This window comes from Theobroma umbraticum, unplaced genomic scaffold (assembly GCF_002168275.2).
Source record: "Theobroma umbraticum cultivar Fairchild unplaced genomic scaffold, ASM216827v3 scaffold_12.1, whole genome shotgun sequence".
Taxonomy (NCBI): Eukaryota; Viridiplantae; Streptophyta; class Magnoliopsida; order Malvales; family Malvaceae; genus Theobroma; species Theobroma umbraticum.
Genome location: NW_018397269.1, coordinates 1,105,888 through 1,177,976, shown reverse-complemented (window position 1 = coordinate 1,177,976; position 72,089 = coordinate 1,105,888). Strand labels below are relative to the sequence as shown.

General features: G+C 33.2%; 5 protein-coding genes across 11 annotated transcripts; 2 read left to right on the top strand and 3 right to left on the bottom strand.

The window, feature by feature from the left end:
- Positions 1-9,895: 9,895 nt before the first annotated feature.
- On the bottom strand, positions 9,896-10,126 carry LOC110426069 (cold-regulated protein). Its single transcript, XM_021441144.1, has one exon. It carries the CDS (start codon positions 10,124-10,126, stop codon positions 9,896-9,898), a length of 231 nt encoding a protein of 76 aa, XP_021296819.1.
- Positions 10,127-12,652: 2,526 nt separating this feature from the next.
- LOC110426016 (uncharacterized) lies at positions 12,653-13,488 on the top strand. The gene has a single exon (XM_021441100.2). It carries the CDS (start codon positions 12,837-12,839, stop codon positions 13,278-13,280), a length of 444 nt encoding a protein of 147 aa, XP_021296775.1. The 5' UTR covers positions 12,653-12,836; the 3' UTR covers positions 13,281-13,488.
- Positions 13,489-26,206: 12,718 nt separating this feature from the next.
- On the bottom strand, positions 26,207-45,151 carry DEG7 (DegP protease 7). 3 transcript variants are annotated; one of them, XM_021440719.1, is made up of 25 exons: positions 44,676-45,151; positions 44,202-44,272; positions 43,730-43,864; positions 43,364-43,422; positions 42,600-42,636; positions 41,584-41,709; positions 40,516-40,605; positions 39,601-39,666; positions 39,448-39,504; positions 39,278-39,343; positions 38,558-38,665; positions 37,331-37,411; positions 37,093-37,142; positions 36,458-36,623; positions 34,079-34,331; positions 33,867-33,991; positions 33,394-33,576; positions 33,216-33,321; positions 32,710-32,880; positions 32,538-32,617; positions 32,187-32,414; positions 31,804-32,016; positions 31,487-31,644; positions 28,373-28,484; positions 26,207-26,861 (listed from the first exon to the last, which is right to left on the bottom strand). In XM_021440719.1, the coding sequence occupies exons 1-25, from the start codon at positions 44,959-44,961 to the stop codon at positions 26,685-26,687; spliced, it is 3,204 nt and encodes a 1,067-aa protein (XP_021296394.1). In that variant the 5' UTR covers positions 44,962-45,151; the 3' UTR covers positions 26,207-26,684. The 3 variants fall into 3 exon arrangements, with proteins under 3 accessions (XP_021296394.1, XP_021296393.1, XP_021296395.1); XM_021440718.1 differs by having other exon boundaries at positions 33,867-34,331; XM_021440720.2 differs by lacking the exon at positions 44,676-45,151 and adding an exon at positions 44,007-44,114 and having other exon boundaries at positions 33,867-34,331; positions 44,202-44,262.
- A 16,303-nt stretch (positions 45,152-61,454) lies between these two features.
- LOC110426015 (Ubiquitin-like superfamily protein) lies at positions 61,455-61,751 on the top strand. The gene has a single exon (XM_021441099.1). It carries the CDS (start codon positions 61,455-61,457, stop codon positions 61,749-61,751), a length of 297 nt encoding a protein of 98 aa, XP_021296774.1.
- Positions 61,752-63,129: 1,378 nt separating this feature from the next.
- Positions 63,130-66,568, bottom strand: APO4 (APO RNA-binding protein (DUF794)). 5 transcript variants are annotated; one of them, XM_021440828.1, is made up of 4 exons: positions 66,373-66,568; positions 65,821-65,866; positions 65,507-65,726; positions 63,130-64,153 (listed from the first exon to the last, which is right to left on the bottom strand). In XM_021440828.1, exons 3-4 carry the CDS (start codon positions 65,719-65,721, stop codon positions 63,430-63,432), a joined length of 939 nt encoding a protein of 312 aa, XP_021296503.1. In that variant the 5' UTR covers positions 65,722-65,726; positions 65,821-65,866; positions 66,373-66,568; the 3' UTR covers positions 63,130-63,429. The 5 variants fall into 5 exon arrangements, with proteins under 5 accessions (XP_021296503.1, XP_021296499.1, XP_021296501.1 ...); XM_021440824.1 differs by having other exon boundaries at positions 65,507-65,866; XM_021440826.1 differs by lacking the exon at positions 65,821-65,866 and having other exon boundaries at positions 65,507-65,729.
- Between the last annotated feature and the right edge of the window lie 5,521 nt (positions 66,569-72,089).

Genomic DNA, 72,089 nt, shown 5'->3' with positions numbered 1-72,089 from the left:
TGGTACCAGATTATGATTGATAATCTGATGTAGAAAACACCAAAAAGACCTGCTTATAACCTCCAGAATACAAAGCAACCAACAACGGCCTACCTAAATCACAAATGGCAATGCATCATGCACTTGCCTCAAGCCCTCCCACTAAATACAATCCACTCAATATGGCCAGCACATTATGATTTACAAAATAGAACAGCGCAATATAACACAACATAACAACACCCTGTATGAACCGCATCTGCCACAAGACAGTATTTACAGAGTCAGTAATATCAGATAACTATACACCGATGGTGGATAAAATGTTGTTGTAAATCTCAAGAAACTCTTAACATTATCCCGAAGGAATGACTTGAACTCTGTTATCTCCTTGAGTAGAATCAGCTGGTAGAAGATTTCCTTGAGAATCATACAAAATCTTCCCTGAAAAATCCAATGGACGACACCGTTCTCCCATGATAATTGTCTTCCTCCAAACAGCGTCATCACTTCCGTTATAATCTTCTTCCTCCTCTGCCTGCCCTTTTCTCCAAGAAATGATCTTCACCATCAGCTGAGCTTTACTTCCAAGGTTGCTGTTTATCTTTGACAGCAGCTTCCTTTCACTTGACATGCTTTCTTCGTTAATTTTCTGTCTTTGAAATCCCCTGTTTTTGTGCGAAGCACAAAGGAATACCGTGATCGAAAATACAGAGAAAACTGATAGAATAGCAAAGAGGAAATTGACTGGTACAGGTGAAAATGAAGGGTTCTGCATGGCGAGGCTTACGATAAGAAGAGACCTCGCCATGGAAAAGAATAGTTAAGAAAGGAACGAGCCTAAAGTGAGAGGTTTAACTGCTGAATTTGAGCTTGGCTTCGACAATAAATTGATGGTTTATATTACAGTAGGGGAATGCTAGTTTCTGGCTTTGGTCATCAACCGCGACATGATTGGTACTGATGCTCCACAGGATCGTGAAGCGTCATCGTGTGGTTGGATGGTGGTGCAAAGTGGAGACCGTCGTGCTTTGCACGGTGAGATGGACTTGACCTATTGACTTGGGTCGTCTCTTGCAGTCTAAAGCTCTGAACTGGGAAGGTTGAATGCTAGCTACGGGATTGGAAAATTGGACTTTAGTTATTCTTACTGAGTGGAAAAACCTCTTATTTTGACTACCCAGAGATTAACTTAATTGATACGTTTCTATCTTGACAAATAAGTGATGTTGGATCTTAATCTCATAAATAATTCATTTTTAACATTACAATGATTTTAAAATGAAAATTTGAATAACTTAATTGTCCCTAACTTCGTTCAAAAAAATCTCATATAGTGAAAATTTATGATCAAGGCTTCACCTTTGCTTGGTTTGAATACGAAGAAAGAAAATGGAGAGGCATCTAAGCAAAGACCAGTAGTGGTAGGCGGAGAGCAAAATCTGCTATGTATTTAATAGTAAATTTAACAGTAGTGGGAACTTGCTTCTGTACCTGTCTTAAGGTAGGCCAGGATGTCTAGTTATAATGGGTGGGGAATGGACTTGCTTTGAGGTTGGACCAAGTCCTTGCAGCTTGTGCTGGGCAAAAACATAAAAGTCTAGGCAGCTTGTCATTATTACAATTCTTAATATATAATACTATTTATTGTGCATCTTTTTCAACCATAACAAGTAGACTATTGCAATAGACTAAGAGTAAGAGATCAACTCAACTTTCTTTACCGCGTAATTTGTAGGAAGAAGGGGAAATATGAAACTTATAGTAAGTATGATCCTATTTTAATTTTAAATTTGCTAATTACTTTCAATATCGCCCATGTTCTTTATACAACAGATGTGAAGGAAGAAAGTACATGGTAAGAAATAGCATTTATTGAGTAAATAAATTAATTGATTCGACATGAAAATAGCAAAAGTTGATTTGACTCAAATGATTTAGTCCTAAATTTAACTGAACCCAACCTATATTAGTAAATAAATACCCAAATTTTAGTAATCTAAAATTCAAAACAATTAAAACTCTAATTGATATATAATGTCTTATATTAGCTTCAAATGATTAAGATCCGAGCCATATGAAAATAGAATGTTACTAGCTATTTCATTGTTAACAAGAGTGAGGTTTTGTAAGAGTTAATTACACATTTGGTAACCGAATTTTAACAAATTATATAGATTGATACTTGAAGAAAAATATGTATAAGTTGCACCTTATATTTTCAAATCATCAAATCATGTACTATGTTAACCCAAATTCTAAAACTATTAACCCAACCAGCTTAGATATGTGGCGTCTTGCGAATATTATCACATCATATATATACTACATGAAATTATCAATATCTTTTTCTATGTTAATTAAAAAGAATGTATTTCCTTTTGCATAGACAAAAAGATCCCCAAAATCGACCAATGGATGGATACCGCATGACATCCACATGGCATCTATATAGAATACACAAAATATTTACCATTTTTATTTGACACATGACATACACATCCGTGACATGATTATATTGGTTAAATGTCACGTAGACAAAAGATTAGAATTTGAGTTAACATTATATAATATTTAATAGTTTGGGGTGCAAATTGTACATTATTTATAATGTACCAATTTGTATATTTCACAATAATTCAAGCAACAAAATGCGTTATTTATAATATACCAATTTGTATATTTCACAATCATTCAAGCATCAAAATGCATAATTTACTCATTTTGTAAATATCGACAAGATATTTTAAATACGTATTCTCAAAGCTAAAACTATATACACATTCACAAAGCTTGCTGCTTTAGTTAGAATCGTTTTCAAATCCTTTGTTTAATTAAGCATGATACAACTATACCAGCATTGAACTAATCTAATTTAAATTTTCTCTTATTTAAAAGTCATGTTTGTGCTTGCAGGCAATAGGGACAAATGTCAAGGCATTAAGTCAGATGTGATTAACTCTACCATAACAGCAGTACATTATAGGAAAACATTATTAGATTAGACAAAATTGGAAGTATATATCAGTTTTTGCATAATACTTAAAAAAGTTCTTAAATTATTTAAGAAAATTCAAATGAATCTTTATTTTTTTGTTATAATCAATCAATTATTTGTATTTTTATTTTAAACTATATAAGCTCTTATAATTTTCTTTTAAGCCAAATTAGCACTTTATTATTAATAGTTAACTTAGTCAAACTGTCAATTGTCATTCTATATCTTAGATACTGACATGATATATTGAAATGTCATAATTGATAGTGACATGACATGTTGATATATCATAATTGATAATGGTGTGATATACTAATATGGTATAATAATATGATCATGTGATATTTGTCACGTTCAAGATTAATGTCATGTGAGTATAAAATGATAAGTAACATTTTGACTAGTGAAAATTAATTAATCATTAGTTACAAAGGCTTATTTGATTCAAAATAAAAATAAAAAGACTTGATTAAACTCAATAAAATAATAAAAGTTTATTTAAATTTTTTTGAGTATTTCAATGACTTTTTCAAAATATTATGCTAAGCATTTTTTCTTAATTGATGACACTTGTAAAACATAAGTAATATTTAAAGAGCAAATGAGACGGTATAAAACAAGGTATAAGAGGGAATAAGCGTTCGAACCTTTACTTAAATTCCTTTAAACAAAAGGTAATATTTTAAGTTGTTTTTCTATAAAAATCTATTTTGTTTTAGTTTCTATGTAGCTTGCATATTCTCTACTTTATTTTTCTCTTTTTGTAGCATTTCAATACTCCAACGAAAAGGAAAAGTTTGCAATCAAGTTTTAATGATGTGTTTACAAGTAGTAATAAGTTAAAGAGACACTGTTATGAGAGTCTTGAATTGTGATTTGACTAAGATAGTTTAATTTTAGTTAAATTAGTATACCTTGTTGAGCAAATTTTTAAATCTAACTGACTAGGATAACATATCTTAATTATATTAAGATAAGGTTATTTACTTGACCTTATAAAAGGATTTTATGAGATTAAATAATAGTGAACACCTAAATTTAGAGAAAGTAATTTAGATATACATGGGATAAAAGTTGTGAGTTTAAGACTGTTCTTACAATCTCTTAATTTTTTTCTTAATGGATCATTCTCTGTTGCTATGCCCATGGATGTAGCTCATTAAAAGATCAAATCACGTAAATTCTTGTGATCTTGTGGGTATGCTTGATTTCTATCTTTCTTTATTCTATTTATTGGGTAAGTTTTTGGACAACTCTTTTAAGATTATTTTGCAATTTTCACAACAAACTGATATTAAAGCTTCAAGGTCTTAAGTCAATTTAAATCTTGCAATGGTAACTTTGTTGACCAAGTATGAAATTGAAAAGTTTAATGGAAGAAATGATTCTTGCCAGTGGCGTGTTAAGATGTGCACATTTCTAAGGCAATATGAACTATTGAAGGCACTAAAAATAAAAGACCATCTTCCTTTAATTTGTCTGATGGTGAGAAAGATAATCTTATGGAGAAAGCACACAGTGTTATTTTTTTAGTTTTCTCTGATGAGGTGTTAAAGCAGTCAAAGATGAAGATTCCAATAGGGGTTAGACAAGAATTGAAAACGATTCAAAAGGGATTCTTGCGAAATGACCCTGTAATGGAAAAGAAAGTCCATTTTGGTTGATTAGGGGTCTATATGCACTCGTAAAGAGTATGTGGGACTAGATTGGGTGCATTTTCTAGTTAAAAACTAAACCTTACTCAAAAAATGAATTTAGAGATTTGGAAATAAGCATGAAAGCTTGTGGAAGAGAACCTTAGTGGAGAAAGAGAATTTTGATCCGAGCAAGGTAATCCCAAGCTCTAATAGAGGCAATATGAGATCATTTATTTGGAAGAATATTGTGAATACAAAGGAACAAAAAGGGAGAGAGCATGAGGTGGCGGAAGAGGGATCAAGATGTGTTATAGGGAACAGGAAGAGGCTTGTATTCTAGACTAACAAATAGATTGAAGGAATTTAATTAAAGCGTGGTTTTCCAAGAATTTACACTCTCATAACTAACAAAGAAACCTAGTGAAAAAATATGGAGAATGGGTTGAAGATGAGTGAAAATGGAAGATTGAGTTGAAAAGAGAACTATTTAGGTGGGAAAGGCAACAATGGGATTATTTAATGACTACCATCAAGGACAACCCAATAGTAGAAGGGCTTTTAGATAAAGTAGTATGGAAATGGACACCAAGCGAAAGTTACTCAATGAGTTTTTTTTGTAGAGAGGTGGCAAATAGAGATGGGAGGAAGAGTGATCATTAGAAGAAATTGAGGGGATGGGGAGCTCCGATGAAAGTAGAAGTTTTTTGTTAGACGATTCTAGAAGAAGGGTACCGGTTAAAGCATAATTGGTTAAAAAAGGGCTATTAAGGTTTGAATCAGTTATATATGTCTTATGTAGAAGGTGTTTAGAGATAGTTGACCATTTGTTTTTTGAGTGTATGAGGAGTTAGAAGGTTTGGGCAAAGTCGTGCAATATTTAAGGAATTAAATAAGTCCTACATAAGGAAGTCGTTTTTTTCTTTATTGAATGAAATGAATTTGCTAGAGCTGGCAATTCAAGGATTAGCCATCTATCTTTCTTTGCCATCATCTGGACAATTTGGCTTACGAGAAATGAAATGGTTTTTCAAGGTAAGTTGTGGGATAGGGATCAATGTTTTGACCTAATTAAGGTTAGATTGGCATAGTGGGCTAAAGCAAAATGGCCGAAAGATAGTGGGTCAGTAAATGATATGATTAGGCACCCAACCTTAAGTCTAACTAAGAGCACCAAAGTTAGGGAGATAAGACAAATGGAGTGAAAGAGGTCATTGAGAAGAAAGTTTACGTTCAATGTTGACGAGGCAGCCAAGCGTAATCCAAGAAAAGTAGCAATAAAGGGGTTTTTATAGATAGCGATGAAACGGTTAAGATTATGTTCTCTAGGTGCATAAGAAAGAAAGAAGCTAATATGATATAGTTAATAGCAATAAAAGAAACTCTAAAAATCTTTGAAGCTTTTAAGTGGTCAAGGTCACATTCTTTGAAAATTGAAAATGGCTCCATGAATGTCATGGGATGGTTAATGAACCTAGAGAGCGCTGCATGAAAATTGAGGAAGGTAATCTAACTATCGAAGAAGTTAAGAGGAAAATGTATTAATGGAGTGTGAGACGTGTCTTTATAATAGCTAATGAAATGGCAGATGAACTAACTAAGTTGGGGATTATGAGAGAGAAGGATCTGTTGATAATAATGGAATAACAAGTGTGGTACGGCTAGAAAGGTGCTAAGAAGGTTACTACTAGATAGGTGATTTCGGGCAGCTTTCATCTGGAGCTAGGGTGTTTTTCTTACTAACTGTTTGGTTTTACGGTTTTTCTATTTTGAGCAAGGTCCTCAGTTATGGGAGAGAAGATATTTTTTTTATAAGATTTTTTTTCATGGATTTAATCTATTTTGTGTTTCTCGCAAATTATAAATAGAAGGTTGATTTTTTAATGTAGATATGTCTAATTTTATCATTTTTGTAGTTGTTATTTTCGTTTTAGAAAAAAGGTAAAAAACGAATGATGAGAAAAAATGAAAAAAGAAAGAAAGAGAGGAAAAGAAAGGAAACAAAGCATTTTCATAGGAAAATGGTAATAGAGACTATGTGTAGTGATTGTTACTAAGGATGGGAGCTTTGGTTGAAAAATATAAGACCTAGTTGAGGAGGAAAAACGCAAGGGATTGATGGAGGGAGGGTAGGAAAAATGGGGACAATATGCTTGTTGGACTAGGGAATTTTGATTTTAAGTTCAGGTAAGAGATAAGGGTTGCTGTGATGTCTTTCTATTGGTGTGATTGGAGAGGATTTTGCTACTTTGTTGTGAGGGAGCTTCAAGAATTTCAGCAAAGTGAGCTAAATCATGAGAGAGAGGTTAGAAAAATAAAAATTATAATAATAAAAAAAGGGGATAAAGAATGGTCCAGTGGGAGACCTAGTAGCCGCAGTAAAATTGTTCGTTATTGCTTGGGAGTTTAACTCTCACTGCAAGTTGTTTCCATCATGTTGATAGAAAAGGAAGAAAAGAAAGAAAAAAAGAGAAAAAAAGAAAGAGAATATAGAAAGTGAAAAAAAAAAGTGAAATAAAAAAAATAGAAGATAAAAAAATACTAAAAACATATTAATACAATTAAAAAAAAAGCCAATGAATATTTTGCATGTGCATTAGTGAGGCATTCTTCAAATAGAAAGGGTGAAGAGAGGAAGGGGGGATTCAACCTTTCGTACTGGGTTTAATCCTTGTGTAAGGAAAAAAGAGATAGGCTTCTCACTTTGGGGTGGTATCAAGTGAGAAAGGGGAGGATTCCTTTTACCAAACTAGTTTCTATCCTTCGATAAGGAAGGTGATAGGATTCTCATATAAGGGTGGGGCGAGGAAGGGTAGGGAGAGGGCCAGGGGACAGGTTCTCTTTTAGGTCAATGGACTTCCCAAGAAGGACGGAGATTTGTGGCTGCTCTCTATAGGTTTTGTCAAGGAAAGGGGGGTGGTGGAGAGGGTGCCAGGAGGAGCTATGAGGTGTTGCAAATGAGAGGAGAAGGAATACTAAAGGCATTCGATTCATGTTACTGCTAAGGGTGCTTTGATTTTATGATTGAGGGCAACATGTGTGCTTTTTCAAATTATGGAATTTGGTACTAGGAAGGTAGACTTTAAGAGGATGATTCCTGTTCTTCGACCATGTGTAAAACCAAGATATGAATTTTTGCTTTATGGATGGCTAGGGATAACAGATGAATGAGTTTGCAACCTCCTCTGTTAGCTACGAATACATTTGTCTGAGTTGTTTGAGTTCTTTGGGCAGCGGCAAAGTCTAAGGCACTTTCTTTTTTTACCTTGTGATTGAAGGCAATTGTGGCATGTTTTTCTCTCAACTTTGCTGGTTCATTTTCATCTTGACTGAGTAGTTTGAGGTCGAGCTCCTTTCTGCTTGTGTGGTTCAAGAATGCATGAACAGTGCGAGCAAGGATGAGAGTCGCTGCTCAATGATGATGTTAGCCAATGAATAGATACGACTGTGTTTTATGGCTTTGAGTTCGCATAGGATTCATGTTTTTGGAGTTGGGATCTTGTAGGCATATAGCCATGTATATTAACAGGTCTTTTTTGACCAGGTTTTGTCTTGGGGTTGTGAGCTACAATTTATTTTTCTGCTGTGGCTAAGGGCATTTTGAGCTTCACCACCTTTGTTTCTCATCTGCGGTGAACTTTATTCGTTATTGTATAGCTTTTCAAGCTCGAATTAGAGTTTTATGCCATGGAAAGTCTTCTGCTAAACAAGCATGAGACTTGGAATGACACGTGGTTATCAAGTCTAATAAATTCACTTTTCAAAATATAAAAATAAAAAATAAAAAAGCGACAATTTATGAGATGACAAAAAACCAATAAAGTTAATTATATATATATATATATATATATATATATATCCCATGGACTTGAATTAATATTGGATGATCAAAAACTCAAATAATCCGAACTTAAGTGGATTAACATTTAAATTCACATAAAGTTAAGTCTAAATAAAATTAGTGTAAATTAACCCAAAGATATACTTAATTAAAGTTAAAAATTAAAATCAAATTAGCTTTAAATTATTCAGATAAAATATGATGTCTACAAGAATCAAGTTTTGCTACGCTTGACATCTTTCTTGCCTCAAATCGAGATAGGTGACACATTCCCAAGGATCAGTTGCTACAAGTTTTTTTTTTATTATTTTTATGACGATTTTTTCATTTTATTTTTTTTTTAAGTTTGGGGAATGCTTCAAAATCTAAACACAAGTTCACGTCATAGTTTCTGCTTTTGAAATTTTATTTTAAATTGTATAAACAAATAATACACGAACGGATTCAAAAACTAATTAATATAAAAATAAATAAGGATAATTGTTGAAGAAATTAACCTTTATCTGGATTTTAGTAGCAGATAGTTATGGTGGGATTCAACGGATAATTGAAGATTGAAGACGGCTTGGTATATACAGTGTCCTTTGTCTTGCGTCTAGTCTTAAGTGTCTAAACACTGGCTAGTGTCTTGTTTACTTCTTTTCATTTTAGCTGTATTGAAACGTTAAATGATCAAGTTGTTTTGAGTGTTTTTAGTTGTGCGACACTTCCTTGTGTCTTTTTTCATGCTTTTTATTTTGTGTTGTACGCACATCAATGCTGTCATTTTGTTCTTCTGTTAAAAGGCTTAACAGCCATAGATGTTCTTTCTTTGTGTTTTGTTACCATTGCTATTGCACAAAAAACTGACTCACCTCGATTTAGTCTCCCAAGACTGAATCTATGGGGTTTCCAAGTATTTTGGAGAGTACATATATGAAAATACAACCGTTGTAGTGTAGTTGCTTCCTATTTCACTGATTCCTTTTCTTCTTCTTGATTATTCTCTGGTTCTCTATTTTTTAATAGCTTTTATTCTCAAAAATTTTCTTTCTTGAAAATACTTCTTCAAGAACAAAATTCAACATTGAGCAAATATATTGAAAATTTTATATTTATCTCTAGAAATTAATACAACCACTTACATAACAGTCTTAATTAAATCGAATTTGTAGAGTTCGTATATTTTTGAGCAGTCGATCTTTTTTGGACATTTCAGAGTCGGAGAAAATAGCATTTCCATTAATTTTTTCTGTTAATATTATTTGGTTGGAATTCTACATCTCCAGCGTAGCGCACAAAAACGAAAAACAAACATTATATAACTTATTTACAGCAGGAAAAAAGATAAAAAAGTATTACTGTAGATTTAGTAGCATAATTATTGTACTCATTATCATTATATAGCATTTTAAAACAGCAAATAAAATACACGAAAAGCTTACATCAAAAACATCCAGAAAATTAAATGGGAATTGCATTAGTGACCGAAGGGTAAACAACAGTGGCTGGATGTGCCTTGATACGACGACCCTTCATGTGCGTGAAGCAGTAGACCAAAGCCCCCACTGGCCACTCCACAATCGCTGCAGCCGCGAAGGCCAGGAACCCCAGCGTTGGTCCAACCACCTCGCACCTGCAAGGGTTGCTGGCGGTGCCACATTGAAGGCAGATTGGAATCCCAACACCCACCATTTTTGGATATTAAAAGCAACCAAGAAGTATTGAGGTTGAGTAGGCTGATGATGGGAAGTTTCTTGGGTGAATTTTTTTATCATTTTAGATGTCGATTTGAGCAATGGAACTGTGGTATCGGCATGATGTTCGTTTTATAGGGTCGTTGCTTAATTTGGTGGTTCATGCCGGGGCTTTTGGGTTTGTGACACGTGTCATTTGATGGAACATTTGGAGAACACACTTGCTGCTATGTGGGGTTTATACACGTGTTTGGGTTTCATTGTTTAAGTGCTGATATGTACATTTGAATTGGGTCAAGAAAATACAGTTGCCCTTTTTTTTTTTTTGGGTTGCATTAAACGTTCAGTACCAGTGTGCAAGGTTAATACGAACAGTTCGGACTAAAAACAGTTTTCGGCCAATAAACGCATTTGGATCGAGGCTAGGACTTAGGATACGTACTGTAGATACGTCAACTGTATTGGACCTTAGTTGGATCTGAGCCCAACCCTGAGATTGTCTCTGTGAATATGATAAGAGGAGCTGCAAGGGGAATGAGTAGATGGTAGCCGACGAAGCCAATTGAGACAATGACTTGAGGAATGGGATAATGCTTCTCAATCGCTCGTCAAAGAGGTGGACTCCCGATTCCTACCATTTTGTCATTTTATGCTAATCCTTCAAGTGCTCCTTATGTATCTTCTCTCCTTCATTTCATGGTAGCTGATGCAATTTATTTTTACAGCTTTTTTTTTTTATTTTTGTTAACTATTAAATGAGAAGAGAGCATATCTTTATACAAGATTTTTCAAATGAATATATTAAAGGGTTCTCTTTTAAAATGAAGACTTGAATCCAATTTTTTACGCAGGAGATATATACACTTAATATTAAATCAACTACTCCAGTTGAAAGCACTTGTTAAATATGTATATTAAGATTAGCAGTTACTTTTCTTTGGATAGCTAGCTCAACATGGTCATGCTTAATGCTAGTTGTGTGAGAGCTTTAATTTGCAATATTATTGAAAAGGTGAGACAGGATAATTTTCTTGGTAGTATGGCTAGCAAAGGGGACTGCAACGCCCGAAGGATGCTGAGAATTTCTAAAGGATGGTGCACTGCTTTCAAGAAAAAGGTAAAAGAGCTGTATTCCATGCCTTCATGATCTTTCCGAAGGGTATACGATTCCCTTTATGATTGTTAACTCTTCACAAGAAAGCTTCTCCTCAAATATGCATGCTTTGAAATCCAACGCAATCTAATTTTTAACCATTCAAGAGGCAGTCGTAATTCTTGAATAGGTTTTTTTAAATCAATCACTTGAAAATCAATAAATGGAAAGAAATTTTGATATTATTTTATTCTTCAATTCAAAAAAAATTTATTAATATAAAAAATTGATACAACACTGACATCTCAAATAAAGAAAATCAATCAATTGAAAGAAAAACAATTAAAAACTTAACTGAAATGTTAATGTTGACATTATTTTCACACACTGTCGTTATTTTTAACCCTTTTTATGAATTTCAGATTATTAAGCAAAATTTATTAATTGAAAGCCAAATCAGAGCTGAAGAATAATGCCAGGCTTGCACTTTTTGTAAAGTTGGAATACATATATGCTTGCAAAGCTTTGCTTGGAATTAAACAAATAGCTTCTTAGAACTATGGAACCAAACAATTGTAAATAATCAATTTTAAATGTCTCTTCCAGTGAGTTACATTAACTAATAAATTTCTCTTCTCTCAGCAACCCAGCCCGTTAAGCATATTAGTTTTGACTACTTTTGGATTATATTTGGTTCTATCATTTGGTTCTTTTATTTATTTTTTAATTTTTAACGAGGTTAATTAAATTAAATGTAAAGATTTTTTTAATCAACAAAGCAAAAGAAGGAAATAGAAAATAGTTCACCATAGATGACAAAAAAAATAGAGAATATTACTGTCCATCTTTTGAAGAAAAAGGGGGAAAATAGAAAAGAATTGGAGTCTTGCCTAGACTAGCAAGTCGACTTGAGCACTGTTTTGTTTGTAAAGAGTGGTGTACAAACTTGCATACAAAGTTTACTTGCGAACTAGGATAGACAAAAAATGGAATCGATTCTTAATTAGTTGGCTCCTAAAGTATCATATGGCACTGATCATCGACAAACTTGAATAGAAAGTATTCTTCTCTGAGTTTAACATCCTGGCTATAATATACTAAGTGAGTATGCTTTTCATGAGATTCTTAATCATTTTTCATATTTCAACATTTGCTCCAACTCTGGAGTTAAGAGATAATTACGTCAAATTAATATCATTTTGTATCAATCCAAGTGATGCTTTTTGTATTAAAGAGAAAAGAAGAAATTTGTTTTTTTTTTTAAAACAAAAGGGGCTTGTATGGAGCAACTTCACCTCTTGCATGCCTACCCCAATTGAAAAAAGGTTGCTGTAGGGTCACTTACATTTACAACATGCACATGCCATTCGCTTTCATAAGCATTAAAAACCCATTGAAGTCTCATAATTTCAACTCTTTCTCACCCACTCCCTAATGCTTAAAAAAAATAATTTAAAAAAAAACCTAAAATTACTAACACGATCACCTCTCTGCTCATTTAACAGGAGGCAATAAGCCAATGCATAATCAACCCAAGTCCCAACTTCTCTCTTCTTTATATATATAACTTTATATTGCATTCTATTCCTCTCTCTCCCTTTCTCTCAGCAAAAACATGGCGCCCCATACACATCAAAAGAATCCTCATCAATCACTGCTTATAATCTTCCTAATTCTTTCAATTTCATTTCCAACTCCAATCAATGCATCAACCAAGAAGCTCGAAGAAATAGTACCAGTAGTAGTGCCCCAAGCACCAACTACTGAAATTAAGTGCGGAACATGTCCTTGTGTGAATCCATGCGACCAGCAGTCACTGCCACCGCCTCCACCACCACCACCTTCTCCTCCTCCTCCGCCAAGGTTCATCTATTGTGATCCAGTTCCGACGACTCCGCCGCCCCCAAGATTCTATTACGTGACTGGTGTGCCCGGTCAGTTGTACACAGCTGATGCAGATGATAGATGGACATTTTTCTCTAGTGCTGGACGGAATGTTGTTGGGATTTTGCTGCTTTCCTGTGGATTTGGGTTGTTGGGCCTCTTGACAACCTGGTAGACGTCTATGACCGGACCAGCATTTCTCTATTTTGGAATATATTGTTTTAGGTTTGTTCTTGGTTTAATTACTTTAAATGTTCTACCAAGAATCGGAATCTATTTATTATGTGTTTATATTTAATTTGCTTGACCAAATTCATTGGACGTGAATATATTTATGTTTATATTCTTCAATAATAATCTTGCGCGGTTTTTTTTTTTGTTTTCGTGCAATTGTCAAGAAAAGAGAATTTCGGTTGTTAAGAGAAGAGAGATAATCATGTCAGTTGTCACATGTAATGCATTGCAGAAAAGTTAATTTGGATGCTTCCTTCATATATTGGAACTATAAGGCAGACCCAAAAACATTTAAAAGTGCTTCTATTTTGCACATAGGCCAACTGCATATATATTAAATTCCAAGCCAATTGGTAAAAGGGTTTTTCTAACAATATTTTTCTTTCTTTTGATAGTAAAAAAGAGGAATTAATTTGATTAATGCCTCATTTGGAGATGATATGCCATTACTATACAAACAACCTTCAATCATGTCTCCTTAGCCCTAATAATGAACAACTAAGATACTATTCTAAAAAGAAAAAAAAATTATGTCATGAGATTAGTTAAAAGGAGAGGCTAAATCCTTGTTTAAATCTCTTTTAAGAAAATGAATATTCATTCATTTGAGTATTAATGAAAGTCCTTCTTGATTGCCTCCAACAAGGAGATGGGCATCAATATTCTATATGCTTGACGGCTTTGGCTCTCCTCTATTACTTTTTTACTATTAATATAATACTCTTAAATACGTCAAATATCACAGCTTAAATGTGTGAAATTCATATTTAATAGTTAGGATTAAATAGGTGATGATTGATATATTACAAAGTATAGATTAAAAATGTACAGGATTGGAGCTCAAACCCTTGCTTAACCGAAATTAATCTGCCTATTGGTCTGAATAACTCTGTAGTAATATCATTGAGATGATTGGAATGGACAGTTAATAACTGGTTCTCATATAAATATAAACAATGATGAATGATATATTAAAAGGTATTGGTTAAAAAGAATAATGAGGGAGAATATTCCAAACCTGACTCCACTTGATTTTGATACTAATCCAGAGTTATTTCTTGCAGACGTCTAAGTCTCACACTGAACAAAAAAAAGGCATATCTACACAAAACTCTACTACCATATAGACATACTGCATATTGGATGCATGATGTGGGTTGCAATAAAACAATTTAAATTTGACTTAATAATCGTTATCGTTTTGAAACAGAGCTAAGATTTGAAATTCAGATTTCTTTCTCTCCTATAAGACTTTCTCATATGTAAATCAATTAAAAAGCTAGAAATGTGCTTTGTAATTATGTTCTTGTATACGTAGGGTAGTGGTAGAGGGGTAGCTTAATCCTTGACATACGTCTGCAATACTACCAAACTAAGAGTAGTTTTTGCAAATTCTCTACGGAATGAAATATCATTGCCTTTCAAAAAGAAAAAATAGACAGATAGGGCCAGACATGTTGGTTCCAGAGGATAATTATAGAGCCGCAAAATTTCATGTGAAATCATCCTAGGGAAATTCAACTCAGGCCTGCTGCTAGCTAGGCATGTGTCTATTGTGCAGATCACTAGTTGGGCGTCAGTGCCTGCCCCAAGAAACAATGGAATCATATCGACATGGCCAGCAGCTCTAACCATTAAAGTTTCATAGCAAGACAAGTATCCTTTTCATCTTCAGAAAATTCTGTCCAAAGTTGTTCTGGGCTGCCATTACTGACGAAGCCACTGCAAATTACTCAGAAGTGTGACCTCCATCAGTTTACAAATAGAATATCGTGGTAGGTGCACCATCCATTTCACCTGCCCCTCCTACTTGGCTTGATCAGCCTCTGAACTTTAAATTTCTGTACTGATCTCTCTCGAGGAGCATTTCATACCATATGTAAAGCAAGGGATCAATTATTAGCTAGATGTGTAATGTCTAAGTGAGTGATATTTTTGTGATAATGGATTCATTCTACTAAAGTTAGGAGGTCCCTGGTCGGCATGCATTGAATGAGGGAAGTTCTGGAGAAACAGCCACATCCTTTTCACAGTTAATTTTTGGGCTCAATTATATATGCCGTTGATGACTTTCTTGGTAGATGTTTGACACATAGAGCATAAGAAACTGAATTGTGCATTTATAATTTCAACAACTTTTGTTGCACTTTGTACTTGTTCAGTAACTCTTTCTAAGGCCCTCAATCCAAACATGCACCTACTAGAAATTATAAAGCTAGCAATCGTACAACATTAGATTATAGGGTTCAATTGACCAACTACCAACATGTGCACTAAACAAATTTTGATAGCATTTTGCTATTTTTCAATTGGTATATTTTTTAAAAAGGTGCTTACATCATTATTTAATTAATCTATTTTTAAATACTGTCAAAATTCTTCCTAGCTATACATATCATTTCAACTTTTTCCATGATTTTTGTGTTGGATGTTTTGCAATTGATATAACATGTTACTGTTGGATAGGCTATATATTGACAACATATTTTTAGTACAAAAGGGGCTTGAATAGCAGTAAAACCCAAATTCCGATTAAAGCATTGTTGGCTTGCAGCTTGGGTGCATATAAGAGCAGTCCCTCCTGGAATGGCGACTGTTCCACCGCAGCTAAAATTTCCAAAGGCCAAAGCCCAGTTCATCTCCAACTCCCATCCACTGTACATAAATTTCGGATAGCCCACCACAGGCTTTCATCTGGGTTCAGGTCATTCCTCAAGGACGAAGATCAAGACATACAAGTCCTTTTCATGGAATTCGTTGGACCCATTGGGCCTCTTTACTTGAGTTCTAAATTGCCCCCTTGTTTTCAATACAGTTACATCCTCTTTGACCTTATGAGAAAAAAGAAATTAATCAATTTTTACTGGAAAGTTAACAGACGAAGAAGAATAAAGGTTAAAATTTTTTAAAATTAATATATTAAATTTAACTCACAATCAAAAACTTTATAATAAATAATAATTTTTTGTAACATGTAAAGCAAAACAATTAAGAAAAAAAATTATAATAATCTTTTAAAAAAGTTGTTCTTGACCTATGAATAATGAAATTGTATCAATGGTGTGTTAAAAAAAAGAGTATAAAGTAAAAATAAAAAGACAATGCTTGTTGGCTCTAACTTCATAACATGTGTAACCCATCAAGACTTATATTTATGCATTATGCTGCTGGTTGAAAATTGATAAAGATTTTCTGTGCTAGTCAATAAATAAAGATTAGAGAAATAAATTGATTTTTCTTTCGATATTGATATATAATTAAAATGAGGTTTATCAAGAAAGGATGACATCCAATACTTGCTAAGATTTTTTGTAAACCAAAAAGCTCTGCATGGAGATTGTGCAAGAGCCATGTGTTTCAAAAGGAAATGGGTTTGAACTTTGGTTGTTCTTGCGGGCAGGTTGTTAGGTTTTAGTTGTATTCTGTTTCATTATATGTAGCTTTTTTTATATTGGGGCATGTCCTATATGTTTTTGCTGTAATACTAGCAAATTGAGGTAATTTTTGTACACATTTTTAAAGAATGAAATTTCATCAAATGCTTTTCAAAAAATAAAAATTAAAAGACAGAAGAGAAGTGAAAAAAAAAAAGAGAGAGAAAGAGGTATGGAGAAATAAAGTTGAGTAGGATTTATGACTCTTTTATTATTTTATTATTTATATTAATTATTAAATAAAAATTTATTTTAAAGAGAATTAAAAAATATACAATAATTTAAATATTAAAAATTTTAAAGGATCACAACCCAATAAATATACTATCTTTCACTCTTAATTAAAAATTATATAATAAATAAAATAATTTATTTTAAAGGACCACGACCACCATCCCTTCACTACCCTCCATCCCTGCCTCGTGATGACATTCTTATTAAAAAAAAGTAGAACTACGAAAGGGAGTAAGTTTATCACAATTGAAATATATAATCGTAATTTTTATTTTATTTAATTTAATGATTACAATTAAACTTAACTGCGACAGCAAAGTTAAATATATTCTTATCTATCACTACTACAGATATTTTCATGAGTAGAGAAAGGGAAAATTATCACTTCTGTTTCTATCTATCTTTTTCTAGGTTTTATAGATTATAAAAGTACACATATATATATATACACCCTCTTTATCGGCAATTAAAACAAGTACTTAAGTTGAAGGCTTGAAAGCATTTTTAGCAGATTCTTGTAGGGTGAAGTTATGCAATTCAATATGTATCTCAAAGAGAGATTTATGCAATACCTCAAATACTTATTCAATAGGTTTAATTAATAATTCAACCATCCTCACTAATTAATCACCTCCAGTGGGCCAAATACACCCTCCCCAGTCCTTCTTCACATGCATTTCTCTTAATTTATAATTAACACTCTCAAAAGGCAAATAGTGACTCATTTTTACACCCTATAAACCTCCTTTTATCGATATTTTTTTATGACAATAATTAAGCTCCTAGAGGTTGCTTTCATAATTTCTTGTAATATTTCAATTATTCATTTTCCTTTAAAGCTAGAGCAATTTCAACAGATCACCACACAAATCACACCCCCACTCAACCTCTTCTCTCCCTCTCATCTTTCCAAGGCCATAATCATAAAATCATGGCCCAAAAATTCAATCAAGAAATCTTAGCCTCAATCTTGGTCATTTTCTTACTCAATTTTCCAGCCTCAACCTTTTCAGAACCAGAAATTTCTGACCAGAGCAAAACAATTGAATGCGCCAACCCTTGTCTACCTCCACTTATACCCGTTAACTGGCCACCACCACCATTACCGCCAGGGCCACCACCATTGCCACCAGGACCACCAACTACCGCCAGGGCCACCAATACCGCCAGGGCCACCGCTGCCACCACCATTTCCATTTCCATTTCCACCTCCACCGCCAATGTATGCACCTCCACCTCCTAACCCCATTTGGCCTTTCTTTCCGTGGTACTTCAAGAATCCTCCGCCACCACCAGATTTCATCAGCGAGGCGTGTTGAAATACTCTCCTTGATTATGGTTCCGTGCATGGTTTTCCTAGCAATATTATTCTCTTTCTTCTTCTAACTGGGTGGTTATTTGAAAGTACATTTTCTTCGAATATTTTGTAACATTTGACTATCGATTGGAAGAATTTTATGCTTGTCCATACTTTTAGCAGGTCGTACCAACATCGTAGGTCGTGCACATTGGATTAATTTCTTGCTTTCTGATATATTTTTATTAGATGGAAAAAACGAAAGGAAATGATTTTGTCTCCCACCACGTGTTGAAGATCATGGCAACTCTAACAGCAACCAATTGCATCGTGCCAAGTCGCAGTTAGCTTTTTGGTTTCAGATTTGTAGTTTTGGAAGTATACATTTGCTGCTTTTGGCCATAATTCTGCAACTCAACTCTGATACTGCCAAAGGGGCAGTGGTCACCGCAAGATTCTTTTGTTTTGGGAATGTCACAAATTGCAACAATGCCCACAAACCTTATTCATCACACCTTTTTTTATCATGATAGTGTAAGGATGTCAATTAATAAGATTTTCGTTATTCTTTTAAGTATTTAATCTTGAATTTTATTAATTTATAAGATATTTAAATTTTATAAATATTAATTAAATTTTAAAAATATTACTTAAATATGTATTATAATATCTTAAAATTACTTGTTAAATACGCGAACACGTTAAATATTTATTTAATTGTTTTTGGATTCTTCTTTTTTTTTCTCAACTCTCAATCTCTATCTCCTCTCCTTTGTGAAACATCAACAAAATGAATACTCAAATATCCACAAAATCACAACCAAAAAATAACACCCACTACGAATAATTGTAGCCAACAATCAACCATAATTTCAATAAAAAATTAAATTTTAAATTTTAAGTTTTTTGTGTATATGTTTAAGTGAAAATTAAGAAGTAAAAGGGAGAGAGGAATTTTTAAGGGAGTAATTTTGGGGTGATATATACCTTGCCGAGAATAAGAGAGAGAGAAAGAAAAAAGGAAAAAGAAGAAGAAGAAGAAAAGATTTTACAGAAAGTGGAGAGAGAAGCTGAACTAGTATTGAAAAAAAAAAAGGATGATTAAGGATGGAAAGAAAAAAAAAAAAGGAAGGAGAAGAAAAGAGAGGTAGGAGAAAAAAAAAAAGGTGGACTGGTGTGGTTATGTTAGGGTTAGAGAAAAAAACAACATATATTTCTTTTGTTATGTGAGAATTTGGTTATATCGGCAAGGCTCTTGGTTGTCCAAGAGCATTATTTCGGTCTCATCTCCCTATTTTCTTGGAAGCATATATATATATATATACGCGCACAAATGAGTTCAGATATCAATTATGTAAAAGTTAATACTTATATCTTACTCGAACTCAAGATGAGTAATAAAATCAAGGTGAGAGGTGAAGATGTTGGTGTAGGTTGGCTGCTGTTTCTGATGACCATATTCATGGGCTGTGAAAATGATGCCTGTTGAAATCGATATAAAGGCTGATCATGGTCAGAATGCATGATTTGGGGCATTGAGGTGGAAGCAAAACTCAGCAAAACAATGACCCAAACTAGGATACAATATCCTTGGCTTAACATCTTTGCCATGGTGGTGCTGCTGCTAAAGCTTAGGTTGAGACGTGAGATGAAAACAAGAGACTTTGGCTTTAATTTTATGGTTATGTATATACATATATTGGAATTAGGTAGCAGGGATTTGTATTAATAGTTCTTAGGCTTTATTTAGGGTTTTATGATTGTTCATCTTATATTTAGTGAAGAAGCTGCAAATGCATTATATGTTTAAAAATGGAAAGTACACAAATTTTAATACCTTTTCCATTTTGAATTCAATATCCATATTTTTCCTTTCTTAATGTTTTAAATATTACATTCTCTTGTCCTTTGTTATACACTTAATGCACTTCTTAATTTTCATGATTTTTAAAATTTTTTTGTCACAAAAAATCATGCCTAGAAACACTATAAAAATTAAAATTTTAAAATTAAATATCTTAAAGTCAAATTTATTTATTTATTATATTTTTTTTAATAAGTGAAACTTGAAAATTTTATTTAAAATGAAGAAAGTGTTAACATAAAGTAGAAAGAGAAAATTTTATCCATTTACAAGATGCCACATGTCATTTGAAATTTATTATAATTAGTAAATTTTTTAAAGACAAATTATGCATCATCATGCAGCTTTTATGACATCATTTAAGTTAATTATATAATTAATTATAAAAAAATTAATTTTTTTGACTAATTTAAGATAAATACACATAGTTTGATCAATCAAAATTCACTTATGAGTAACCCAACTTATTTTTAAATTAATTACCATAATTTAGAAATAAATACTATAGGTAATAGTACAAGTCCAAGGCTTCGGTGGGGCTAAAAAATATGTGACCCATTATTCGTAGTTGGCAGAGGGATCATTTTGGAGATATGTAGTAGAAAATAGAAGCTTTGGCGGGGAAACTACATGATTTAGACTTGGAATGCAGTGGATGGTGACTTCAAAAAATGACAGAAGGTAACTCATAAACGTTCACAATTATGATTATTATATCGTATTGAGGAGCGATCATAGAAGTAAAAGTCAAGACCAAGTGGATTACAGACGGTGATAGAACATAAGATATTTCCATGCCAGAGTCTCGGCTAGAGGAAGATCTAACCTAATTGACGGTTTGAAGATAAATGATAAGTTGGTGGAACATCCTAGCAGAATTAAAAAAGGAGTGGCAAAACACTTCACAAGACTTTTCAGGGACAGGAAAGTTCTAAAAATGATAGATGGTGTGACCTTGGAAAGTTAAAAGAAGATTCTGCTAAAGAATTGAAGGCACCTTTCACAGAAAAAGAAGTTTGGGAGACAATTGGTGATTGTGATGGAAATAAAGCCCCATGGCCTAATGGCTACAATTTTAATTCTTTAAAAGCCAATGGTCCATTGTGAAAACAGTGGTCATGGAATGTCTGGATGATTTTTTCAGAAGAGAATGAAACTTTTGTTGCTTTGATTCCTAAGCTGGTCAATCTTGCAACAATTCTTGAGTGTAGATCCATTAGCTTGGTGGCTAGCATTTACAAAATTCTTACTAACATATTGAAGAAAGTGGTGAGAGATATTATTGGAATTCATCAATTTGCTTTTGTAAAAAGGAGATAATTACTAGATTGTTCTTTTGATTGCTAATGAGATTATTGACTACTTGAAGAAGAATGGTGAAAAAGGGTCTTCTCTTCAAGGCGGATTTTGAAAAGATGTTTGATCATGTAAACTAGGAGTTCTTAGATTTAATTATGGAGAAGATGGAATTTGGTATGAACTGGTGTGGATGGATTATGGAATGTGCCTCCATAACTTCAATTTATGTACTCATTAATGGTGCCCTAATGAAACAAATTAAAATAAAGAGAGGTTTTCATCAAGGTTGCCTTCTATCTCTTCTCGTTTTTAATACAGTTGCTAAAGCATTTAGTTGTCTTATGATGAAACAGGAATTGAGCAAATTTGCCAAGGCATCGCAATTGTCAATGGTGGTCTACAGTTATCACACCTTCATATGCTGATGATATGCTACTATTTTGCGAGCCTAACATCAATAATTTGATGAATATGAAGCGTGTATTGAAGTGTTGCCAATTGATTTCTAGATTAAAATTAATTTTTAGACAAGTACTTTAATTAGTGTGGGTGTTGAATCCTCGGGGTTACAGGAATGGTCGAATCAAATGGCTTGCAAGGTGGGGGGGCTACAGACGTCCTACCTTGGTCTTTCTTTAGGAGCTAGTGGTACGTACCTCCCTAAGGATATGGAGGTTGGTGGTGGAGAGATTTGCGGTAAAATTAGTCGGATGGAAGTTAAAATTATTATCCATTGGTGGTCGGATTATCCTCTTAACATCTGTTCTAAGCAAGTTGTCAATCTTCTTTATGTCAATGTTCAAAATGCCCATAGGAGTTAAAATTAAACTGAACAGAATACAAAGGAGGTTCTTATGAAATGAGGGTGGTAGATAGAAACAAAACCCACTATGTGAATTAGCATAATGCATATAATTGTAAGAAGTTTGGAAGTTTGGGAATAGTGGACTTGGAGATTAAAGATCATACCTTACTCAATAAATGGTTATGGAAGTATGAAAATGAAAGAGAGTTTCTAGAGAGATTTCCTCATTGCCAAGAATGGAATTGAACTTGATGTTTCACTGCCAGAAGCTATGGTTTCCCAAAAATACTCAAAAGCGTGGAAAAATATAGTTTTTCCATTATTTTCTACTAACAAATTTTTTTTACAAGTTTCATCCAAATTTAGTGTAGTAGTTAGTGATGGCAAAAATATATGATTTTGGCATGATGAATGGATAGAAAGTACCATTCTTAAATTAGATTATTTAATAATTTTTGCTTTACCATTGAATATGAATGGTAAACTTATTGATTTTGGGTCATGGGTAGAGGACCAGATTTTGGAAAAAAATTTTTACTGATAGTGTGATTTGGAAAAGAATAACGAGTGAATGCTATTCATCAGAATCGTTTTGTGGGATGGTCCTTGAAAGTGAGATTGAAAATAGTGAAATTTGGAAACACATTTGGGGAGGTACACCTTACATAGAGTCTAAGTGTTTTCATGGTAATTAATGCCATGAGAGGCTGCAATAAAGAGTGAACTTGCCAAAAGAAGTCTTGTCAGATATAACCAGCACATTTGCTTATTGTGCAAACTTGAGCAGGAAACAGTTAATCACCTTTTCTTTACGAGTCTTGAAAAATTTGATACTTTTGAGGCCAAGAATAGGGCTACACATGGGTTGGACGCAATGAACCTATATCCTCTCTACCATCCCGGAATGCGGTGCAACTACAGCAAAGAACTTAATAGGCATGGAAAATGGGGCACTTTACCATTGGGATGCATAGTAGGTGTTCCGAGTTAGTAAAGCTGGGAGTTGCAGCGTAGGCAAAACCAAAGTGACCTGCGGGGAATGAATGTATTGCTGATTTATTTTATAATTCAATTAATGTACTAGTTTCTTAAAAGATCAAAGAATCACGATCAAATGTGTCATAGCAACGATCTCCAAAAAGATAATTGAAATTTAATGTAGATGATGCGACATCCGGTGATACAAGAGAAAAAGATACTGGTAGGCTATTGAGAGACAACAATGGTAGGATTAAATCTATGTTCTTCAAATCTATTGAGATAGGTTATTCCAATTTAGCTGAAATTCTTTCCATTAGAGAAGCATTTATAATCTTTGCTGCATCAGAATGGAATAACTCTTTTAAGCTAATGATTGAAAGTGACTCCACAAATATTGTGCCATGAACCAACAAAATCTACTCGAAGTCCATGTTGATTGAGGAAATATGGATGCAGACTATCTTGCAAGAGTTGGTGTACAACGTGACTCGAACTTAATGCAAAATTTTAATCCGAGAGTGGTAATCTCAGAGATAGAATAATTTGTTTAGTGCACATTGAGTTCTGAATTTAGTCACCTGATCCATGTGTATGGAAGCGGCATGTCTAGCGCATGAGAAGGGCGTGAGTTTTTTGAGAGAATTTGATTATTCTAGAAGTCAAAGTGTGGGAACAATAAGCAAGCTGCTAATTAGGCCGGCAAGCAAACAAGGACAACATCAACATTCCAGAAAAAGTGGGAGAGGTTGTTAGTGGTCTTCAACGATATTCCTATCTAAAGCATTTAGAGATAAGAAGTTATCAAGGTTTACATTTTCCTCATTGTGTTTGATGCGCCAAATTTGGTCTCACTTGGAACATGTCATCTTCCACCTCTAGGAAAACTAACACTGCTCAACCGCCTTGCATTTAGAAGACATGGATGCAATGAAACATTGTAGTTTTTTTTTTTTGAAAAGTAGAATTCATTCATAAAGAAACAAAGCTACAGCAAGGAAGAGAATAGCCTCCAGGAAAAGCTGTACAAACACAAAAATCAGATCTGCAGCAACAAAAACCACCCCTGCCTTCCCAGAAAAGCAGCATATATATCCCCATCAAACAAAAAGAGGTTAGCAAACCTCAACCAAACAGACAGAGATGATCTTGTCAAGCACAAAACAAAAAACACCTACACAACCAAATATTCATACTCAGAATCAGCAAAAGAAAAGAATCTCCCCTGTACACCTGCAACAAGAGAAGTGGACAAGACGATATTCCTCCTGAATAATCGACTATAGGAACTAGCTGCGAAATCTCTGAAGAATCGCTGAAATCTTGAATCAAGTCATCCATAACAGAAGCAGTTTCAGCCTCTATGAATAATACTCCCTCTGCATTGCGTATGATAATACTCCCTCTTCACTTGATTTCCTTTCTCACTTTAACAATGGCACCAAAAAGCGGAGGCCATTCCAGCACAGACACCAGGTCCTCTGTGCGTTGAACCCCAGCTTTTGCAAGTCGATCGGCCAATTTGTTATTCTCTCTAAAAGTGTGCCTCACCTCCCTCTTCGTACATCATTTTTCAATCGTTCATTGGAGAACCCACTTTCTTAATTCCAAGGTGCTTCCAAAGGTTTGTTCACCCATTTAACAGCGTTACATGAGTCACTCTCAATTATCAAACTGTATATGATTCCATTTGGATGGAATAAACAACAGAAAGCTTCCCGAATTGCTCTAATTTCAGCAAGGTTTGAATCCCCTATGCCTATAGCCTTCGAGAAAATGATCTTAACAGTCCGGTGTTCATCCCTCATTGCTCCCCCAATCCCAGCCTCTCCGGGCATCCTTTGGCTGCCCCATCACATTGAACTTCATTTTCCCCTGAACTGGTTTGCACCACCCTCAACCTTCCTACCATGTCCCACATTTACTAAATTTGCTCCAAAATTGGGAGAACCTGTAGGTGTCCAGAATCTCACCATACTTCATAGGCCATTTCGCTTTGGCCCAATGGCTACCCTCAGTTTACTAATTTCATACGCCTGATTCGAATCCCAAGCTAGCCTTTGAACACAACTTCATTCCTCTGCAGCCATACAGACCATGAAACTGCATAGAAAGCCATTTTCCAAATCTGTCTCTCTCCTTTTGTTATTGCCTGCCTCATTCCATATGTTGACGGGGAATTAAATGGAAATGGGATTAACTAGCTCGTTCCCGTCATGGGAGAGCCTCAGCGTTCATTCCATGTCTAATTTGGAGAAATGGACAAACACTAAATGGAAGAGAAATGTTTCCTTGCCTTCATGGCTTGTATCTCAGCAACTGCCCTAAGATTTGGAGAAGCAATATTTTGCCAACTAGGTTAGCGACGTATCTTACACCTCTTTGCATTTGTAATCTTCCTAGCTCGACAATGGATTGTTGCAAAATCATACACTTCTTGTGGAGTTTAGTACGTTTGGCCTACCTAATCTCGAGTCTCTGTCTAATCAAACTGGATAATATGCTTCTTAAGAGGATAATATATATATGTTTCGTGTAAATATGTTTTCAGAGCCTGTAAGTGGACACATGAACTTTCCACAAGGATTCTGGGAGATCACAAGGAACCTGCTGGAGGATGGGCAACATGGATTTGGTAACAAAAACTGTCTCGCATAGATAGACAGATATCTGTATCAATGCGGTGATCTGTGGTCCAACATTGTTTGAGCAAATGCATTGTTTCATTGTGCACCATTGCAATGGTTTATGTACTGTATGATTACTTATTATGATGACTGTATAACTGTAATATATTATTGCCATTAACAAATCTCCTCCAATATCGGCAACAAAGCTTTAGCTTCTTCATTTCCTAGGTTTCGTATGATTTTGTTTGATTACATATGAGAAAGTCTAGAGGAGAGAAATAAGAAGAAAACAAAGAACAGAGGAATGTGCATCTGGCAAGAAGGCATTCAAGGAAAAGTGGAAAACCATGTCAATATCATCAAGTCAATTTGCTTCAAATCCAGAAGGGGCGGGAACAAGTGAATGAGAACTCGAAACTGAAGCCATTAACTTCTCTGCCACCATACATGAAACCCAAATGGACTACACCACAGAAATTTTATTCTTTTATTTTTGGCCAACTATTTACCTATGTCTATAATTGATTTTACACAACATAATTATCTTTCAATACAATATATTATTCGTTGACAGATTTCGCGCTAAATAAATGCTTAGCCCTCACCGGATTGTCATAAACTTACGCTGAAACTTATAGCTCCCAAGATCATGGCACCAATTCTCTATATAATCGAACCAACTGTAAAAGTCATTCCCGCACCAACCCTCTGCCCAAATTGACAAATGCCCGAAGGCCATATCAAGAAAGTATCCGATTCCCTTATACAGCTGCTGCCTCACCAACAACAAAAAGAAATTCCTATTCATGAGTTACAACAATCCAAGGTCTTGATCACCCTTCGACGCCAGATTGCAGTTTCTGGATCAAATCTCAGCTCCCATGTAGGCCAGTAGTGCAGATCCTGCTTCAATGTTAAAACTCGAGGCTTTCCATTCAAATGGACGGTCCTCACACGAACAAACTCCCCATGTTCCAATTCCTGTTAATATAGAAAGACCACAAAAATATTATTCACGCAAACTGACTAGAGAAGAAATTTAACAAAACAAAAAAATATAGCAATGAAACACAAAAAACAACTAAGTAACCATTCAGTCTGAGTTGATTAACTGTCTTACAGTTTTCTTATAGCTTAAATCTTGCACAATTTGAAATACACAGTACCACGAGTATGAAACAAAGACTATGCTTCTTGCGTCATTGCACACAAACCAAATTAACAATTCCAGTAATGTGTTGGAACACCATTATGCTTAAAACATTAAAACCCAACTCAACTAAGACTGTTGATCAAAGAACAAATAATAATTCAATCACGGCCTAAGTCTATTTAAGCCCAAAATTGCAATATGCAGGTGAGAATAAAGACAACAAACAAGAAAAAGTAAAACTTTAACTAATGTAAAATATGCTTCCTATCAAATGCAAAAATACTCCTAAGCACTCTATCAAACCCAATTGATTTGAAAAAATTTCAATGTTACAGTACCAGCAAAGACATATAAACAATATTGAATACAACTACTTGCAAAATATAATAATGTGTTCCCAAGTTCAAGAGATATAAAAATAGGATAAATGGGTAGGAGGATGAAGAGTAGTGGAGTGGAAGAATTTCCTCTTCACCTTGTGTGGGAAATAGAGGAGATAAGAAGGGTTTACTGCTATTTCAGTAATAATCCAGTTAGACTAAATTAAACATCAGTAGTATTTTGCAAGAGTGACCATAAGAAGAAACCATTAACTGAACCCCTCTTCTTCCAAATCTCCTGATCCAAAAAACTTTAAAAAGTGACATTTCAACAAAGTTTGAAAGTTTTAATCAACCTCAAAGCCGCTATATGAGAACCTCTTCAACAGAGAAGGGTCCAACCTCTACTCCCTCCAATCTAGTCTCCTCTACCCTCCTCCCTCCTCCCTCCCCTCGAGACCCCACCCCTGCCCCCCAAAAAAATTGACATTCAGCAATTAGGGCCAACTAAATCTTAACATTGCTTAAAGGTGCCTACTTAGCAGCTTAAGAACAATACACTGCTATTGCCCTCAAGGCGCTCAACGGTAAGATTTATCCTAGTATATGTGACACCAATGAACCACACCCATACAAATACTGCAAGCAGTTCTTAACTCCTACATGTTCTGTATATAATCTCCAATCTATCATGTAAGAGCTTTGTGCATCTCATACAGTATAAATAAACACAACAAATGCTTGTCTCAACAATAAAAACTCAGGAAACTCAAGTTAAAGTCTTGAGTTAAAATCTTAGATAGTCAGTTTAAACTTATGGAATTAAAGAGGCTATTTGCTGTTGTGTAGTTGAAAACCAAATAGGCTTCGAAATAACCATTAAACATTCAAAATCTAAAACGTGATGAAGCAAAGAAAAAGATTTTAACTTCCAACAGCGCAGCATACAGTCATAGAACTAAACTTTTATGTATGAAGCACAATATACAAAGAGGGAACAAGGAAGCAACTAGGCTTACCTTTGTCACATTAGCAAAAGCATCTAAATCAGGAGTTGCTTTTCCATTAACCTCTACAATCCATTGTAGAGCATATAACCCATATCTATGAACAGGACTACCATGACACCACCTGAGAAAAGAACAAATTGTCACGACAAATACCAACAAATTGAATATTACAAGTATAAACTTCTGTTGATAAGAAATTATCATTCTTAAAATAATTGTAGATGTTTCTCTTTCCACTGTAAAGTCAGTTATTCACAATATAACACACACATGCGCACGCACACACACGTGCACACACGCACACGCACACACATGCGTTAAAGCATTATTTTCCAATACAAAACACCAAAAAGTTCATTGCATTCTTAATGCAATACTCAGCAGTTGAGCTCAAATAACACTTGGAATAGAGTATTATAAAAGCCCCTAAGTACAGCATGGGGTCCCTTAATATCTACTAATTAGCATGTGGAGTTTTATTAAATAATTTCATAAACAAGAGGCAAAATTAGGGTTGACAATAGTTAACTTAATAGCCAAATTAAACAATGTAAAAAGGAAAAAACGATACATTATAAATGTCTTTTCTGTAGGGTTGGAGATTGTGCAAGATCAAGCTTGAATTTAAGAAAATCAGAAATCGAAGTTGGATTTCTCTTTCCAAGAGTAAAAACCATCTTATTGACAGCAAAATTTCCTTAAGGCTGTTAGGGATTCAGGATTAAAATTTGTTAAAAAGCTACAAAAGTTCTGTGATTTACATTTCTTGTATAAACTAATTAAATCGAGTACTTGATATTATTCAAATCATTCAAAGAAGTTATAATGATTAAAATTTGACATAATACCTAAAATGGCTCCTGAGCTATTCAGAAAAATTCAAACAAACCTTTATTCTTTTATTGCTTTCAATTAAGCCGGTGTATTTTTATTTTGAGCCAAGTAAGTCTTTATGACTAATGTTTGACTAACTCATGTTAGTCAAAATGCCATTTGTCATTCTATGTCACATGACGTTGACGTCATATGCTAACATGTCATACTAGCTATAGTATTTCACCCTCCACGTCAGCACTAAGTCAAAACCACGTGAGTATAAAAAGACAAAAGGTATTTTGACTAATAACAATTAGTCAACTGTTAGTCATAAGAGCTTATTTGATCCAAAATAAAAGTACAAGGGCTTAATTGAACACAATAGAAGAATAACAACTTAATTGAATTTTTCTTTTTTGAATAGTTTAGGAGCTTTTTCAAGCATTATGCCATTAAATTATTATGACATTAAGGCTTGAGCATGAAAGGAATTATATGGAGCATCACAAGATCTGCCATTATATTAACTGAAATCCTAACAACACTTAAGTTTAGATAATATGCTTGTATTAATCCATGAAGTTTGACCAACCAAAATTTTATGTGCTCAAGCTATTTAAGTCTAGCTTTTAACAGATCAAGGAAAATGAATTTGGAGTTGTCTGAGTTTAGTTAAGCCATTATCTTTGTAGGGTGCATATGATGTCAGGCAGCAACACCAAGGGCCAATCTCAAGATTTCTTTGTGTACTCTAGGTTGAATTATTGGTTGTTGAATTAGAAACAAGACTAAATAGGCTTTTCAGTCATACAAGGCTCCAGGTTAGAAACAAGACTCAATAGCTTTAAAGTCATATAAAGCTCTAACCATAACTCCACTTAGAGAATTTGCATCCTGAAATTGTTCCTGGATACAATTCTGTTTGATCCAATTATAAACTAGACTCAACCAGCACTCCAAGCATACAAAATTCAGATCATATATCTTTAAGTTTATACAGAAATTTTTTTGTTGCAATACAGAAACTTACATGTTAGGATTTTAGTGGCTTTGTGATACTCCTTGTGAACCCTAATTCTTCCACATTCCAGTTCTTAATTCCATAAAAAATTTAGCCTTGTATCTTTTTTGAATGAGTAGAATAATTTCTAGTTATCCAATTTAATCAGATTATACAAGAGCAAATCAGAACCACATAAATTTTGAAGTTTTCTAACAAATTTTAATCCTAAATCCCTAACAAGCCAATAAAAGTTTTCCTATATATAAGAGAGATTTTACACACATTAAAAAGAGATACAATTACGGCTACTGATCTTCAAACATTCAAAAATTGTAAGGATAGTCCTAATTTTGCAGGGAAGTCCCTTGCTTATAAAATTATTGCAACAAAAGTCCACATTAATTATCAAATACTAAGTAAGGGCTTTTATAATACTTAAACACAAATGATAGTTGGGCTAGGGTATTACACCTAAAATGTCCTTGCACCAAATTTTAATTGGTTTGGGGTTGTAAATATACCTCTCATTTTGTTTCTTTCTAATAATTGAAAGGATGGCCCTATTTCCAAGTACACTTTTTCAAATTCAAATCAGCCATATTTACTGACGTGGGTCTCACCTGTTTACTCACATGATAACCGAAATTTGGGTTGAAGAAACTTAAACATGCGTGGAAATAAGCTCACCCTAATTGAGAATATAATTTAAATATCATAGAATGATCTTTAATATTTAGTTGATATTGGTGCATATATTTCTTTTACAGCAGCTATCTTAAGTGAACTTTTACTTATTAAAGCTCCTTTCAGAAAAGTTTGAAAAATACTAAACTAATTATTTTTCAAATGCAGCTATATTTAAACATCAAAATCCTTCTGTGAATCAGTCAAAAAGAGGTTCCACTAATTCTAAAAGGAATCTGATTGTCACTCCCTTGTACTCAGGCAATAACAGACAGCAATCTTTTAATATATGCCAGATCCTTAAGCAATCAATTCATGAAAACTATGATTTATAACTGCCTTCAAACACACAAGTTAAATTGGGTTGATATTGTGTTTTCTTTATTAGATGCCGAGTGCAGCCACAAGCAATCAAACTTGCAAGCATTTTACTAACTTCAGGTACGTTCATGGGTTTTCTAGTTAAGGAATTCAATTAGTAGTGTAGCAGTGTTCTAATGCCTTTAAATATATGGAGGCTAAAAATGGTTCCACTGCCTTACTGCCACCTTCTACGTTCTCATCATTATTTTCCCACAAAAATGAATATGAAAACATTTTACTCAGAGAAAATCGCTTACCGTGCCACATAAACACCGTGCCCTTCTTCAGGAAGAAATCCAAGAGCACGCACAGCTGGATGAGGATCCTGAACAATACACCCACACCAATTAATCACTCGTGTTGTGCCATTCCCATCCCTAACATCTGTCCCCACAAGAAGATCAATTTCTCGTCCCTGGCATACCATACAATTAAAAACAAAATAAGACAAATCATTTCTACAGTTGCATATTAGCATTAATAAAACTTAGGGTTTAGGTCAAATTAATAATAGGAATAATTACAAAGTGGAAAAAGGCGTAGATAATCTTTCCACCTGAATCAATTTGCTTACCTGCCGAAAAATGGTCATGTTAAGGTTCCCTCCGTTGTCACCATTGTCCAATGCTTGACAAACATTTTCTATGTCCCGAAAGCAAGTAACTGGCTCTTTATTTATTGATAAAACCATGTCACCTTGTTCTAATAAACTTTCAGCTTTTGATCCCGCCAAACAACCTTTTACACGTAAAACTTGACGTCGCACTGGGTCTTTCTTGACTAGAGCCTACAGAAAAGAACAATTAATGTGATAATTTGATGAGATAACATGAAGCTGACAAAAGGACTTAAAGAGAGGGTAAAAGACATTCTCCCAGCATCTCTGTTAACATATTGCCAAGATCTTGATTCAAAAATTTGCTACAAAAATAGATAAAATAAAGAAACAAAACATACTTGGATCCAGTCATCACTTAATCCAAAGCTTCTGGCCTTTGAAAGCAATGTAGGATAAAGTTCAACCTCTAAGATCCTAACAAGTGGCATTGGCCTTTTGACACCGTTTATGAGAAGAGGCGGTCCATTAGCACCAGATATGATCTTGTCAAGAACTTGGCTTACTGCATAAACTGGGACACCTCTGACAAATTGATGATCCTCTGATGTATTGCAACCAAATTTCAGCTGAAATCAATGATGGGAAGCATCAGATTATATGGCCATAATGGAGTTTATCCAAAAAGGTTAATAAATAGAGGAAACCTTAGTTTTTTTTTTCTTTTTATATTTTTTGGTCAGAGTGGAAACCTGTGTCGAAAAGCTTCCCCAAACTGCTTGAACCCTTCCATGCTCATCTGTTAGCACACCTGAAAATGTACTACCAAAATCTGCAAAAGCGTACAAGATCCATTTCAAACATTTTGAAATCAACATGTGGGTAAATTTAGAATCCACCTTCAAGTAATGGCAACAAACATACCAGTATCAAGCTCAATAACTTCCATATTTGTTGCTCTGTACCGTGGACAGTCAGCAGAGCCAATGTTCAGAGCAGCACATGGATTGGTCACAACTGATTTCCTTGATGTCGCTTGTAAGCTTCTACTTAAACCCACAAGATAGACTGAATCCCCACGACGTAATGCAGGCTCTGTCTCAAACAGAACAAAATGTCAATCCTTGTCAAAAGCAGTCTTCTGGTGTTTTAATTAACAGAAAAAACACACTAAGGAAATCAACATTAACTTTCCATCCCTGGCTCCTCTTTCACTGCAGAACTGAGAACAGACTTCCTTTTACCAAAATGGACTTCTAAGAACATAAGAATAAAATCCTTTTATCCTTTTGTCAAATCAATTTCCCAACTAAATTTTCTAGACAAGATGATGTATATAGTATAATAACAACAAAAAAGTGTAAAACCGGTTGCATGTAAGAATACATCTAATGACCAAACTGTAGAGTAATTGCAAAAGTAAAACCTACCAGGAAGCAGTTCCGCAGCATGAACCACAGAAGCACCAACAGGCCCTAGAGCCGAGGGATCATATGCGACTATAGCATAATTGTGAACAGGGTGAAGAAAAACAACCTGCAGTTGAAAAATGAGAACTCAACAAAATATGCTATGCTTTTTCAATGCTGTTTCACCAAAATAACATACCTCTCCAGGAATTTCAATTGGATAAGCAGCAAAGGACAGCATCACATCAGATGCAGAAATTGCAACTGTATTCTTGTCAACAGCAACCAAACCCATACTACGAGAATGATATATAATGACACCAGTCCCAAAAAAATGTTGTGAATGAACACCATCAAGCATGCATGATGGTGGCACATGAACCTGCAAGCATGAAAATCAACTTATTAGATTGTTCAATTGAGAAAAACAAGAGACAATAAATTGCCAATAATAACAATCTCAACAACAGTCATGAAAGCAACATGAACTCATACGGTATAATGATCATAGAAGAACGGCTAAAGACATAAAGAGAATGGAAACATCATCATCTACCATCAAAGTTATGTTGTGACAAAAAATTTAACAGAAGGCTATAACAAAAGGAAAGGAAAAGGCTGAACTGTATAGTTCACAAGAAAAGAACTTTGCAATCAACAGAAATTTGTTACCTCAAACATTACAAGGGTAGGCTCTATTACTCGTTCAGCAATTGAAGCATTAGCTGCTGTAGCTGTTGCACCTTGATAGTCCCTTAAAACAGCATTTTCCACGGCAGTTGTGTCCTCCAACTTAACTTCACCAGTTTCATTTAAGGAACAGTCAGCTACAACAACATCAGAAGACAAATCCTCTCCTACTCGTCTTTTTTTTGATCCAATACCTGTTTCATCCCTAGATCGCAATTCTGCAGAAGCATGCTCACAACTGGTTTCCATACTAGTAACACCATCAGTTAACTCTTGGTGATTATCTTGATGTATGTGTTCCATATGAGTTGCCTCACCATTAACACCAGATGACGGCAGCATGTACTGAAAGGCTGGCTTGGCTGTCCATAAACCTGAGCTGTCATCACGAGTGTATATCCGTGGAGGTGCATACCATTCATGGCGATCAACCGTGACCAATACAGACTGCAACCATCAACAGAATCACAGAGATCACAAATGGCACAGATAATCTCAATTGAAGCAAAACCAGAACGTGCGTGCAGAGCAAACAAATTGGACACAGAGAACGCTGGCAACCAGATGGAGGGAAGAGAGCATGCAAAGAAGGAATAGAAGGAATAACATGGAAGCATATCAGAGAAATGATGAATTGTAAGTTCCACCATACACTTGAAAAGATAGGAAAAAATCAATTCCTAAAACTAATAAAAACAATTTCATAATAAATAACTGAAACTACTATCCTCACAACATTTTCAGTTCTAAATACTTAAAATTTAACCATTCAAACCAACCTGCAATAGTAGTGAGTTTTTCAGAACTTAATATCAGAGTAGCTCAAATTCTTACATTATTTGAATAGGTAGAATTGAAAGTGAATTGAGGTTTGCCCAGATCCAATGATCCAGATCAAAACCCTACCATGAGCCTTCCTTTTAAAATTCTAAACAGCAATTGATGTTGGAGCACCTAGGTTTCAAGTCATAGAAATTTAGAATCATTCAGTGTAGTCAAGGAATACACCCAGGTGCACCTAGGGGCTAAGGAGCAACAATCTAGTAAAAGTGTCTTCTAACCCCCCAGAAGAGGCACCTTCACAAAAGAGGCATGCCTCAGTTAAGTTCCCTTTAGTCTTCTTCAATACTTTTTTTCTTATGCATAACATTTTCAATTGACAGAAAAGGAGAATGCATGTGTGCTATCGAGAACAAGAAAAAGTGGTATTGCCCATTATAACTACTTGTTGGAGATAAAAGATACTTAGAGCCAGAATCTAATGGTGACTTTTTGTAAAACCCTAACACATTAGACAAGGAATTCAGTCAAATTATCAAAGAGTATATAATTTTATGTTTGTTGGGTATAACAATAGATAACAAGTTTTTTTTCTTTTTGGTAAATATTTATGAATCTTTTTATAATTAGCCCCTTGCTTTACTAAATTAAGCAACTTTTTGTACTTGATGCTCAAGCAATAGCACACCTTGCATCTTTGATCAAACTAGGATCATAAGACCAGTCAAAAGCCTAAAAATCATACCTCTAATGTTTGCATAACCAAATCCTAAAACACCCTTTCTCCAGGCTCTTTCTAACCGACAAATGAAATTTAAGGAAAAATAATAGAGGATGATAGCTATTTTAACAATCCACACACAAGTAACTAAAAATCATGGTTGCTCTGATGAAAATGAAAGAACTAAAATCATAAAACATATTGAAGGTTTGTTTCTTTTATGAGTCAGTTTGAACCTAAATTTACCACCATCCAAGCCCATCACATTAATACTCAGGTCAACGCCTAAGGAGTCAAATTTATGCAGACTTTGTTTCCTTTTATCAATCATGTTAGGAAAACATTTGATCATGCCTGCCATCAACATAAATGAGTCAAACTTACCTCTGTTCAGATTTGGCTCATTTACTCAAAAAGCTCTAAATCTTCATTCAAACTTGATTAACGTAATAAACAAATACAAATAAATTCATTTTAAGCTGTTCAACTAGTAAACTGGTTTGTTTTTACCCCTAATTTCTATCAACAATAGAAGTAAAATACGGGAAATACTTCTCAGAGACCTTTAGGAACCAACCCAATTCCAAAGCAGACTCCACTAAAGGTTACCAGCTGGTCTTTTCCTTTAATTTACATGCTTCTTGTTTTCCTTGAACAGAGAAAGAAGACCCTGCACTTTTGCACAGTATTTTTGAACAGAAACATCCCATGCAAATGTTGGGTCAAGATGAGTATCCTACAACAAGGTGATAAGCCCATGTAAACACGAGGCTTACCAAAGCTCAAAGCTCCATAACAAGCCCAGTGATACTGGGACAAAAAACCATGTACAGTACAGCCTAATACCAGGCAAGGTCAGAACTCTTTACTACATTGATGGTGCCTCCTTCAACCTCAATTCATCATATACTCCATCAATGTTAGAAATATTTATGGCATAAAGGTAAAACTCACCCATTCAATTTTCCAGGAAATGCAAAATTCATCAAAAGCTTATATGCACAATGTTCAACAACTGCAGTTTGCAGAAACATAAGCATCAGGTGAAACTGCATAGTCCACGATAAAATACCTTTCTTCGATGACGATCCATGTAGCTTATATATTCTAAAGGCACCCGAGCACCCCGAGACAGCTTAGATAGAACAGAAATTAGATCCTCAAGTTTTGATATCACCTGACCAGCAAACTTCTTAATGATGGCATGTCGAGGAACTCCAGCTCTAAATAGCATATATCTGCAACAGATGAAAATCAAACCATTAACCAACTGAAGAAAGCCCAAAGCAATAAAGAGCAACCTCATTATTGATACAGATTAGAGTAAATCTAATTGAGTCATGAGCAAATCCAGTATTTCCCACTTTGGTGTAAGGATAAGCAATTAAAGATGCTTGCTAAGAAACACTATATATTGTTGAAAATAACATTAAGCATAAATTAGTCTTTCAACCTCCAAAAGTGATGAAGCTATCCTTGATGCCATGCGTAGGGAGGAAAAAGAGTTCATTAAATGATAAAAGGTAACTCAGAACTTATATCATGGATTATGACCAAACACCAAACCTTACTTATTAGATAAATGAGCATAAAGAATTTAGGCACACAAACATATGCATACATTAAGTATATTTTTTTTTTCTTTTGAAGACACATTTTGAATAAATAGATATGACAATTTTCATAAATTGATTCAGGTAGACTAACCCAGGTTCTGAGACATATACAAGACCACACTGGAAACGGAAATTTCTTGCCTGTTTCAAGTAACAACAAAATAAGTCGAATTATCTGTCAGCAACAACAGTACCATCCTCACACAGAATAAGGGTAAAAGCAAATAAATAATCCTATTCAGGGAACAATGTATGGAAAATCAGAGTGAGAAGGGGCAGGGGGCAGGGGGCAGACGCGTTCCAAGTGTTAAGCAGAAACTGCATCCTACCTGCTGGTAAGACAGGGGGTGTATTACTGCACCACTTACTTCTAAGAAGTGAGCAGGAGTTATTGAGTGTAAATCCTGAACCTGAAGCAGAAAAAGGGAAACACATTAGCTTTTGCATTCATTCTCAACATAAAGTAAGATGACAAACTACAAGAACAAGCCTCTGGAAATTCAGTCAGTAGCTACTTCTCCAAAGAAGTTCTGCAGCACATTATACTAACTTATTTGAAGACATCATTGTCATTAGTATCATGCAAACAAACTGAGATTGAATCCCACAATGATTAGTATCAGTGTCAACAATCTAAGAGAAGGTGCCCCTGATATCTGTTCTGGTGCATCAGGTGGGATGGAAATGCAGGGAAGAATTTTACCAACTAATGTCCAAAAAAAAATTTTCAAGAAATTTGACAGTTTGAATAACATATATGTACCAAAATAATATTTAGGATGCATAATCCAAAGCAATCATAAAAACATACGCAATGGCTTTAAACCAGGTAATACTAAATTCTGAACCATTGTCCAAAAAATGCGTTAATTTCCTCCCAATATACTCAGTACAAAAAGGGCATAAAAATTACAGAATCTAGGCACATGGTGCAATCAAAGTGCCAAATCCTTTCCTCAAGAAGCAATAGACCGTGTAAGAACCATATTTTAAACAATGAGAGCGACTTAGAGAACAGTTAATCTACCATAACATCCGTTTGTTTAGAGTTAGCAAACAGCAAATTGTGTCAACAAGTTCAACACCACAATTGGCATATGCATCAGAAACCAAAAAAAGAAATTGACAGTCAGATTCACTAAATGATAAGAAGTTTATCATTTACTAGAACATTTAATTCACTGGTTAGTAAAATACCATATCCACGTTTTGCTACTTCAATGAGCATTTAATTTGAAATTTCATATTAAGTTTAACCAGTGGACCTCCAATTTATTATTATCTACTTCAGGTTCAGTGGGAACTAGGCTAGCCAATTATAAAGATAAAAAATAACTCAATTATCAAAACATACATCAACATGCAGATCACTGATAAAAATTGTTCTTCCTGAGACCAAGATAATTAGTAATCGTGCATGGGCCACACTGCCACAGTTACAAATAAACCCTTCATAGTAACCACCAGGATCAAAGTCAAAATTAATCACAAACAATATAAGATGAGATCTAACATGATGAGCTATATAGAGATAAATGAGAAGGAATAAGCCTTACCGGTAATTGCACACTCAACGGTGTGCCACCTCTTTCAATTTGTAACTCTATCTTCTGCTCAACACTGCCATCAAGTAAAGTTTCCAATTTCAGAAATTGAGTAATTACCTGCAATAGGTTTTCAATAATATATTAAAGGCAAAAAACATAAGTAGTGTCTTGGAATTTCAAATTGCAATAATTAAGCAAATTCTATTAGGAGAAATGAATAGCTGCTGCAGTCAGTTTATTTTGCAAAAAAATAAAAAGAAAAAAAAAGTCTTTCATCTATGGTCATAGTAGAAATTCCTACTCGGACAAGTATTAAAAAATGGTTTGTAGGCACCCACAAATAAACGTCCACCAAAAATTCATTGAAAGCACCTAAAGCACAATAGTTATCACTTATTGAAGCCAGGGAGGATATCTTCCAGAGTTCCTTATAAACCATACACGTTAACAATAAGTTCTCATCAAACAAGGGGAGGTGAGTCATTAGGAGGATACTTTATCACAAAAATTAGGAAGATGCCCTAAAATTCATTCATGACTATTCATGAAGAATTTCATACTTAAATTTAAACATAATGTCAACAACCAATATCAAAATTTTGCCAAGCAGAGAGAAAGCTGAGCTTCCTTTAAAACTTCAATCATATAGGAGTACGACAAAAGAGCAAATCCATAAATTACAATACAGAATCAAAACTTGTTTCTTCATGACTGTCTGCGTAAATTTACCTCCCCATTCACCCGAACAAGCACATCACCTGGCTCCAAGTGGTTATGAGCAGGGCCACCTGGCACCTAAAAGTAGATTCAGATTCACAGGATAATGAAATAAACTAAAAAAATGGGGAAAAGTGCAATTTGAAACACAATTTGGATAAAGAAAACTGAATTTTACTCACCACAGAGTCAACAACAAGCATTCCAGTTTCACCTTGTGCAGATGCACGCCGAGCCATCTAAATTTGGAAAAAGAATATAAAAAGAGGAATCACTTTTCTATAATGAGCCATGGGAAAGCTAGAAAAAAATAATGACAACAAAGAAACAGGAACCTGCTCTGTTTCACTTTGAAGACCAAGCCGACGTATCTCGTCAAACCCCTTATGAAGAAATGTAGCCTATATAAAATATAAATCCTACATTAGAATCATCTAAAAGCAAATTCTCAAACATTAACAGAAATGCCAAAGGGCATAAAAACATAAAGAAAACAATCTACATGGTGCAGCCATTGATAAACTATGCTGTGTATGATGGTGATGACCAGCAATAGCACATAAGTTGTAGTGCTTGAGTGGTTATGGCCCCATCAAGGATGTCTTATTAAGCCTCAGTTAAAGGAAGATCAGAAATTTTATGTTAGGATTTATGAATAGTAAGCTATATAGAGTTGATTTGCAATTTCCTAGAGAACTTTCAGATTATGGATTATCAATATATTTAATCATTGGAATTGGATGTTCACTCCACTCTTCCTCACTATGTCTCTCATTCTTCCTCTGTCTTCACCTCTTATTCCCTCTGAGCCTCAATTCTCTCTCTTTTCCGACTGTTTCTCTCTCCTCTCTTTTCCTCCCCTTACCGCCTATATCTCATTCTTTCGTCCTGCCCATGCCACATCAAAAGGAGGGATCAGGTTCTATCTGTAAGTTAATATTCTCAGGGTTTGCTAACAGAAGGAGAGGTGCAAGCATACCAACGCATTTTATTTTTTAGGGCTTTCCACAAAAATCCAAAAAACCAAGATCCAGCAGGACATCATAGCATCTTAATTCTAATAACATACCAGAAAAAAAAATTAAAACAGGTTGCTCTATTTTTCAGTTTCATATGATTGCTTGAACATCTAGACATGAACATCACCATATTTTCCAATCACCTAATCCAATACTGAACCTTATGTATTTTACAAAACAAAGGGGAAAAAACAGAACTAAAGCTCTACAAGGATAACATCAACAACAAACCTGAAGCGTACCACGAGGTATAGAAACTGCTTCCCACTTACTCATGTACGAGTCTCCTCCTTTCTGGAGAAATTTTAATGCCCTTACTACCTGAAAATCAAATAACTAATGTTTCAATGTCTGATTTTTCATAGAAATCTGACAACTAAAAATGAAGGTTCTGTTAGTTCAGAAATCAAGGGCAAAGCCCATTTTCAGTGCAAATAAAAACTATGGACATTAAATCAAAAAGGAGTTGGAGTTCTAAAAAGATTCCATAGGCCAATTTTTAGAGGCCAATTTTTAGAAGCATGCGTGTGTAAGTTAAAAGTACTTTGGATGGTAGAATACTAGAAAATATTAAAAGTTGAATAATATATCCAATAAGGTAAAATAAACTTGTTCTGCAGAATCCTGACCCAATAATACAAGTGCCAAATACAGGTGGAGGAACATGGCAAATCAACAAATAACGTACACAACAACAATCCATGAGCAGATCAATATGTTTTAGAAGGCTTCAGAAGTTCTCACCTAGTCAATAATTAACTGGCTGGACTAACTTTGAGAATCCTATTCTTGCAATCCAGAAACATTCTCTATTTTAAAAACATTTGTATCAAGAAAAAGCAATGTAACTTATGCACCAACTAAGCACATAACTATAAGCTATAAGGTTCAAAATTCAACCCATAGAGGTATAACCAGACTGGGACTGACTTTTCTAAGCTCCAGATCTGTTGAGGATAATCCTAAGCAAAAGCAAGCCCCAGTAATACTTACAAGACATTCAACCAAAAAAAATAAATAATAAATAATACAAATTTTACCAAGGATTAAGCCTTTCCAGGAGCAACCTGACAAAAGGTTTCAAGTGCATAGATTTGGGTCTTTGAGTTACACACTCCTTTTTTTACAATTTCTAAGGGAATCATACAAAGCTTGAGTTAGATGAAGCATTAAATATTGTAGCCCAAATCTCAAAACTCGGCTTACACAATCTTCAGTCCTCAAGAGAAAAATGAAGCGGAATCTCAGATAATACCAGAAGCATGGTATAATGGGTCAACCAGTTAAAGTACTACTCACACGTTCTAGAGGTAGAAAAAAGGCCGATGCACTGGATGACTTGCTACCAGCATTCAAGGCCACTGCCCTGCCTTGCCAATCAATCACTGGGGAACCACTTGAACCACCTTTAGTCCCGGATGCTGCCTGAAAGTTAAGCACAAGTGTAAATGATACAATCAAGCACAGACAAGCATACATGTAAAACTCAGATAGTGGCAGAACCAAGAAAGTTGTCTCTTTGGCAAAAACAAGTCCAACAAAACTATCAAAAATGATAATGTCATTGAACATCATAACATGCCACACCAATTGAAAACATTATAAGTAATACTTTCATAATGCTGCAGATCCATCATAATGCTATTCAGGTTTAAAGCATTTAATACCATCCACAATTTTTCACTTATTCTGAACCTTGTTAAAAATCATATCCACATGATTGCAGTATATCATCCCAAAGATCACTGTTTACTTTAAACTTACTTATACAAAGAATCTATAGAGCTTTCCAATGACTTATCATGAACTTCTTCCAGAGATGAATACAATTACACAGTCCCTCTTCTCCAATTTGATTCTTTACTTTTCGTTTTTAGGAAGCTCGAAATTATGTCCTCCCCCCCCCCCCTCTCTCTGTTTGGTACAGATCTTTCTTGTTCAAACACAAACTGCTGCTTTTTTATATTCCATATTACATTTTTTTCTTTTCGGCATTAAAAACCATTAAACATTGGTATTAAAAAAGAATTGGCATTTTTTAAGAAATTTAAAGTAGGAACCTCTTTCCTCAAATGGTGTGCAAGTCAAAAATGGCCATTCAATATGGAAATGTGGGTGTATATATTTTACTAAACATGTGTTGCATGAGATATATTTTCATACACTCCAGGATTAAACCATGTTTTTGGTTATATTCAAGAACATCAGACGAAATAAATTACAAATTAAACCAGAAGAGGTTAATCAACCCCCCCAAAAGTTGGGGGAAAAGAACAAAAAAGTACTATGGGTGGTATAAAGAATAAGCTACATACTTGCATGTAGAAAGTGTTGAAATCGTTATAGCCATCCCTGCAACAAATAAGCATGTCAACAACCATGACAGATATTTCTAGAAATCATAGCTAGAAAGCATAGATCAATTACTGACCAGAAGTCATGACTAAAACCGAAGAAACTGAACTCAAGCATTTTTCACCATATAATACCAGCAAAGGTAAAGGTAAGGTCTAATCAATTTTAAAGTTATGCCGACTAGACAAAAGTGAAACCTCATGATGATCACCTAGAACAGAAAGTAGTGCATGCAGTGCACATGTAACTCCTATATGGTACACACCACCAGGTATAAAGCATTAGCATGATGTTTGCAGAAGTCAAAGTAGAGGGGAACTATGCCTTGATTTGGTAGAAGATGCCAAATGAAGATATGAACGAAATCAAGCATAAAATCAATCTCAGTCAGATTCAATGACAACTGTATTTGAAACATTGCATCATACAGATGGTAATACAAACAGTAACTCAAAGGCAAAATTCAATCAAGGCAGAGTCGCCATGATAAAGTTTGCAACCACAAAATTCAGTAATACTGATGAAAATAAGTCAAACTATTACAATGAAATCAAGAGTATGAGACACAATGCCAAAATCAATAATGGCACAAGAAAAACCAGTTTACTGGGACAAAAGCATGAGATCATCAAAGATTGCTAATGTTTGTTAAATTAATATTGATAGTATAACATTCTTAAAATAGATGATTCAAAAGAAAAAAAGTAATAAAACTACCACATACTTTTTATAGTGAGGAGCATCTCTATCCAAACGAGCAAGAGTACCAGCCAATATGGAAACCTACAAATTTTGATTCAAATCAGCAGAATAACCATTAGGTACCTCGTTTTCATGTTCTCAAATAGTCTGACATAGTGAGACATCACTCATGAAAAATAACTGGTATCTAATCAGAAAAACCATGAATTTCTCCAAACCGATGTAAAAGGACTCCTTCATTAAATTTCTTTTCTTTTCTTTTCTTTTTTTATGGCAATCCCTTCATTAATTGGAAGTCAACATACAACTAAACATAATGTTAATAAATAGAAGTAAGAAATGAAGAGAAGTAAAACAAAGACTACTACTGTGATTCGAATTCTATTACCTTCTCTCCACTATCATTACCAACAACCCTGATTTCTAATCCAACACAAGCAGCCTCTGGGGCAAGCAGAATCTCCTCATAGTCTAAAAACTGAATGGCATCAGGATTGTAACGAAAGAAGCCAAAATCATGAACCTGAAAAGAATAACATGATGTTAGTCAGTTAATGCCATATGTACATAGAAGAACCCACAATATAATAGCTGCTGTCACAAGAGCAAGAAGAAAAATCAACTTGAATGCAAAGGATATCATGTGGCAGATGATCTAACACAACCTAACCAGGTAGTCTCAAGCAGTGTGAGCCCACAAATCAGTCTTCCTAGGAGAACAACCAAAACCAAGCACATTGCCAATGGTATATTTCAAAAGTCATGGCCGAATCCTAGTGCGGAATAATGAACTAAATTACACTCAGAATAACGTAAATCACAAAGCATAAATAGAGTAAAATGAAGAAGAGTTCACTCACGGGATCTCTATATATAGGATGTACAGTAATTTCTTCTCGATTGACAAACATTGCTTCGGCAACAACAGGTCCTACAAGCAGAGAAGACAGTAATTAATTCACAAATGAATGTTCCGAAATTTTATGAGGCTCAAACAACAAAAATAAACAACACTCTCTTTTCCTTGCTTTATCCTAGTACTATTTGTTTTCTGCTTCTTCAAAAGTAAAAGCAACAGTAAAAAAGAAACAAAAAAGAAAGAACAAAGTCAGATCAATTAAAAATGAGCATATAGGTAATGCAAGCAGATTCAAGCATAACTGATCCATATAATAGTAAAATCATCTATTTTATTACTCAAAACAGTTAAATTTTTAATTTTAATCAATTTTTATAACTATATTTCGAGAAAGAAAAAGTAAGTAGCAAATAAGCAAAACCAAACAAAAACAATAATTCAAAGATCATACTAATAAATTCTTCATGAAGTCAACCTGGTTTGACTACATGCCGATTAGTGAGAATGATTCCTCTTCGCTTATCAACAACAAAGCCAGTAGCATAACTAGCACCGGCAGGCTCCGTATCAAAAGCACGGCAAGCTGTGGTACGGAGGACGACGACGGCCGGAACAACTTTATTAAGAGCCTTCCGCCAATCCTCGGCAGTTGCGACGTTTTCTCTGAACGGAGGGTCGATCTCCATACAAAGCTCCTCTTTGATCGTCGATTCTAATCCCATCGCTGTCTCCGATCCTAACCTCTCCAACGGATCCCCCATTCAAGTTAGGGTTTCGAAATTCAGAGGAAAATGAAAGTTTCTTTTTCGGGGCTTTTTTTTTTTTGTAGTCTCTGTTAGTCCAAATTATTGGAGGAATGAAAGCTGATTTTATTTTGGCGTTTCCTTTTTCGTCTTTAATTGGTTAGTTCGTGGAATGCTAGCTTTTGGCTTTTTTTTTTTTTTCTTTGGGTTGGTGTGCAATGTGTTTGCTACTCGCCATTGGGTAAATATAAAGCACGTGAGACAAAATTGTTTTCAAAAAAAGATGCCAAAGTGGTCCAATATCTACGTTGGACGTTGGACGTTGGACGTTGGAGTTTGGACCTTTCTTTCCGGCTTTTCTTGGTTCAGTATACTTTTATTTTTCCTTTTTTTTTTTTTTACATGTCCTAATTTAATAAATTATTGAAATCTACTTATAAGTTTTACGACGTGATACGTGAGTTGGTAAAAAAATCCCAATTAACATTTGATATTTTCAATCTTTTCTATTTAGAATCTAAGGTCTTACTTTGATTATTTTAGAATCTTTGAACAACAATATCTAATGGTTGTCAAAGAATCTTTTTAATTTTTTCAAAAATTAAGTGATCATGATGTATTATTAGATATTAATCTTAATTCATATAGTTGAATTAGTTAATTTAAAATTGAATATGATTCATTTAAATTAATTAACTAATAAAATTATAATTTAAATCTATTGTCAATATGTTAGGAACCTAATGAATCACATACAAAAGTTGTAGTTTGGATTAAATTGAAAGTGAGATAACTTGAGTTAAACTTAAATCAAATTCTAAGTTTTAACTACGAAGAACCTAATTAAGAGAGTTAATTAGGTATTAGTTAAATATTATAATTTTTATAATATTAAAAACTTATTTTATAAATTTTAATAAGTATAATAATAAAATTAAAAGTAAAATACCTTCACTCTCTTAAGTTTTGATTGAAATTATGTTGAAGCTTATTATTTTTGAAAATAGACACTCCATTTCAAAAAAATAATTTTTGCTCGACACGTAAGTCTAGTCGTTAGTCAACCGTTAATATTTTCATTAGGTTGATGATGTGGCAAGGGTAAAAAGATAATTTCATTCATTAGGTTGATGATGTGGCAAAGGTAAAAAGATAATTTCACTTTTGATTGATTTTTAAAATTACTAGTAATAATTTTATTAAGTTTTATTCAGTTCTTATTAGTTAAAAAAATCTCCCTATTTGGGGAACATTGGAGCTCCCTTGGGGCAGACCTAGCAATTTTGGACACTACACAAGAAGGCTCAGGGTTAAACAAGTTTGATTTTAGTTTTAATGTGTTTCATGTTTAATCGTGTCTGACATATTTAAAATATGAGAATTTTCTTGTCTTAACATGTCAGACATGAGTAACACGTTTAAACATGTTTAAACATGTTTAATTAACTGCGTTAATCGTATTATCTTGTTTAAATGTGTATATGTGACATGCTTATCAACTTGTTAAAAATTAATAGTCAAAGACTATTTTAACTTTACTTAAATAATTTTAAATAATTATTTTAATAAATTTTTAAAATTTTATAAAAATAATAATGTAATTATGCCATACCTAAACCCTAATTTTGAACTTTTGTTTTGTTATATTTGATGTTATTATTATTTTATTTAGTTAAAATTATTTTTTTAATTATTGATTTTAAATTTAAATCATAAAATTAGATTTAATTGTAAATATGTTTATTTAATCTTGCTAATCGTGTTATTAATCATGTCTTGTCGTATATTGACATGTTTAACAAACATGTTAATTGTGTCATATCATATTACACAGGTATTAAATGTATTTGTGTATATGTTTTAGATTTAAGATATGAATATTATTCGTGTTGTATTCATATTTAACCTTAACGTATTTTGTGTCTAATCATATTTGACACATTTCATATACGAAAACATGAATTGTCAAATCTATCTTGGAGAGCCTTGATTGGGCTCCTTAAGAGAGCACCAGTGCTCCCCTCTTTGATGCTCCTCTTTCTTGGGGACTTGGGGAGCACCGATCGGTGCTCTTTATTTTTTAAAATATAATAATAATTTTTTAAATTAATAGAAAAAAAAGTACTTTAGTTCTTTCATAATCTCTACTAACGGTGTTTACACTCTTGAAGTGGAGTGCACATTTTGAAAACTAATAGACTCACTTAGAATTTCGATTAAAATTTAAAGGGTGGAGGTATTTTACCTTAAAATTAAACCTAGATATAAATATCATATTATAGCTATTCTTTTCTGGGGCAACAAAAGTAAAGAAAACTAATAGTTTTTCTCTTGAGTGCGGTCACTCTTGAGAGGGTTTCTTTTCAAAAAACTTCTCCACTGATTCTTTGTTGAAAATCAAATAAGAAAAAAAAGACAAATCGTTATCCACTTGCTAGCACTAGCTCGTGGCATAAAACTCTTTCTTTAAGAAGGATCTGTTGCAATCGTATGTGTAACATTAGAGGCCAAGCGTTTGAGTGGTTAGGATTCTTTTATACAAGAAAGTATTCATATATTTTTAGCACCAAAAGGAATTCATTTGATTACAATGTTAGTTGAAAAGGTAAAACCATTTTCTAATTTTTTTTTATGGTGTTTAACTTTTCATTAAACTACCAAGGTGATCCAAAGATAGGTGGTATGGTTTCATATTTTGTTATTTCGCTAAGTTGATGCTCTAATCATGCCATTCTTAGTAGTGGTATCAAAGCCTCCTTTAGCTTGCATTAATGTGAATCGATATCTTTGTAATGTTTAATTCCAATTCTGATTAGATGTGAGGCGTTCGGAAGAGATAAAGTAAGTTTTAAATTTCGATTATGTTTTAAAGTAGTTTATCAAAAATTTGATTTTTATTTTCAATATTTATTTGTTTCAACAACTAATCTCGTTTATCTCAATTTTACATAACAATAAGTGCATGAGATGCACAAAAGAGTTTGGCAAGAAAAGCATTTGAGTTCATGGGAAACAAGATGCGTTTTTGTGATAGAATTCAGTTTTGTCCAAATTTGCATGTGGTTCGATTTTCAGTTTTTAATAAGGAGTTAAAAGCTTCAAAAAATTCTGAAAAAAAAATTTACAAGTAATCTACATTGAAAAGGTTTCAATATAATTGCTTATCAGTTGCAAAAGGTAAAGGAAAGGCCATGAAATCATGGTTGAAACCCATACTACCAGTAGTAGTTTCAAGGCATGGTTTTGGCTTAGAAAGTCATCTTCAAAGAGTCCTAAAATTATGCAATTGTTGTACCTTTTTGAATAAATTTTGAAGTTTGAATATGTTTAAAAGATGCTTGGAAAGATTATTAAAATTAAAGGATTTAATCTCTTGATTTATGCCACCATAATGCCACATATATAACTCAAAAATTACAACTATGTACAGAATACATAGGCTACAATTTTTTGGGGTTTTGGCTAATTAAATCAAGTCTAAAAATTATGAAATTTTAATATGGAAAGTGTCCATACGTTAGCTAATCGTGGTTAAAATTTGGGAATTAAATTCCCTGATTTGTTGCCACATCAAGCCACAAAATCATGACTGGTACAATGTTGCTAGAATTTTATAATGTTATGGTTGTTGAGATTTTAATGTCCATATTTGTAGCCTAAATTGGTGCAATTAAAAACACTAATTTAATAAACAATATTTTAAGGAAAAGTTCTACAAGATAAATTTTGATACATTTAAATTAAGAATTTGAATTTTTTAAAATAAAGATATCAAAATTCAATTAATCACATCCATAAATTTAGGAATTTGATTCCTACAAATATGGACAAAATGTATATCATGAATTAATTTTCTTCTTTTAAGAAAGGAAATTCAAATAGAACACTTAAATATTATTAAAGATAATGTTATCTTAAATATTAGATTTAAATTATCTAATGAGATTAGATAATTGAAGACACATAATCTTTAATTTAAAAATATTAGTACAAGTTACTTAAAACGTTTAAAGATTACAAATTAAAAATGTTTTAATTTGTAATAATATTTTAATTCTAATCCTAATAAGATTAAGAATGGATAATGTTACTAATACTGATTAGTAAAGACTTTCCATATATGAAAAATTGTTTTTATACATAGAATTAAAAAGGAACTCAAAATTAGTTGCACAGCAATTTCAGACATCTCATATGATTAATAATTAAAATAAGACATAGTTTTAGTTTTAGTTTTATATTCATATGGATGGGTGAATGTGGATGATTATGGACTAAGCCCAATATGATTGTGGATGTATGGTTAAATTTTATCATAGTATTTGTTTATTAAATAGAGTTTGCACACCCTGCTTTTCTCTTGATTTTCAAGGTTTGTAAAATTCTCTCCTCGCCTAACTCCCATCGGATATATCACGAAGTTTCTTTAATAAAATATAATTAATTACATATAAGTGAAAAATTAGGATTGGTTTAGGAGTTATTTTACAATTCAAGTATGAAGACCTAAAGGCACCATGAAGATACAAGAAGGAAGATTACAATATATTGTATGTTACCCCCTATGTTTGACTAAACTAATTTCCTTCGATGGCTCAAAGAAATTAGTATAGATGAAGTCCATAATCATCCAAAGTAGGATGCATGTGATAGATTTATTTTATGCCATTTAATAAATTCTATGTGATGTAAAGTAGTATGCTCGAGATAGATTTATTTATGTAATTAATAAATGCTACGCATGCAAAGTTGAAACTTTAATAAAAACAAATAAGGAAATCCCTTGGGTAAATATTAAGTCTCACACCATGCATGATTAAGTTACCTTCCACCATATAGCAAGATAAACTTACTGCTCTTTTAATCAGAGACTTGTTGAGCACACTCAAGGTCACACTTTACATGAGTATGTTTGAGTTATTAATGGGTCTTACTCAACTAGTTTCATGAAATTCACATGCTTGAAAACTTGGTCATTATGGAAACTAGAGGCAATGGCTAGATGAAACATATGTGATATGTTTGGGCAATATGTTGTCACCTAGTTGATTTAAGAGTATAGAGATACAATTGGTAAGCTCAGTTACCTACCTAATCCACTTATTATGGTTTATTGAGCACACTCAAGGTCATGATTAGAATGAATTAGTATCCTAACCCACTAAGAGAATCCTTGTAAAGATCTCTCAAGGTGATATGGAGAGTTATCATCTTAAAGAAAATAATGAGATCAATCAATTTAAGATTTACTATCTCATCTTAATTGATTATAATACATGATAATCAATAAACGTTCTTTAAATGTCTAGGTTGTTAGAATGTGAATACACACCACTTTGCACAACATACTTGATGCCATCATGAAATCTAGGCTAAAATGTTTGGATTGGTATATCAAGTTGAGAAACGTTCTCAAATATCTGTTAAGCATAGATGTCATTAAGGAAGATATCATTACCTTTTTGATTAGGTCAAAGAATGAGAAACTTGCAGAAGTTTCACCTTTGACCATGTAAATGGTTGACCTAAATCTATCAACCATTGATTCGTCACCATGGGTATTAGATACTAAATGCGGGTCATACTTATGTAATGACGTAAAGGTACTAGAAGCTAGTACAAGATTAACAAAAGGAGAGGTGGTCTTAAGAGTAGGAAATAGAGCGAAGGTTGCTGCATCGATTATAAGGATAGTTACCATACCTTTACCTTCTAGGTTGATTTTAGAATTGAGAGATTGCAACTATGTTCCTTCAATATCTTGAAATATCATATTTGTGTCATACTTGGCACTGTATAATTATTTTGAATTTAGCATTAAGGGTAATTGTTGTTCTTTCTCAAAGGGAGAGATTCATTATGGTGCAAGGGCACCCTCAAACGGTCTCTATATTCTTGATCCTAAGAGACCCATGCTTAATATAGAGGTTAAGAAAGTAAAGAAAGATGATTCGAAACTATCCTACATTTGGCATTGTAAGCTTGGGCATGTCATGAGACTCACTTAACCAAGTTACACAAACAAGGTTACATCAATCCATTTAATTATGAACCTTATAGAACGTGTGAGTGTTGTCTCATTGGTAAAATGACCAAGTTGCCTTTCACTAAGAAAGGTGAATGAGATGACGTGTTATTAGGACTTGTACATTCGAATGTATGTGGTCCTATGAATATTATTGGTATAGGAGGTAACTCTTACTTCATCACCTTCACAAATGACCATTCTCATTATGGCTATGTATATTTGATGAAATATGAAATATAAATTTAAATCTTTTGATAAGTTCAAAGAATGCAAAGTGGAGGTTGAGAAACAAACTAGGAAGAGTATTCTCACTCTTAGATTTGACTTATGAAGAGAATATCTTAGAAAGAGTTTTAAGATTATTTAAAAGAGAATGGGATTCTTACACAATGGATTCCTCAAAAGACTCCACATAGAATGAGGTGTTTGAGAGAAGGATTCAAATATTGTAGGACATAGTTTGATCCATGATGAGTTGTACAAATTTGTTATATCATTATGGGGATATGCCCTAGAAAATGCTACATACTGAACCAAGTTTCTACCAAATTAGTTGATAAGACACCGTATGAAATATAAAAAGGCCTAACTTGTTTTATGACAAGATTTGGAGACATACTACTTATGTGAAGCATACAATGTTTGATAAGCCAGGAATGAGATCAAATAAATGTAAATTTGTGGGATATCCTAAAGAAATACACGGATATTACCTTTATAATTCCACTGAGCAAAAAGTGTTTCTCTCAAGTAATGCTACTTTCCTTGAGAAAGAGTTCTTAATTGAAAAGCCTAGTGGGAGTAAAGTTGTAATCGAAGAAATTCAAGTCCCACAAATTGACATTCCATTGGAACTTGAGCCGAAATTGTGACATTTGATATACAACTACAATCTCAAAAGGTACAACCACTTAAAAAGTCTAGTAGGATATGTCAAGCTCTAGAGAGATATGGATTTCTTTTGAAAAGGGATGTATTTCACATAAATGATGAGCCTACAACTTATGACGAGTCGTTATTAGACATTCATTATGAGAAATGGCTAGAAGCCAATAAATCTAAAATGGATGCCATGGATAGCAACTAAGAATGGACTTTGGTGGATCCACTTGAAGGGATAAAACCCATTGGGTGTAAATGGATTTTTACAAGAAAGACCGATGTAAATGGCAAGGTGCAAACCTTTAAAGCTAGATTGGTAGCAAAAGGTTACAAACAAAGATAAAAAATTAACTTTGAAGAAACCTTTTCACCAAATGCTATGCTTAAATCTATTATGATTTTACTTGCAATTGTTGCATCTCTTAATTATGAAATATGTCATATGGATGTAAAAATTGCATTCCTTAATGAAAATTTACGAGAGAAAATGTACATGACACAACTTGACGATTTTACATCTAATGCTAATGCCAATAAGGTGTGAAAGGTTCAAAAGTCCATTTATGGACTTAAGCAAGCTTCTCAAAGTTAGAACATCTATTTTGATAAAGCTATAAAAGGATTTGACTTCATCAAGAATGAGGATGAACCATGTGTCTATAAGAAGGCTAGTGGGACTGCCATAATTTTTCTAGTGCTCTATGTTGATGACATATTGCTAATAGAAAATGATATACCATTGTTGCAATCTAAGAAGATTTGCACGTCCCAATAATTCTTCATGAAGGATTTAGGAAAAGCAACCTGCATTTTGTGAATAAAGATCTATAGGAATAGATCTAAAAGGTTGTTAGGTCTTTCCCAATCCACACAGATAGACAAGATGTTAAAAAGGTTTAGCGTGATAGAGTCTAAGAAGGGACACTTGCCTATGTCATAATGCATTAATCTTTCTAAGGATATATGTCCAAAGAATCAAGAGAAGAGAGATCACATGGGTAAGATCTCATATGCTTCAGCAATAGGATAAGAGAGAGATCGCATGGGTAAGATCTCATATGCTTCAGCAATAGGATCTATCTTGTATGTGATGCTTTATACTAGACTAGATGTATTTTATGCTCTAAGGGTCACAAGTAGGTACTAAGCTAATCATGGTGAAGGTCACTAAATAGTTGTGAAAAACATTTTAAAGTACTTACGAAGAACTAGAGACATATTCTAAGTCTATGGAGGAGACGAACTCTATGTTAGGGGTTATGCAGATACAAACTTTCAAACTAATAAACCTGATAGCAAGTCACAAAGTGGATATGTGCTCACGCTCAATAGAGGTGCAATGAGTTGGAAGAGTTCTAAACAAGAGACAATTGTTAATTTTACAACTAAGGCAGAATACATCTTTGTGTCTCAGGCAACAAAAGAGGTAGTTTGAATTCAAATGTTCATTACTGAACTAGATGTGGTTCTTAGCATTATTGATCCAATACCTTTGTATTAAGATAACAATAGAGCCATCACACAAGAAAAGGAATCAAGGTCTCATAAGAAATTCAAACATGTATTGCGGCATTACTATGTGATCAGAGAGATCATTGGAAGAGGAGACATTTACATAGAGTGTATACCCACTGAGGATAATATTATTGATCTTCTCCCCAAAGCATTGTCTTAGCAAAAGCATAATCGTCATGTTGAGAACAATAGCATTAAATACATAGGCAATTGACTTTAGTGCTAGTGGGAGATTATTAGTATAAGCCTTGCAAGCTAATATTTTGTCGTATGGGAATTACATTTTGAGTTATTCATGTATGATATTTTATTACTTTATAATAATTATGAGATAGTTCTTTGTCTATAAGTTTGTGATTTAATTATTTTTTGTACTTATGTAAATAAAGCCCATAGAACTATATATACCTTACAAAAGAAGTGTATTGGAAAACACTTATGAGATCTTTATGCATCAAAACATTATTTCTAAAAGTTATTGATCATTGTATTATTGAGATGGGGCATCAATAATGTTCAAAGATCGACACATGCAATGTTCTTTACTTGTGAAGTAAGTAACCGCTTTTATAAATTGAAATATATAGATACTAGGAACTAACATGTGCATGCTTACCATGGGAGAGTAAGTTCACTGAACCTGACCTGTCATGAGAAGTGCATTTGGTACCTTATTTAAATATTTATGCAATACTTCTCATGTGTCAATTATGTAACTATTCCCTCGACTTAAGACACCAAGTTGTCTTGTTTGTGGTGTACTCTGCTATGATTTCATCCTTACGAGTGCTTAACCAAGGATGCTAATACATAATATTTTTGGGTATAGTATGAAGCATATAAAGGCAAATGAGTGGTCAAGATAGGAATTATCACCCCAAATAATTCAAGGAAAAATATTGCATTAGTTTTAGTTGACATTAGCTTAATCAAATCCTTGGCCAAGGTGATTAGAATATTATGAAATGAGTTTCATAAGTCTTTATAAAGCTAATGATCTAACTACAGGAACAAATATGGAGGTTAACAAGAACAAGCATTACACCAATATCTTATCATTTCTGGGATAGATGATGTGGGAATGAATTACACTAATAAACTGTACACTAAAATGTTATGAAAAAATCTTTTAATTCTCCTAACAATTGAGTGGCCATGATGTATTACTAGATGTTAATCTTGATCTATGAAATTGAATTAGTTAATTTAAAATTGAATATGATTCATTTAAATTAATTAATTAATAAAATTATAATTCAATTCCATTGTCAACATGTTGAAAATCGAATAGGTCATACACAAAGGTTACAATTTTGATTAAATTGAGAGTGTGATAATTTAAGTTAGACTTAAATCAAATTTTAAGTTTTAACTACCAAGGATCTAATTAAAAGAGTTTAATTAGGTATTAGTTAAATATTATAATTCTTATAATATTAAGGACTTGTTTCGTAATCTTAATAAGTCTAATAATAAAATTAAATCTAGATATAAATATCATATTATAGCCACTCTTTTATAAGGCAACAAAAGAAAAAAAACTAATAATTTTTCTCTTGAATGCCGTCACTCTTAAAAAGTTTTTTTTTTAAGAAAACATCTCCATTGATGCTTTGTTGGAAATCAAAGAAGAAAATAGGATAATCGTTGTCCACTTGATAGCACAAGCCTATGGCATAACGCTTTGGCTTCAAAAGAATCTGTTGTAATCGTGTGTACAACATTAGAGACCAAGCCCTTGAGTGGTTAGAATGCTTTGACACAAAGAGCTATTCATATTTTTCAGCACCAAAAGGAATCTATTTGATTATGATATCATTTGAAAAAATAATTTTTTTAAAAAATTTTTACAGTGTTTAGTTTCACATTAAACTATCAAGGAGATCTAAAAGTAAAAAATATAATTTTAATTTTTATTATTCTGTTATATTGATGCTCTAATCATGTCGTTCTTAATAACTCAACAATCCTCCGATATCGAGGGCATTGCCAGATTCGACAGGGTAGCATGTCATGACTCGTGCGACCAACTTAGAGGAAAGGTGCCTTGAGAGAACCAAGAACAAGCCATCATGGCCACTGGCTGAGCAGGTGTCGGTTGAAGGGACTATCAAGCTTACCAAATAGGTCAAACAAGCCAACAACAACGTTGATTCTGCACTAGGTGAGTCAAACTACCTGCCCTATGCGCTAGCTAGTTGTGTCAACTTGCAGACAGCATACTTAAACAGCATACTTAAACACTGCTAGAATGATCTATTCACTATTTCAACGGTCTAGCCAGTCTTTCGATAGGTTAGAACAGTCTTCCAATAGGTTATAGGTTTGAAAACATGACAAAAGCTTTTCCTAATCATTACAAATGGCCGAGCGCTTCACAATGAGGTTTCCTTGGCCTATAAAAGCGATACCCCACCCTAGCAAAGGTCGTTGGGGGGTGTAAACATGTGGGATTAAAAGGGTTTATCCCTACCCCTTATCATGGGTAAAGGTTTTTGGGGGTTTCTCTTGGGGAGATGTTTTATGTTTGTGAATAAAACTCCCCTTTTCCTTATTGTCCTTTCTTATTTGCCTTCCGTTGCATGTTCCTAGTTCATTCTTTCCATAGAGGGGAATGAAGGTTTCTAGGCTAACTTAGGTGCTCTAATGGCATATGAAAGATTGAAAAATAATTGAGTCATTCGCCTAAGAGCACTCCTCCCTGCATACCAACCAACTTATCGTCCAAAAAAAAAAACGGTTTTCACCAATGCATCCTATACACCAACACATCCTTTAAATTTTTTTTAAGGAGTTTAACAGATGGGTTTGGTTTACATTTTGAAGCTTAATTGGTGCTTGAGTTTGAATTTTGTTTTGAAAGAATGATAGTTAGGATATACAATTTGATTAATGAAATGATGTAATTGATATGGGTTAAACACATTAAGGACTAAATTAATACTTTTTCAAAATTTGAGGAAAATAACAATGTTAACATCAAACTTTAAAGATGAATTTTTTTATTGTTTTCAAGGATTTTTACATCAATAAAGCTTAATTACTATTTAATTATTTCATAAATTATTAAATTTCATGACCTAACTTTATTGGTTTTTTTAATTAGTGCCTTTTAACAACAAAAATATGAAATTGGAATACCTTAATTAGTTATTCATAACAAAAATAAATAGTCTTTATAGATAAAATAAAAGAATTACAGACAAATAAATATTTATTTATGCATACACCCCAACACACATAACTTTTTACATGTTCAAACACATCTACAATCATATATATATCTATATATATATATATGCATTTTATGTTATATATAGGTGTATATATGAATGCATGCTGTTGACTAAGTTTATGTTCACTACAACATTTTTCACCTATGGCCGCAAAAAAAATTACAGCAATAGGTGAAAAATATGCAGCCTTAGATTAAGGCTACACTTAGCGAAAGTGCAGCCTTAGCCAATGTATGCAAATGTATGGTTGCACTTGTTTCTGAAATTCAACAGTAAAATTAAAGTGCAACTGTATACTATATGACTGTAATCTTAAATCATATGGTAGTATATAAAATATGCAGTTAAAAGGTATAAGATAGAGACACATATAACCTTATAATATGCAACAAGTTTTATGATAAAAACACATGCTCACAAATCATAAAATGCCTTTAAAATCAAATTGCAGCAACAAATGCCTCAAAAATCAAATGCCTCAAAAACCATGTTCAACTTGGAACAGGAACCCCCAAGGTCTTTACAATGTGTACAATATGGAGTTTCATTAAGAATAATCAACTAATTTTAGTAATCTCTCCGTTTCTCTCTTATTCTCTCCAATTTCTCTTTGGGCATTTTTGTTTGTCCATTCTTCAGTATAATAAAACCATTCGACATTGCAGTTTCCAACTTTCTTTACCTGTAAAGATTAATTTGTATGATAATATTAATTTGCAAGTAGTTCATAATGTAACATGAGACAAAGTATACTCACTGACCAACTATCAAATATTTATTTATCCTCTTTGATTTGACGTGAAAACAAAGCAAAAAAGGAAAAAAAAAAAAAAGAACCTAGAAAACTGGTAACGCTATAAAAAGATTCATTATTTGTCCTCTTCATATCTAACTCTCTTTAAGCATGGTACTACTCGAGTCTCAAATGATGCATAATTTAACATTGAAGATTGGAAAGCACATTCTTGATAAGAAGGATTAGGATGACAATATTTTGACCAGGACCGTAAACTGCAATTTATTGACAAAATTGTTTTTGAATAAAGTTAACCAAGCAAACTATGTAATAAGCACATTGCAGGTAAGTATACAAGAATTCTTCCTAGCATTAGTTTCCACATGGAAGGGAAAGGATTAACACGCCAGCAAGAATCAAATCAATGAACAATCAAGTCCTACAAAAGAAATCTTAAATCATGTGATAACAATTAAAAAAAAAAAACAGAGATTTAAGAACCGGGTGCCTTGGTTTTGTACTAAAAGGGGTAACATTTGACAAAACCCTAGTTTCTTGGGGGAAAGAAGATGAGATTAAAAAGGTGAGATTTTTACAAGTGAACTTAGCTTAATTAGGAAAAGCAATGAATGAAGGAAGTCACAAAGAAAAGAAAGAGGTTTTGGAATTTGGAGAGGAGAAGTGCAAGGAGGGAAAGGGTCAAGAATTTGCACGAAAAGAAAGAGGTGCAGAACGATGGAGGGGAGACAGTTGAGAAGAAAAAAAATGTTTTATTCATTAATTTTCAAAAAATTAATTTTCATATGGTAAAAAAATTAATCTACCAAAGGGTACATTCCCAAATGATAGGTACTAGGAAGATGAATGCTCCAATTTCCTAGTATTACATTACCTTACGATCATGCTCAGACTATTGCAATGTTAGGTTTTTGCTCCAATTAGCACATTTAATTTTTGAAAAATTATTTAATAACAAGGAAGAAAAATTCGAAAGATGAAAAAAAAGAGGTGAGTAAAGAAAAAGAAAATGAAAGAAAGATATTTTTCATTCTTTGTGTTTAGTTTGAAAAGTGAAAAAAAGAAAGAAAAAAATAATTGATACTCTTTTAATTTAGAGAGAAATAGAGATTGTAAGAAGTAAGAGTGTTAATTTCTTAATTAAAACAAACAAATATAAAAGATATTAAATTTTTTATGAGCTGCAAAATAAAAAAATGCATCTAAATCTTAAAGCCCTAATACTATGTCAAATTCTTTAGATGCAAAAATGAAAATGCGGCTAATAGTGTGTTGTTAAAACCCATTTGTGTTGTAGTGGTTCTTCTTTAAAAGGTAAAGATTTAAATGTTAAAGATATAATTGGCAACCAAGGTAAAACAATAATGGAAACAACATTTGACGAGTCATGCCATAATTAAAAGGAACGTTTTGGAGACTTTTATAATTGTTAATTGAATAAATTTCTCAAAATTGTTTTAGGGTTTTCAGAGATTACAAGCTAGAGTTGCTGGTTTATATGTAACTACTCTTCAATTCCTCAAGAATAAAACAAACAGAAGCAAAATGTTGTAAGATAATTCTTATTGCTGGTAATCATCTTTCCCCTTTTTCATTTTCTGATCTCAAATCATGGCTGCATTCTGTTAACTGATGGGTTTTTTTGTTTTCATGGATATAGAATTCAATTATAATTGCTTCGGTATTGAAAGAGGTATGTATTCTTTTTCTTTCTTTGAATGTTACAGTTTAGCTTTGATATGGCACTTTTCTCAAGATTTGTTTGATATAAAAATTCTTTAATCCAATCTTCATGAGTTTACCATGCTTAATCCTGCTTAACAACACCCTATCCATTCGTCCTAATAAACTTGTTACATTTTAATTTTTTGACGTTGGTGAAAATTCTTAAACTTTTACTTCTTTTATTTTATATTTATCAATGATAAAAATATTTAAAACTGTTTTTCAAAAATATTTGATCAAAATTAAAGAAAAATTTATCAAAATGTGAAAAATTATATGCGATAAATAGAGTCTTTTATCAGCAAAGAAACTTGGTAATCTTGATGTTTTATGATACAAGCTTTTGTCGGTTATTTTGGCTATTCAAATCTGCATAAATTGCCATGACTTTGCATTGAATTAGATTTGCTGGAATTTAATCAATAATACTACCAGATGCTTCTTTAAATTTTATAGAAATTATACAATGAAGAATATAAGAAGATCGCACCCGAATATTTGCTTCATTGATTAATATATGATTTTTCTATTTAAAGAGTAGGGTTTAAATTCATCTTCTTTCAATTATAATAAAAAAAAAATGTAAGAAGACCTATTTTTAAGTGATTGGAAAATGTTGATAATGTGAATGTAATTTATGTAACTTCAGCATATAATTATATATATCACATATCTTTTGTTGAAAAATCGAAGAAAACAAAAAAAAACCTCCGCGGTAGTCCAATTGAATGACACTTGGGCTATCAATTGGAACAATAGTAAAATACGATGCGGTGTTGATTAGGTAGCATTTTACTAGGGGGTTTCTGCTTCTTTTAGTTATCCAATGAGCAGTTTAGGAGGATGGTTTTTGAGATTGGCAATGTTGGGATATAGTTTCAGAGTACTGTGATGCAGTTTTGTTGTCTTTTTTTTTAATAGTTTTGTTTGCTATTTTCTCTATTACAATATTAGCTTTTTTTACAACAAAATATTTTTATTATGAAACAAAAATTCAGAAATGCACGATAAATTAAAACAAAATACAAAAAGAAAACACAAAGAGATAGAAAAACTGAGTTTTTTTTTTTCAGAAAAGTAAATTTTTATTAACGTCCAAACCATTATGTCATTTGAAATTTCTAATATTGAATAACTGAAGATTCCCTATAATATTAAAACGTCGTTTTGGACAGAAATAATAAGTACACTTATAAAGAAGTATTTAAACAGTAATGTGGATCATCCTAACATCGACCTCAAAGTTATACTTATTCCCATATCATACTATGTGTTGCTGTCTAATCAAATCAATAAATACTTAACTATTATCATCACAAAAATCACCTAAGTAAATATCCAATTACCCATTGACATCACAAAGGCCATACAACAATCCAAAAAAACAATGCTTACCAGAAAGAGCATCCTTATTCAGAATATTAACAAGCACATCCCTTACTAATCTAGGTAATCAACCAATTTGCAATTGTATTAGTTGATCTACGAATCAAATTTAGCAAAATACTTCCTATAGGTTGAGATAAATTCGCCAATCATTGCATCTCTATTCCTTTCACAAATTTTGAAGACATTTAGTCAATCTGTGCATTTTGTCTTAAATTTTGAAAACAGACATCAGAATCTGAATATAAATTTTTACTAATTCAATTTTTTGTAGATATCTTAATAATTTTTTTATTTTAAATATTTTAAAGAAAAAGAAAGTTAATCTATATATTTTGATTCAAATACTTGAGATCTTTGTCATAATTGTCCTTGCAAATAATCTTAGAAAAAGAAAAACTATTGTATAATATAAAAATATATAAAATACAAACAAATCTAAATTATATATTGAGAAATTTAAATTATGTATATCGCCTAAGTAAAATTAAAGTATATATACATAATTTAACTCTAACTAACCTATAACAATATTATAGTCCCATTGGATAACAATATTGTATATTAACTCTTAACTAAATTTTTTATATAATTATCTTAACAAATCTATAAATCAAAATGTATTATATACTCCTTCGTAAAAAAATGTTATACATTATTTATTTTTGACGGTTAGCATTTATATATCGAATAGAACCAATGAATCCCAAAATTTGTTTTCCTAGAAGGAGAAATAAGTTTTTCATATCATAAGCATGCTAAAAACTAACTAAACGAAAATGCAGCTAACGTGAGCTTAGAACTTGCATGGGAGAAATAAGTTTTCCATATCATAAGCATGCTAAAAACTAACGAAGCGAGAATGCAGCTAACGTGAACAGCTCTCAATTAACTCATATTTATTTGAATTTTTTTTTCCTTTTTTTTTTCTTTCTCCACTATTTCACAGGGACTGCAAAGAAACCGCTGTGTTTACTCTTTTACAATGAAGGTGGTGGTGGAGATATTGACAGGAAACCTCTTCTACATTCAAGTCGGCGATGATGCCACGGTTGGTGATCTCAAGAAAGAGATTGAAGTGCAGGAAAATTTGCCACTCCAACGTATGATCTTGGTTGTTGACAAAAATCATAGTCACCCGACGATAAATGATGAAGATGCAGCCTCTCTAGTTGATTGTGGAGTGCAAGATGGATCTCACATCTATCTCTTCTTCAATCAGCTCGAGGATGAGTCGCCTTATCATCATGTTTTTACCTTGCCCGAACCTTTTTTGGACTAGCTCCTTTGCAAAAAGAAATATATCGCTATGCTTAGGTATTTGAGTTTTTATCATTTTGTGTTTTCATGTGTTTGATATTAACATAGTTTTTGTTGCATGAATGAGAATATTTCATGCAGGTTGATGTGTAATGGAATTTTCTCTTGATAAACTTAATTGCAATATTGAGCTTGATTAGTGATTAGTTTGGATAAGGCAACATCAATAGAAAACTTAAAACCTGTCCCTTAATTAGATGTCTTACCACCTATTATTCTATTTCACGACAAACCAAATATGCCATAAGAGGAGAAGCTTCTTTCTCCTAGAGTAGTTGATGGCATTTCATTTATTCTTTTAAGCCTTGGGTAGAATTGCACCATGTTGATCAGAGGGAGTATGGCAAGGAGAAAAAATTACCACATATATATCTCAAACTATAGAAGAATCCTTTTTGACTCTACCAAACGCCAAATAAAGTAAGCGATGTGACATGTGAGTAGTACCTTATCTTGTCAAAGCCCAAATATAGGAATGGTATGCTTGCCAACCCTCTGTAATCTTTAGCTTGCTTAGTAATGTAGATCAAATAGGCTAATTTATGACACTAGTGATATGGCTAATGGTTTAAATTTGCAAACCGTACATTGTAATGTGTTTTTTTCCAGTTATATATGGGTTATGAGATAAAGATTATGAAACAATTGGTTAGATTAGTTCTTTAATTAATAATATAAAAGATTTGGAACAATCATGTCTTGCATGCAGATTAACATTCGAACTTTATAATTTTCTTAATATAAAAGTGAATGATTAGTTTTAAATATTAATTGGGAATGTCACAAGAATGATCAAAAATTCAGAAAAGCAATATGTTAGAAAGAATAAGGAATAAGATACCCTGAAACTAAAAGCAAAGACATTCAATTTAGAGCATACAAATGAACTGTTACAGATGCAAATGGTTTAAACTAATTGTGAAAGATTTATTAGAATAGGTGTCCACCCTCTCATCCTAAACTTCAAATTCTAATGTAGGTTCAGGTTTTTACTAGGTGTAATTGCCTGTTGCCGAATGCCATTAATTGAGGAAGAGAGAAAGCTATTACTAAGAGTAATCTTATAGCAGGTCAACACATGAAGCTAACAACCCCACCCCACCCCGCCTACCCAACCCATCCCTCCACTTAACTAAAGAAATGAGAACAAAGGAAACGAAAGATAAAATCATTTAAGCTATAAATTAAAGCTGATTGCAAATGCCTAAAACAGCTGACAATCAGAGCATCATAAGGCGAAGAGGCACCCTAGTATTATCAATATAAACATGCAAGTGGACATGCACGCTCATCTATAAACTGTATGTGTGAGAGGAAAAGAGAGCTCAAGGCTGAAAAAATGGCAAAAGGAACCCAGAATGGTATATCAATTATTAATACATACAGATACACATACGATTGATTTCATGTTTATATTAACGTATTTATGTTTGACTCATTGTGATCATCGACAAAATTTTGTTAATGCAAGAAAATATAAAGGACCAAATGAAGACATAGATGAAAAATTCTAACCATGTGAGACAAGAATCTTGCCTACTTAGATGGTCTACAAGAGCTCTGGACCTAAAGGTGCCTCCAATGATGTATGTTGAAACCAACTCCTCTTGAGGTTTAGCTTGCAAGATGGAAGGTTAAACTCAAAGCGCTGCAGGTAAACCGCTCACTTTCATCATACATGAATACTTAGTTGGAACAATAGCACCCGCCCGTGAGCACAGATCCACCACAGCTGGTGCATGCCCATAGTAGTCCCGACCTTCATCCAAAAGCACTAATGGATCTTGAGGCCTTCGCCGCCACATAATCTTTGGTGGGACCAAGTCATCAACCCCTGCCTTCTTCCAAAAATGGGCTCCACGCCAACTTTCATATCTAAACACTCCACAAAGACGAGCCCTATGGCCAGATGGCCCCACATGAACTTCAGAACAATATTTACAAACCTTTGCCGGATAGACCAATAGAAGCTTTTTAATGCCAGATCTAAGTGTCTCCCATGCCCTCAAGGTGCCATTTGCTATCACAGTCAAATCATCATGTGACAAAGACTCAATCCCTCTGACACCACCAAAAAATTCATCTGCAACTAATGGACCAGAGTTCAAATTTTCATCATTTAGATCAGCCCCTGCTTGCCAGCATATCTCCACAATGGCAGGAACACGCTCAAAATCAAATCTTTGCTGGTGTTTGATAACACCTTGGAACATGTTGTGCAGATGAAATGCTTCTACAGGGACAAGAATATCATTCAAACCGCCGTTGACCCATTCATGAACGCGATTCTTTCCAATGCGCTTGTATCCACAGCAAGTTTTGATTAAATGGCCTTTCTCACCAATATATACTTCTGGACAGAACCTGCGAAGATTTATATGAATCAAATTGCAACTTGGTATTTTGGTAATATTTTGCTGAATAGAGGCTGGAGTAATGCAGTAAAACTAGAGAAATTTCCTTATGGAAACAAAGGTTTCCCCTCCAGTCTCATCTATCATGAAAAGTAGTAGACTTCTTCCAAATGCAAACATAAATATGACTCTGAAATTTCAACCCAAATGAGAGAGAGAGAGAGAGAGAGAGGTATTTGCCTTGTTGACTGCAAACTAAAGTTGCTTACTTTGTGTTCTAAATGAGCATTCTATTATTCTTAAAATGCAAGTGATAGCATTGTGGAGACAAATCTATTGACCAACAAGCAATAATATATGACAGTAGCATTGCAGTTTTCCCTTGTTGTCTGCTTATGAAGTCACAGAGGTGACAGAAAAGAGAAGTGACTGCTCTTTGCAGCAGGACATGCAGAACATTTATAAATATAGAATAGAAATCAAAGGAACTCGAATACCTGTCAACAGTTTGATTCATACTCATGCATGTTACAAGGGCAATTAAGTTCAGGAAGAGTCAGTTATCCCCCAAATTCCCATGAAACCATTACTCCATGTTTAATTAATTAGCAATTACTGAACTTGTATCTATAATGGATTCACTGACTAAAATAAACAAATTTTATCCTGGGACTCACAACTAAAACTTTGCATCCAGTCCAAATTCTAGGACAATTTATTGCTGTAAGAGTTGCTATGAGCATTAAAAAAAGACTACCTATTTGTGCAAAATACTTTCTGCAATCATTTGGAGATAATATACAGAAAGTGCAAGCAAAACAGGAAAGTCTAACATTAGAGGCAGTTAAATCAGTCAGATTCTGCTGTCTAGACAGTATTGTACCTTAAAATGGTGGAGGCATTTTACAAGGTCCATGGTGGAGTACAGGCTGTTCTTCCATTACCTTAGAGCAAACATGGCATGATTTCACTCTCAGCAAATCAGAGGGCACTAAGGTCTCTGTGATTGCACCCTCAGAGGAAAGCACTACACTGGCAAGGGGAATGTCAAAATCCATCTTGGGACAAAGCTAGCATTTAAACACTAATCTACTGAAAAACTCGTCTAAGCCACTTGAAAGTTTTATATATTACAGCTTGGCTCTTTCCATAGACATATTGGGGTTGTATTTCTAGAACATGATATATGAGTTCATCAGTGAGTAGTGAAATTTCCAAACAAGTTATCACTTGACAACCTAACTAGAAGTCTTTGATGCAGATATTATAACAGTTAAGTCTAGCACAAAAGAACATATGTGCAAAGATGATGCAAACTTGGATTAAGGTTTATTTGAATATAGAAATTGAGGGAGGGACTTACTTGCAGGCAAGGACAGGGAACAATTTGAGAAGGATGGAGACTCCTTGGAAGAGGAGTGCTCTGGCCATGAGGACCTCTTGGGCCACTGGAATCATTCCAGGCACTGGATAGTCCTTAGCTCGATTCTCTATTCTCTTGAGTATCATCGGCCTCAGCTTCTTCAAGTCCACCTTTGAGCTGTATGATCTCCAGTAACCCCTTAATGCCATTGACATAGATCCTGCTAAAAGACATTGAATCAAACACCTTGCGAACATTATAATAGAAGCATCTTCAGATTGTGTAAACTGAGCAGTTGGATCTACGAAACATACTCCGACACAATCAGATAAAGTTGAAACACAAATTGGAACTTCCAAACTGAAATAAAATAAACCAACATAAAGCAAAGTGAATTAGTTAGAGAATCCGGCAGAGTAACCCCTTAAAATTCAAGTTTCCAGAAGGACCATGACCAACCATGAGTCCACGCTGACGAAAAGAATAAAAGAACGAAAGAACTAAATAAATATATACAGTAGCAATTCAATGTCAACCAAAATACCAATTCAACTTATTCAACAAGCAGCAATTCATTCAAATTGAGCGAGCAACCCACATCAAATCTAATATATATAACACATAAACCAAAGCATAAGAAATCAGCGCAAAACATTAAATTTTCTCACATATTTTTATCAAAAACAAATGTTTTTGACAAAACTCCAAACCATGACATTTAAAGACAAATAAATCTCAATTTATCAACAATAAGATAAAGTTAAATAAAGAACTATTCTACTTGTTGGAAAGGAAAGGAAGTAACTTTAGTTCCGAATTATAATAGTGAAATTCAATACTAAACCGCAAGAACACAAATTTTATACCTAGCACGCAGCAGGGTTATTGGGGTTTCTTGCTTGTTTGGGTCTTAGTTTTATGGGTGTAGGGTTCTCTAGTACCTATGTCTGGTTTCACCAGCCCTCCTTGTCTTCCAGAAACGAAAGGAAAAATAACGACAACCACCGCCGCCACATTCTGGGAAATTAAGGAAATATTTTCTTTTTGTTTTTTTTTTATTTACGTTTGATGAGAATTGGTAACTTAAATTTTAAGTTAAGGATAGGAAAAAGTTTTATTATTATTTTTGATAATGAGAATTTCACTTTACTTATTTTAAGTAATTATCAAATAGAAAATGATTTTAATGAAAGTTTTTTTTGGTGATATTAGTGAAAGATGGCATGAAAATAAAAATAAAAAATCATTCTAAGATTGTTTGCAATCATAAAAATAATCTAACACGTGATTAATTGGGACTATTCTTTAAATAAGTTTTACATTACTATACTCTTGAACTCAAATTTGTTTCATGAATCCAGATTTAACAGTTTTAATGACTTTAAATCAAATTGATTTTATTAGAAATTATAAATTTAATGAATTGCAGTCAAGTTGATTTTATCAAAAAATGAATGAATGGATAAGGGTAAAAAAAAAAAAAAGACAATATTTCCTTCTAAAATGACACTGTGGATGAGAAAAGTGGCTTTGATTTTAGCAAGAGTAATATATAAGTCAAGAATGACTTTTTGTCGATCAGAAATACTTTTTTGTTTTTTCAAGATCTTCTGTAATTCAGCCCTGTCCATAAACAAACCTGGCAACCATACCCAACATGACATCACACCACCTTGTCATCCCCCATGTTACCTGGAAAAGAAGGGTCCAGCAGCACGAACCTTTCAACCTCAAGCAACATGGCATCTCATTGCCTTAACAATCTTCCAGGCTACCAGCGGCACAATCATAACATCCTCAAGCAACAACATCAACCTCCCCTCCCTCCCCGCCGCTACCCTTGAGATTGATCTGCACAAACTCCCAAAACACAGCCTCCAAAGAAACAGAGTAGCACAACCCTTGAACCCCAAGGCATTAATCCTCCATCCAATTGTTACTCAAGCATCAATCTTGAGACACATCCCTCCGCCTATAGCCATCCCATCGCTCCACCCTAATCAAAAGAGAACATCCACCACCTCAAAAAAACCAGCAATGTCATTAGCCAAGCCACTCCCTAAAAAACAGCAAAGGAGAGGAGCCTGGATAGAGCCAGAGGAGTTAATGGCAAGCCAAAAATCACATGAATGAAGACCTAGAAAGAGAGATATCATTAATCAATTAACATTAAAAATAGAAAAAGTTAGTGCCTTTTTTTTTTACATTCTTTTCTATTTTTTCCTTTTTTTTTTTAACATAGGAACCTTTGTTCATGAACAAAATTCGTAACCATTCTAGGTACCCTACCGCAGTTCATGGCTCATTAAATACGTCAGAGAAGAAGAACCTCACAAAATCTCATGAGCCACCCTCCCTCCCCGTCTCACATAGGCGAGTGAAGTGATGAGGTGCAGCATGAAGGAATTGAAAAAGATCAAAATCCCTAGAGACATTAAACCCCATGTTATTCCAAACTAAGAATTTCAAACATAGGTTTCAACCGCATCAAGTTCAAGTTCAGAATTGTTGTCAAATTGGACTTCCTTACACACATCTTCCCCTGCCAGGGATTGTTTCTCCAAAGTAGTTTTGTCAGTATGTACTACCATTTGTGTATCATCAAGATTATCATCAGCGATTACAACAAATTTGTTTGCAGTATTAATTATGTGCGTGATACAATTGATCTCAAAGTGTTTTCCATGACCACAATGTTAAATATATTCATAAACATATGCATGTACATATATATATAAATAATAAATAACAATGGAAGTAGAAATAAATAAGTATAGGCAAATATCAACTATGATTTAACAATAATAGTGCAATTTTGTTTACAGACAGATATGTCCCAATCACCGATGCTATAACATGAAAGTTTTCTCATTCATAACACAACGCTTAATGCCAGCATTATCATGTAAAGCCATTAAACTTTAAGGAACACTATCACTTAAATGAGTTTTGAACAAACCATCATCCATTGTACCTTTTTCAACAATAGTTGCATTTTTAAATAAATTAAAAGATATTCCAAAAAAGTTGAAGGAAAAACCCAAAGGAATAAGTCTTCAAATAGAAATTAAATTTCTAGAAAAGCTTAGAATGTAAAAAGTTCATTCTAAATCCAAAACAAAACTAGTTGATAAAACTAGTATGTAAGTTCCAACAATTTTCACATGTGAAGGCATCTGATTTTCAAAATAAATGTTACATTCACTCTTTGTTGGTTTCCTTAAGTTTAAAAATCCTTGTATGGTATTAGAAACATAAATTGTAGAACTAGAATCAATCCACCAAGTGTTAGGGAAACATAAACCATATTAGATTCATAACACACATAAGATATGAGATTACCTTTCTTTTCAAGTTGAGCTTTCCTTTTAGGACAAGCATTCCTTATGTGTCTTTTTTTTTTTACAAAAAAAAAAAAAGAACACCTAGATTTGTCTTTCCTTCTAATATGGGTAGGTCCATTCGACTTGCCAGTTGCATTCAATTTCCCCTTTCTTTTCTTGTTAAAGGCTTGCTTGTTGTTTCCTATTACCAAATATACACTTTCATCTATTTCTTGAATCAATCTTGTTTCCTTTTGAATGCATATTGTCAAAAGTTTATTGATTGACCATTTTTCCTTATGTGTGTTCTAAGAGATTTTGAAAGCATTATATTGAGATGGAAGAGAGTTCAGGATAAAGTGCACCAAGAAATCATCAGAAATCTCCATCTTTAGGGATTTTAATTGAGCAACAATATCCCTCATTTGCATAATGTGTTCGCAGATGTGTTTAACACCAGTTGGCTTCATCGATGTCAACTTGCTCATTAAGGTGCTAGCAAATGCTTTATTAGACGGCTCAAATTGCTCATTAATAACCTTCATTAGATCCTTGACATTCTTACAATCGAGTATCAACCCACAAATACTGCTCATAATGTAAAATTTGATAAACATCATACTTAAACAGTTTGATCGTTCTCATCGTTCATACAATACTATCTCAACTTGAGTACTAGTACTCGTAAGTACAATCAACTCATCTTTACGAAGAGCATAGTCAAGGTCCAAGCATCCTACATGGAGAAGAACATTCTCCTTCCACTCTTTATAATTGTCACCACTCAAGTAGGGAACTTTATTATCAAAGACCATCAAAATTTGATCAATTGTAAATAAATAAATAAGTAAATAAACATGCTTACTAATATAAGACAAATCAAAATATACACGAATCAACATGTCATCAAAATCTACTTATGGACAAAGATTCTAACATATAATGATTCATTAACTTTTATTATGAAACTAAAAATTATTAATATTTTCGAATACCAATGGGCTAATTAAGAAATAAAAATAATTTCTATTTCATCCTAATTAATCATGAAATATAATAATTTCCCTGTGAGGTAAAATAATTATACAAACATGTTTAATTTGAATATGATGTCATTTATACTTGATGTGATCCAAATAAATAAAAATATATATATTATCATAATTAAGATGTGTGGCTAATCTCAGCTATTCAAATATATACGATTACATGACATCACAATAATAATCAAAACATACATAAAATAAGTATAACATAAATTAAATATCAATTAATTTATTATACTAATAATATCTTGACCAAATAAAAATAAATAAATAAATAAACTTAATTTGGACTAAGTAAACTCCTTCCATGATTAATATAGTCAAACTAATTAGATTTAGAAAACTAAATTAGATCTAAAATTAACTTTATTTAAATGAGTTTACTTTTTTTAGGTTTATGGGCCCATTAGTTTTTGATACAAAATAGTCTATTTAAATTAACAACCAATAAACCCAAACAAAAATATAAATAAACAAATTTCAATATCCATTTATTCTGATCTAAATAAATTACATAAAAGTAAACACAATATTTGTTTATTCTGGTCTAGACAATTCACACAATTGATTTGGAATGTTAGAACATAGACTAACAGAACCAATTTAGACCCAATACAAAAATGCAAAAAAAATATTTTCTTTCAAGACTTTTCTAATTCGTAGTAAACAAAGCTATACCTCTTTGGAGATGAAGAATGAACTGATTAATGTGATAAGATTTGGACATTTTCGACAAGCAGAGAGCAGTTAACTCAATATTAAATAGTTTTCATCAATTAAACAACAGAAGCACAAACTATTTTCCAGCATTATGTAATAACAAAATCTATGAACCAATTATTCACAAACTAATTGAATATTTTATAATACTTTGCAATGTAAACATTAACCAGAAGCTATTACTTGGCTCTTTTGTACTCTCAATCACAACTGTTGCAAGAGAGCTATAAAAAAATCTAATTGTTTTTTAATAGACAATGAGTCTCTATAAAAGATTTTACAAAAGCAAGATTAATACTAAGGCTTATAACTTTTTAAAAATAATATTTTAGAATAATATTTTAGAAATATATAGAAGATTATAAGCATACAATTTTTGAATAACTCATCAAATATGTTTGGTAGAGATTATTCATTGCTCTGATGCTACAAGTTAAGTATATTTATAAACATATGTATACACATATATATATAAATAATAAATAATAGTAGAAGTAGAAATAAATAAGTATTGGCAAATATTAACTATGATTTAACAATAATATTGCACTTTTGTTTATTGGCAAATAAACTTACCAAATCATCATCCAATAAAGATCATGACACTAACCTCCAATCATCCAAGCCTTTTCTTCTAGAGTTCTTCAATCTTTCCTTATGAATTCTTCCAATCCAAAAAACAATTTACAATAATGGTAATTTGGTACTTTTTTTTTTAATAGATCGTCTTAGGGTTGGGAACTTATAGGTTTTCTTTTATAAGCAAAATTCCTCCCATCAAGGTGATAACTACTATCTCAAAATTAAAATTTTTTTTAAAAAATAATAGATAATTATCACAATCTCAATCAAATAATGGGCAATTATCACAATCTCATTAAAATTATATCACTTATCATGGAATCTAAAAATTAAAACCAACAAAGATAAGGGAATGTTTAAATTTTAAAATTAAAATTTCAACACAAAATCTAATCCTATGAAATTTTCTGCTTTGCCGTGAAACCCATACCAGGTTGCCACCTACGATTTGTTGTTGGCTTGTGATTCAACTGCCTTAATCCTGATTCCATAATCTAGCGCCATTTGAAGGGAATAAAAAAAAAAATGAACATTGACCTTCCAGCAAGTTTAATGCACTCGTACCTGATTTCCCTCAAATTAAGTATGCAGCTTTTAGCTTATGTTTCAATTGCTAGTTGGATTTGTTAGAACACCAAATTAGAAAATTTACAAATTAGTTTCAAGGCATATATTAATATCATTGTCTTTAAAATTTTATTCGTCCTCACTTATAGTGTACAAAACAATTGTTAGCGTATAAATTTCGAAGATATAATAAAACTCAATGATTGATGGCATTTTGCATTAACGAAATTAATCCATTGAGTACTTACCAGAGTATAACTAGATTATCAGACTTTTATAATGTTTTTCTGTAAGAAAATAATATAGAAGAATTAGAGAATGTTTGAAAAAAAAGAAGGAAAGATA

Excerpts from the sequence above, each read along its gene's own strand:
- LOC110426069 (XM_021441144.1), bottom strand. The coding sequence starts at position 10,126 with ATGGTGGGTGTTGGGATTCCAATCTGCCTTCAATGTGGCACCGCCAGC.
- LOC110426016 (XM_021441100.2), top strand. The coding sequence starts at position 12,837 with ATGGCGCCCCATACACATCAAAAGAATCCTCATCAATCACTGCTTATA.
- DEG7 (XM_021440718.1), bottom strand. The coding sequence starts at position 44,961 with ATGGGGGATCCGTTGGAGAGGTTAGGATCGGAGACAGCGATGGGATTA. Across the intron at positions 39,505-39,600 it reads TTCAAAGTGAAACAGAGCAG|ATGGCTCGGCGTGCATCTGC; the intron begins GTTCCTGTTTCT and ends TTCCAAATTTAG. Across the intron at positions 33,577-33,866 it reads CTACCCTTGTAATGTTTGAG|GTTCATGTGCCACCATCATG; the intron begins GTAACAAATTTC and ends TCATGCTTGCAG.
- LOC110426015 (XM_021441099.1), top strand. The coding sequence starts at position 61,455 with ATGAAGGTGGTGGTGGAGATATTGACAGGAAACCTCTTCTACATTCAA.
- APO4 (XM_021440824.1), bottom strand. The coding sequence starts at position 65,763 with ATGTTCGCAAGGTGTTTGATTCAATGTCTTTTAGCAGGATCTATGTCA. Across the intron at positions 64,154-65,506 it reads TTCCCTGTCCTTGCCTGCAA|GTTCTGTCCAGAAGTATATA; the intron begins GTAAGTCCCTCC and ends AAATCTTCGCAG.